We start from the raw sequence: 72,089 nt of genomic DNA, 5'->3' as shown, positions 1-72,089 counted from the left end.
GTTAAGGATCTCTACTCCCACACTGTCTTTCTGAGAAGCATTTGGCTTCTTGCTCCTATTACCCTGAGACTCAGGTGTCAAAAGTATATATTTGGCACAGTTTCCAGGGACATAATAAGACAGTCCCCAGCCCACTAGAAACAAATAACCCCATCCACCATGTGATCTCGGCAAACTGGGGCTGGCATTCTATTGATTACAAATATTGTCCCAGAAGCCTGATTTCCAAGATAGAATATCACAGATGGAAAATCTGATTTCTTAATTTGATATATTATTGTGTCTAATAGCAACTAATAACTGACAGTCATGCATTTTTGATGGTTGTATATTGGAACCATGCATTCCTTAACCACAAATATTGCTACAAAGACATTGCTTAGGGTAAGTGTTGCACTTTGGAGAATTATAATTTACTATTCCAATTCCAGTCTGTGCAACAGTAGGGAAAGCATTGGACTTCAAAGTCCAATGCCACGTTCCCTTGTTATAATGATACGATGGGTAAAGGAATGTGTGGTAAAGATGCATTCGTTGTAATACTTGTGATGTAACAGCATGCATTATTTGTGCCGCATTGTAAATGTTGTTTCACATTTGTGACCTCCCTTACAAATGTGGTTAATACAATTATAGTGTTGATGCAAACAAAATGTTGATTTGGAACTTCATATGTATTGCTAACCTTATTAAGCCACATGAGATTCACACATATTGGAAACCAAGAGAAGTTCATATTGCCAGTTTTTAGGAAACATTAATTGTGAGGTCTCAAGGATCCAAAATGAAGGGTAGGTCAGGTATACAACTTGTATTACTCCGTGTATTTGAGAGGGGTATCATTATGGGTGAGGCAAGGGTACTGTTATATATATGGGGAGGACAATCAATCCTAATGGCTTGGGAATATGTAATGCATATCTGTCTATGCGTCCCAAATAAAGCATCTTCCCAGATCTTGAACAAGGTCCTGAAATGGCTGATATTAGAGGTACACACACTTATGTTGTGGGATGGGGATTTGAGTTTCATTAGTCGTTCCACAGGCTATATCCGCTAATGCCAGGGGGCAGCTACCACCAAAATTGCTGATTTCACCAGGAACTGGTATGAACGGTGGCACCAAGATGTGTGGGGGACCCATATCCACATGATAGGAATAAACCTGGCTCATAACTGGCTCACAACCTGCACTCAAGACTGAGTATATTTCTCACCTTAAGGCACATGAGTAGCCTGACAATTAGCATACAGTACTTGAGAAGAACATTATCTAATGACTATCCTCTATTCTTTTCAGAGATCTGGGATAAAGAAAACAACCACATACTCCTCCTAGCAGCTGCAGTCACAGACTCTCAAGTACCTGGTGTTACAAATACAATACAGGAAGTGAATACACATTACTTCAGTGAAAATGTTAGAATGGTAAGGGGGAGATGGATTCAGTGAGATGCTTTCAAAGCAGTGGTTAAGGGTATTAAAGAAGAATATGGTGCTTAACATACCTCACATGTACCTTTACTGACATGCAGTAGTAAGCATACATCGCTGATGGGGAGCATCCCCTGCCTGGACCACAGCAAGAATATTTCTAGGGCAAACTTGGAGGGGGCCAAGTTGAGCAACATGTTCACCCTCTTGATCAGTCAGTACATTGTATGTCAACATGTGACAGAAGTGGAGAACAAAGTAGGAGCCAATATCATGTATGCCCAAAGTGATATCAATCAGACTAATCTTTGCAATTGTATTTGACTCCAAAACGGTTTCATAAAGCATGCCTATATTCCTTCCCAAAAAATACTAAGTTGTCGAGGCAGCTTTCCTTGGCCACTATAGAGGACTAGGATAGTCCATTTCTGCCTGGAAACATTATGTATGGGCATTAGATCTCCTAACACAGTGGCTGAATTCTACAGGGCATGTGAGGATAATTATCAGGGATCCTAGAACTATTTATTGACTCATGCGAGGTGGGCACTCTGCTTCCAACAACCAGAGAGGCACTTATTGTTGCATTGCTAAAACCAAATCAGGGCATGCTGGATAGGGCTTCATACCGTTGTTCACACATGGTGAGTATTGACCTCAAAATATTTGGTGTAGCCAGACCAAAAGGCCTTATATGCAATAGTAGGCTCTCACCTTAATAAAGGAAAATATTTCTAAGTTGTACATGGTCTTTCGGGTGTCACAGGTTTGCCCTCACTTGACATTTGGAAGGAGTTTGAGATCCTAGCATGAGAATGAAGTTATTCCATCCTGAATCAAATGAATTTTGGGATACACTTGTTTGATTGATCAAACTGTTGTGCTTTCAATCTACAGCAAGGATTAGGGTAGGCCGAGTTATATCTTACAGTTTGAAGGACAGTTTGTACATACAGAGGGGGGCACACAGCATGATCATACCCTCTCACATTTATTATTGGTACTGTAGTTGCTAGTGTGGTAGCTCAATAAAGGCTGTGCCTCCTGAGGAACACTGAGTCTGGCATTGTTGTATACAGATAATATTATTGCACCTGGCTGTCCCTTTGAAAGAACTAACCTCTGTGATACATATTTTCAATGTATTTGATAGGTTATCTGGTTTTCATCAGAACCAAAGGAGAGCAACCATCATAAAATTATATTTTCAATAAACAGAGCCGGTCTGGGAGTTCTGGATTTAAATGATATTACCTAGTGGCGCATCTACAGTGGAGGGTATTGTGGATTTCCTGGGCCAGCTTTAGCACTGGTAGCACCCTGTGTGACACTCTTTATTGGCGCCCCCCCAATAACCTTCTTATCCGTTAATTCCCTCACTACCAGCCTCCAACACAGCACCTCACGTCTCCATAGCCACTCTCTAAAAAAGCATGTAATTTGTATTATACCAATGTAGTGTGTCAGAGCATTTTATAACACTCACACATTATATAGAAACAACGTATCATATGCGCGTAAATCAGTGAGAAGGTATTGTTATATAAGAAAAAGAGGACTACAAGATGTCGAAATCACATCAGCTATACTGGTAGGCAGTATATTTTAAGAGTGCTTGTCTAGAGAAGCACAAGCTCATAATTTAAAATATAATGCAGTGAACGGGTTTGGCGTTACTAATAAGAATTTCCTTTTTAGCAACATTAGTATAATGAAAGATTGTGGAAAACCCTTACATTCTAACCTGTACCTTGCCATTTGCATGCAGCTCCTAATGACAGTTCATAGTTCACTGTGCTATATTAGTACTGTAACTTATGAACTGCAAGTAATAAAACCATCTCTAAAGCAGTAGCCCACTAAGTTATCTACAGAATATACAGTTCTTTGATCTGCATGGCACATGTGCTTTGAAGTAGTTATATTAACCCTCTGGCTACTTTATGATGAATTAAAACTGCCCCAGGACAAAACTCAATCTCTCTCCAGCAGGTTCCTTAATCACCAGAATTATAATGAAATTTTTTTGTTGCCTTAAAATTGCATGACATTCAAGGAACTCTGCAACATGTGCTTTTCAACCCATAATATATTTTAACCCAGTGCCTGCCCCTAAGCTCTGCACCTGGTGCTGTGGCACCAGTCACACCACAAAAAACGGCCAGCCCTGTGGATTACTAACACCAAAACAGCCGAACACCTTTTTTTAAGCAAGGCCCGGGATTGGTCTAGTGTTAAAAGATCTGAGGGGAAGTACCCAGTATACAGTCTTTCCCGGGCCTGATTGAAACCACACACCTTTGTCGGACAAGATACCTCGAATGGTAATTAATATATTTTTGTATTGTTGTTGCTTCCAGTTATTGCAAGTGCCATAGGATATTATGCAATTGTAATATTGGAACGGAATCTCCCTCACATTAGTGATGGACTAATTTATTAAAGTCTAAACCAGGCCCTTAGTCTTTTAAGTCCCAATCAACCACTAGAAGTATACCCTGCTAAGGCCCCTCAGGACCTAAGGTAGGGGCAATTAGAGATTCTCAGGATTTTAGGCAGAGGCCAATAGAAAGGTCAAATCCAGATCTAGATGCTACTGTTCAGCTGGGACCTTCAAGGAAAAAGCCTCTTGCAACGTGTTGTCTCCCTGTAGCCACAAGGGAAGTCAGCCAACTGACATTTGGAATCCACTTCTTTATCCTAGGTACAAGCGGGAGCATGTCCAGTCCTTCAGAGTTCCTCACAGATCAGGGGCAGCAGGTTCAGTGTTCCTCTGATCTTCCACAGACCCAGAAAGTGTTCTGCAGTGGGTACCTGGAGGTGTCACATTTATGCCTGACACAATGTAGTGGTTGGGGAGACTCCTGGGCACTCCCTAACCATTGGGGTAAAAGTTCCTGGGTCCAACCTTACCCAAGTTTTAAGTAGTTCAATATAGTCTTCAGCCAAAGTTTAGATCTGAGGGTGGTGTGTGTGTGGGTATGCGTGTGTGTGTGTGTGTGTGTGTGTGTTTTAGGAGTGTACCGTGGTAATCTAAGTGTAAATAATGATAGTAGCAAGTGAAAACATCGAGCTTTGAACAGAGCGGTTGAGGGTTATTGAGTTAGAAGCGTTAGTAATGCATTCAGAGATTACAAATAGTTGAACCTATGATGGAAAGTAAAGAATGTTGCTAGAATTAAATGTTTGTTTATATATTGATGAAATGAGTTTTAAATCATTGATTAATTGACATTCACAGTTTCTCCTGACGAAGGGCCGTTTTTGGCCCGAAATGCATTGGGTCTAAATAATAAATCTTTACATGAATTTGGCTTATGTCGTGTTCTTGATGAAAGGTTCGGATGGCCAACAGGAACATTAGAAACCTGGTAAATTGCCGCAATTCCTTGCATGTGGAGTGGAATGTTTCTAAATATAAGAGTGATGAGAAAATGGATTGAAAGACAGATGGTCAAGAAAGTGATTTAAAAATGAATATAATATGAAAATATGCTGCAAAAAGCAACTCGCAGTGCCAGTGGTCAGGGGTAGAAGGTTACCCCTAATGTTGGAATCTAAGTGTCCTCCCACATAAATAGTAAAGTCAAGTTTGAAGCATTCACTGTACCTACACAAACCCAGAGACAGAAGTCTGGCAGGTCAAAACCAGGGTCTTTCATCAACCTGTTCTCTTACTCTTAAGTGTGCCCCAGGTGTTACATGTGACTAAACAGACCTGTCAAGCAGTATTTAACAACGAGGTAGCTCAGGATATCCACAGCCCTACCTGGAATATTCTGTGGAGTTCAGAAGAGTCATGTCTGCCCATTCAAATCAGCCTAGTGTTTGATTCTGAAAGGCATTTCACAACTGGTGCATCCCTATTCACCTGAGCAGAGGCTGTGAACAGCTGAGGAGTTAATGCAAATTAGCATCCAGGAAATTCAGTTAGGGAACAGATAATTTTCTAAAAGTTATTTTTCCATAATATTTCTTAATAAATCCAACTTTACCATTCAATTGGTGTGAGAAAGTGAATTATTAGTTCAGGTGGACAGTAGTCCACTCTAAGTAATTAGGCCACTGTCCTTGCTAGGTTCAGTAAAGGTTTCAGTATTTTGAACCTGAACTCAACTCCTGGTAGCCGTGCACAGAGCAAACAGGTCTAACTTCAGAAAATGTGCAACACATTTAGAAGTACCGAATGAAAAAAGTTGTTTGAAAACACAACAAAAATATTTTTTTTAAATAGAGAATAATTTATTGAATAAAATGACATCAACATGACAAAAAAAAACATAAAGGGAATGACAGGTATGCATTCTCATTGTTTTAAAGAAAAATAGTACCAAGAAGCATTAAGCACCAACTGCGGTCATATGGTTGCGCTTGCCCAGTACATTAGCCTGACTTAAGGCTGACCACGACGGAGTGTGCGTCAGCTACAGAAACCAGGTTTGACTCAGTCGTAAGTTTAACCTTCTGACTCAGGTCCAGATTTACAAAACTATCACAAAACACAGCACAGCACCACATTTGCTGTGCTGCCTTGCATTACAGGAAGAGAGCTGGAAAGGGCTATATCCTCTAGGTATGGCACTATCCTGCTCCTTCCCTAGCGGCAGTGCACAATTTGTCTGCTGAGTGCCATGCATACACCTTTTCATTGTAGTTCAAAGTTGTCAACATGAACCTAGAGTTCATTTTGTACTGGAAGGTTGTCCTTCCAGTACAAAATACTATACCTACAATAACTACAACTTTTCCCTCACAGGATGTGTACTGTACAGTACAACACACATGCAAAGTGGGAAAGTTTGCAGAAATAAAAGCATTACTCCTATTTACCATCTGCTTTCAAGTGGCATTATTGTTTCGTGCAAAACCCTGTCTACTATTATTAGTAGATAGGATTTTGCATCAAACACCATGGGTGTTGCAATGGAATGCACATGTACCGCCCATGGAATCCCCTTCTGATGCAAAGTAATACAAAACAACACTTTGCTCTCCTTTTAGTTGGTTTGCAAATTTCCAGTACAAAATAAATAAACAAATTCAATTTTTCACAGGTTTCCTTTTTTTTGTAGCACAAACCCGGTACAAGATGTTTGTAAATCTGTCCTTCTATCTCAAAAAAGAAGTAAAAAATCATCAGTGCTGGAAGGCTGAGGGCTATGGCTGAGAAGGTCTCCACAAGGCTAGATAGTCATTGGATGAGGTCCCAGTGAAGATGATAACTTTTTGCAGGAAAGCTCCAACCAAGAGAAATTCAAAGTCCACTTTTTTGTCCTGTGTAGAAGGGGGGGCAGATCCAGCCCTTAAGGTCCCCTCATAAGTGTCAAAAGCAGGTTCAATCCTTTTTCTCTCTTACACAGTTCCTGCAGCAGTCTGAGGTAGTGCCACATTTATGCCTGCCGCAAGCTTGCGTGGGGAGACTTCTGACAACTGCCTCACCAATGGGGTAAAAGTTCCCAGGGGTAACCCTACAAACTTTTGCAGCAGTCACCATTTGCCCTACAACAATCTCACACTGCGCCTCTCTTCTTATATCCAACATGGCAGAATGTTCCACTCTCTCTGTCCAGAGCCTGTGTGCCCTTCTCAATGGTGGGGACATGGAAATTAGCAACCATTCCTCTATGGTCACTTCAAACCAGTTCCAGGGGCAGCTATTCTCCCACTGGGATTAGTGCCTTCCTTTTCTGGGGGGACAAAGAAGGCCTCTGCCCCTATGTCAGCAAACATTTGTCTGTGAAAGGTTAGGACTATTTGAAATTAATCAACATCCTGGCAACAGCCAAGTTGTTCATCCTGCCAGAAGAACAGAGACACGCCTCCCCATGTTCTTGATATTGCTCTGGGAGCAGTTTTCAAATTTCATCAAGGGGCCTACTGGGTTGACAGATGACTGTTGAAACTAATTCAAAAGGGCCGCCAGGGACTTTAGGCATGGAAAAGCCAATTTTCTAAAAGTACATTTTCCTTAATAGTTACCGCAAATTAGATTTTGCCAGTAAGTTGGATTCAAAATAACTATTAAAAACAGTCTTTGCATTCAATTTCTAGCTGTTTCCTAACCAAAATATGCATTATTAAATATAATAATGTTACCTAATAGTTTCCTGTGGCCAGCCTTGCTAGAGTGAAACTAGCTTTGGGGCTTTCCACTGTATATTTCTACTTGTCCTACTTTTAAATATCATGCACCCTACCTTATGGCTTGGAAGCATTTTATAAGAGTGACTTATTAATATTCAAATGGAAGATTTTGACCTTTCAAAATGTTTATATAGCCAGGCTTCAGTGGTGGGCCTGCAGTTGTGTTTTCACTGTCACTGTAGTAGATGTCAAAAGTTTGATGCAGTCCACCAGTAACACTTAACTTCCAGGCAATGGGTACACTTGTACCATATACTAGGGACCATATATTAGGTAGGGTAAATATGCCAACTAGAAGTATAACCAGTTTCAACCAGTTTTAGGGGGACAGAGCACATGCACTCTGGCTTGGTGAGCAGAGTCAAAGTGTACAAAGTAAAATAAACAGCAGCATCAGTTCACAAAAAGTGGGGATAATCATGCAAAAAGGCAATTATCTAAAATTAGATTTTTTAATAATTTAAAATAGTGTGTTAATTATTTTTCTAGCTGGACCTTTTCCCAAGTTAGCCATATTAGTAATTGAATCTGCACTCTGAAATGCCTGCTTCTTAAAAATAGCTTTTGGGGCCTTATCACTGTAGGGACATGCTAATATTGATTTTCTAAATGTCCCTTACTTTTAAATACCATGAACGCTACCTGGGTTACAAGACTTCCATATGGGCAAACTATCAATAATTTAAAGGGCGATTTTTACCTGTCAGAAGGGTTATTTCAACAGGTCGCTCTGAGGTTTTTTTTACTACATCAGTCAGGCAACAATGGTTGGCCTGAGACTGTGTTTTCTTCAGTCACAGTTGTGGATGGCACAATTAGTGCTGCAGTGAACAGTTAACCTTTCATGCCATGGGCGTATTTTTGCACAATCAACTATGACCTTATAGGAAAGTTAAGTACACTTAACAGGGATTAGCTAATGTCTCCATGTTTAGGTGTGATAGCACATACACTGGTCATTAAAAAGAAGAGCCCCAGTGTGCAGAGACCAAAAACCAGCAATAAAATAGGGTCAAGCTAAATCCAAAAAATTGTGAATTCCTTCAACTCAGTTCCTAAAGCTTTATCACTATGTAATCTCTCCGGGAGATAAGTTATAGTTTCTTCCTAAGTCCTACCCCACTGCAAGGTAATTAGCATATATTAATATTCTGGCTGAGGTGATAAGAATCCCTCCACCTTCCGTTGTTAAGGGGGGTTCTAACTACAAACCTGTGCCTCCTGTTATGCTGGGTAACCCCAGAGTACAATATCTAGTAATTGGGTTGAGTTACTGGCTGCTCCTTAGCATGCAGCTTGTCTTCTGCTGGAATACCATCCATTGTTAGTATCCATCACAGGCCTCTCAGCCATGTTGCACGTTGTCTTTGCTAGGTTTTGAGCTCCTAGCAGATGAAGGTTGGCTATAATGCTAATTCTGATGACATTGCTCCTTTTCTGTTTGACTTTTCCAATAAACGAGTTTTCATTCGCTATGTGCTTCCCACGTAATCCAGGGATTTTACAGACACATTTGTTTAGTTCAGAGATATGGGGTTATCTGTTGCAGCTACTTAGGAGCCACCACAGCAGTGCCAATATTGCTGCACCCACAGGTATGTAAATCCTTCAGTAAGTACAGGTAAAGAACGTGCCAGATATTTAAGAAACATGCACATAGTAACTTATTATTTTGTGACAAGATGTCACAAATTATTCTCACCTGGTCCCCTGAAGACGTTGCTGCACAAGGCTGCAAAACATGTTGGCTAGCCATTTATACAGGTCTTAAACATGACATACGTTTTTTAAATATGTGTAAGACAATCACTTACAGTATTCATTATTGAAATGGCTTGGACACCTTTTTAGCAGCCCAAAACAATGGGGTCCATTAGGTTAGCGGGTGGATCGCCACCGCCTGTATGGCGGTGGCGATCTGCCGGCTAAAAACCACAGCTCGCTTTGGAATTACCCCCCGGCACATTACCATGGTGGGGGGAGACCCCGGCGGACGGAAAGACTGTCCGCAGGTTTTGCGACTGGGCGGAAAAGCTGCTAACATGGTGGCGGTGTCAGGGAGACGCCGCCATCCATATTAGCATTAATGCGGGGTTGTGCCTTTCTGTGGCGGCAACGCTGCCACAGAAAGGCAGGTGGTGTTTGCCATTGGGGGCCCGTAGTGGGCCCCCAGTGATTCTGGGGGTGAGTGGTGCACATGGGGGTACCTATGGTACCCCCCTGCAGTTCCATGCACAACATGCCTTCCTGGCATTGTGGGGGGCGGTGGCGAGAGCACCGCCCGCCACAATGTCCGGAATGCATGATGCATCTGCCAGTGTAGCGGGCGCATTCTAATTTCTGCAATGGGACCCCCGCACCAATGGCAGCCGGTTCCATTCCGCGGCAGGATGGCGGGCGGACAAAGTCCACCCGCCATCCTAATGACCCCCAATGTCTCTCATGTTTGTGCATCCGTAGAGAACCTGGTTCTGGAATAGAAGTTATTTAGAACTGCACCATCACCTTCTTTTATCACTGCTTGAAGCCCTGACATTTTTTTCACTGAATCAGGTAAAATGATTGGTTTGTGAATTAATCTGTTAATTTCTCTTCTGTGGAGGCAAACTAACATTTATGTTTAACTTTCCATAATTGTTATAAAGTTATATCTCCAGCGTAACCCTCTATTTTTCAGTAGATCAACAACCTAGCTGGCAACCAAGGTACTGCTTTGAAGATGGATTAATTCTTTTAACGCCAGCATACCTTTATAAGACATATAGACTGTAGCTATGTCTAGGGCTGCGTGTGTAATGATTTCTAGGGCTTCATGTGGCTGAGTGACGCCAAATGTACACTGATGTTGCTAGAGATGTTTGATGGAGCTACAAAGGAAGGGGGCAGTGATCCCAATAAACTAGCATTAATGTGTTCTCTTCAAAAGGAAGTCATTGCATTGCTGCATTTCCAATGTGAAATCAAACAGCAGCAATGTAGCAGTATTCATCCAGTTGGTTGATTTTGGAAATGGCCCTTTCTAGGGGGCTTTCCCTCGAGATTTTGCTTTTCTCCTTCCCAGTTTTCTGCTAATCTGGATGCTAGTATTAGGACTGGAGTGTTTTTGACACTGCTGTGCATTGTCAATGTGCTGTGCTCATCCTGTACATACTGTGGAGTGGTGTATATATGATGGGGTGATTTGAGTTAGCTGTAAGTCCCTTGGCATGGGGTAAGACCTATACCATGGGAATGTATTTCGAATAAGCCTCTGTGGGCCTGCGGCATGGGTCGTGCCAACCACAGAGGTATCTCATTGATAGTGTCACCTGTTCGCCCTGGTGGGGCCTGTGTGCACTGATTACTGTTACTTGGTTTAGCATGTAGAAAGCTATGTGCCAAGGGTCTGCAGGTCTCCTGCTATATCAGAGTTCTCCCTGGTGACAAGATGAAGTTTTGGAAAGAGGTTGGGGTGGTGGTTGTATGTGTTTCCTGCAAGAGTCGTGAAGGGCACCGGATGGTGTGTTTGGTACAATGCGGCCTGCTTCTCTCATTGGAATAGCATGAAGGGGAGTAGCAAAAGGTGGTTAGCATTATTTCCTACAGAAATAGAACTCGTATTGGCAGAATCAGTTAGGGGAATCAGAACTTGACATTCAAAAAACTATAGTGATGGATAAAGAGGTATGCTTATCTGCTAATCTAAAGGCTCAAGTATACAAGACAGTGTTCAGGCTATATTATACTCCAAAACGGATGGCAACCTGGGGCCTGCATATATTCTTTAATTGCCCTAAGTTAGTACATTTTTTGACTAGCATAGAAAATTTTATTACAAACGTTTTACACAATCCGTTTTGAATTTCTCCTGCGCTCATGTTATTAGGAGGGGGGCAAAATCTGGGAAATGATAATTTATTATTTAAGTATAAATATTTCTTATTTATGGCTATGACCATAGCGCGTTTATGTATCGCAACTGAATGGCTCCAACCGGAGGCACCTACATTTGAATTTTGGAGAGCCAAGCTCTATAATATATATGAAATGTAATGGAGTTTGTATGCATTGAGGGGGTCGGAAAAAAACGTCTAGGCATGTTAATTTGGGGCGTCATCAAAGACCATATGGAGGAGTGATGAGTGAATTATCATCTGTTATTTAAATGGAAATTAATTCCTGAATCGATATTTTTTCTTTGTATGTAATTGTAATAATTGAATACATTTAATAGGTACTGTCACTTGGTACAACTGTGGAAATAAAAAAAAAAAAACAATAGCATGAAGGGGAGTAGCAAAAGGTGGTTGAGCATTATTTCCTACAGGCAGAAAAGTAACAGTATAGTGTTTGGTATTGATGACTTTGTAATGCCGAATCCTATCCAGTAAAATAAGTGGGTTCAACATTATAGGGATGGAAATGTCAATTTGGAAAAGTGAAGATTTCGATGTGCGTGGCTCTGTGTGCCTGGCAGCCTGTCTCCTAATTCACAACTAGGTGTTAGAGGGGCATCCACAGCCGTGCATTCCTGATAGAGGACGATAAACTGAGGGACTCATGGGAAACTGCGGACCTCTGACTCTCAGGGCCCGTTCTGGGATGGTTACATGGACTGGAATGGGCACCTGCATTACAAGGGGCACGGTCTTGGCCCCACTAAAGATTGGGATCAAACCTCCTGCAGTAGGATGGCAAACAGGACACAATTTAGAGAGGGCCTGTGCATTTCAAAGGTGGTCTTTTGAACTCATTGTATCTTCAAAGGTCATGGTGGGTCTAACTACTTTTGGCTCCAGCCTCCGAAAGTAGAGCAATTTCTGGATTTGGAAACTTACTACGCTGGTTCGATACTGGGACATTGACACAAGGGATCTTTAGGGCAGGAGGGACTGCAACTTAACTACCACGAGACTTGTGGTGATTTGGAGTTTGTCATGCACCAGGAAGGGGACTATCACTTGGTGGATTTTGCGTGGACATTGTTGGCCTGCAGCTGAGTGCCAACTGTCATGGCCTGGATCTCAAAGTACTCTCCAAGGGCTGGAGAGCTGTCCTCCAGTCTATGAAATTCCAGGGACATAAAGTAGCTTGTTGTCTCCACGAGACCATAAGGATCACACTGGGTGGGGTGGAGACAGGTGGAAGTGATTGTGGTTGTAACAAGGACCATCCTGACATACACCATCATCTCGCTGTCCCAGAGGAGTGTGTGTGCATAAAGATCAGCAGCCACCTGAGGTGCCAGGCCATGAATAGTGCAGGGGAATCATGGAGAGTCCAAGGGACCCAGGCTTGCCACTAGGGAACCTGTTCTCACTTGAGCTCCATAGCACATGGTGTCCAAGGGGTATCGGGGGAACCTGAGCCACGAGCTGAGACTGTCTTTGGCCTACAGATCGGGAGGACGACATTGTCTGTAATCCAGGCCTCTGTCTGAGGTTGTTACCTCCCTCTCCATGGATCCACGCTACAGGGTGCTTTGTTTTGGAAAACCCTGAGACGAGGCCCTAGGGGTTTTGTGTGCCTTTTGTGCATTTGCAACTAATTGTCGGGGGTCCACGACAGGTCACACCTTTGCTTGGGGAGAAAACATTTTTCCAGATGTAGAAGAGCAGCAGCTTCCTGGGTCATCACCTTTTGTTTACGGGGATAGCAGTCCTACATCTGTCAACTAGTCAACAGGGTGCCAGCCGGGGCAACATATATCATTGGCTGTTGGAGTTGAGGGATTAAGGGGCTGGTTCATGTAAACTGTAAAGTGTATATACAATTTGTGTTTCATTTTGATTTCAATAGAGAAGTTAGACAAATACGTATAACTGTTGAGCGTATATATACAGTGTATCTCGTTTTGATTTCAGTGTGTGTGTATAATATAAAGACAAGTTTCTTTTATATATACGGTGTGGAGTCTTTTTGTTTCAAACGTAGTGTGTTGTGAGGGGGGTGTTGTGCCAATAATTTAAATTCCAGCCCTGAGGATAAACCTGACTGCTCGGTGGCAAGCTACCAGAGGGTGAGCACAGGTTATCAGACAAGTGTATCGTACTCAACCTATTTGGAACGACTAGCTTTGACTAGCTTTGATGTGACTCAGCCAGCCTGAAACCACTGAGCCTAACAGTTGACCAGAAGAAAACCCCCATCATCAGTGGCATTACTCACAATTATCCAAGAACACTAAATCCAAGACTCCCTTGACTGCCAGGCAGGTAACCAGTCTAAATATAACACATTTGTGATAATTCAGAGGCACCACTAAAGGTAGAGTGGTATAGTAGCAGAATCTCTTACAGTGGATCTCAAGAGCTGTCTCTAAAAAACGTGGTTTGGTTATCGCATCAATTAACTTTTCACTTTTTTGGGAGGTATTTCCTCCACTGAGGATGATGACATTGGGGTTTGTCACTAGAATATCATTGCCTAGATATCATCTGACAAAAATACTGTGTATTGTATCCCCTGGACTTTAGCTGATGCAACTGGTTTGTCATCACTTTCAGGCAACGTCAATAGCTACAGATTTGGAAGACAGAGGTGTCGCATAAGAATGCTTCTGTTAGTATGTACAAAATCAGTTACTGTTCAATTTGGTATTCTGAGGAAGAGTGTTGAGGATAAATATGTATTCATTACACCCACCTGAGAAAGGTACGCTGATGAAACTGGTCAAATATTTCACTTTTGAAAAACATATTGGAAAAGGGTTTTATCACATTAGGGCTATAAAAAAATTAAGATTTAGCAAATGCAGCATACTACAGGTACAAAGGAGTGGATAATGTTGGAGTTTGGGGTTCCTGCCCCTACATACAAATGATCATTTGTATCTCTTTTCCTCCATTATTTTAGGATATATGTTTAGGATATATGTTGACAAATTATGTTTGCACTACCAGACTTTCTGAATTTGTTAGATTATCTGTATTAGGTCTATGGTGAAGCAATGTATTTATTATACTTGAGAATATGTGTCTGAACAATAGTAAAGAGCTTTAGATTCAATCAAGTGAAATTGATGTGTGAACTAATTCGTATTGGAGCCTCAGGTTAGGATTATTGCCAGGATTTAGGAGATGTTGCCTAAAATTTGAAATGTTGTTATGAAATTACATATTAATTATGACACATAATTATATTGTACATCATTGTATAGGAAACTGTATGAACTCGATTGTTTTACATGATTGTATAACCTAAGGATACATCATTGTGGAGATCTACTAATGGAGCTTATTTCTGCTTCTGGGTTTTTGTGTGATGTATTTTTGGCACACAAACAGTCACTGTGATGTTTACACAGGAATTTCAAACCAATAAACTTTTCGAGTAGATGGGGAACCTTTGTAGGTAAGCATCACAAATGTAAAAATCAGGTTTCTGATTTTAGTGGCTCTAAGTCATAGGATGAAGTTGGTTTATAAAGATAGTTGTTTTAAATTATGGGGACCATATCATGATTTTCCACTTATTTATAAATACCAATTTATAAAAATATTTGAAGAAGAATGATCACGTACAGGAATCTACATATTAGTTGGTAGAGACCGAGGAGGGAAGCCTTGATATTAGATGTATGTTGTATTTAAACATGCTTTTGAAGATAGAAGCAGCATGAGGGAGATAGACACTCCATTAATTAATTGTGTGCCTCCATTGTCTAATGGCAAGATACCAAATTTCCACCAGCAGTGTGAAATAATATTGTGACCATTAAGTCTTGTGACTATTGCATAACCTACCAGGTCAAGAAACCAAATGCACTATAACAGCCTAGCTTTGCATTTGGCTTGTTGACTATGTGCGCATCATTGTTTAGTCTTTTTGTCAAGCACTTACTACTTACAGTTCTTATTACAGTCAAAGTTCAAAGTTCAAATAAGCTTTATTCGATATTTCATAAAATATCATACAAGCATACAATTACAGAAATAATTTAAAACAAACAATTTGATCAATTCATTAAAATAAGTAAATAGGAATGGAAAAATGTATCGGAGAAATCATTACCATTTAAAAAGCAAGATCAGGAGAACCAATCTTAGCATGATTAAAAGTTAATTAAAAAAGAAGCAATCGATTAGGAGCATGTACGACAAGATACATAAATACAATTATTAAGAACATATTGGGCTTTTTCCATTTTACATGCCTGTGTATAAGACTCATCAGTTGTTTAAAAACTAACTAATCTGGTGCAGAGTAATAACACGTGGTAGACAGAGTCCCCTTTCACCAAGTATTATTGTTCAGTCCTCTGGGGCCCGGGTAAAAATCAAACAAGTCCCAAGTAGAAATAGGGCCATCTCCAGGTTTTGGTTGAGAAAGTCTTAAATAGGGGACAATGTTCCTGTGTTTAAATCTGATTAATATCAGGTCTCCCAAAATGTCTTTAGGCAATCTGCCTAACCACCCCACCCTCCTGACGCTCAAAATTCCGCCATCTAAGGCGGGCGGCACCGGTCTGTTGTTGTTAAGCCAAAAGATGGTCTTATTTAGCAGATCCTCGCTTGTTTCGTGATTGCCCTGACCAAGTTCAGGCACCCCGGAAAGAACGGACACGTAGGGGGCAGCTTCAGGGGGTAAATTAATTCGATGCCTTCTTACTTGAGGATACCTAGAGGCTTTAAAAGGGGCACTAGTAGGCTTAGGAGTGTTATTACGGCCCCTTGGGAAGGGTATGCTCAAGGAAGAGTCACTTGTTCATGCTTTCCTGTGTTCAATGGAAGTAGGCTTGTCAGGGTTTGTAGAGAGCGTGGAATGTGGGGAAACAGCCGAATTTACAGTTGGTGGGTAAATCCTTGTTACTATTTGTTCAACACTGGTCAACCTGTCTCCCAACTCCTTAATTTTAGTGACCAGGGGAAACAGAGCTGCATTCAACAATCGCTCAAATTGGGCCAATAGGGTCGATTGAAGGGGGGGAACAGGATTATTTAATATAGTCCCTGCTTTATATGGCGTTAATACAATTGGATTGGCAGGGAAGGATGATGAGCTACAACACATTAGATCGCCATTTAATGGAGTCTCTTCGTTGTTAAACAGGATTAAATCAGGGGATACTGGTACAGCCTGGGTGGTACAGTTTATGAAATCAGTGTCTTTCCCCACTCTGGGGGGGGTTAATATATCAGGGACATAGTTTGTGCCGCACACGGCATTAAGCTCTTCCCAAATAGACATCATGGGTGGACTACGTAAGGCCCGATTACGACACTGGACAATTAAACATAATTATGTATAAGGTATAATGTCTCTGTACCTCTTATGATAGGACCAAGTGGGGTGGCCCGCCCCGTCCTCCTCAGGTCCTCTGAGGGCCACAGAGGGCCCGCCCTTTGCCCGGGCTTAGCCCGGCGCCCGCCCGGCGCCCGCCCTCGCGCGCGTCCCGCGGGGCCGGGAAAGAGGGCTGACTGAAATAGGCTCCGGTAACAAGGGGGTGTGGCCGCCGCCTCCCGAGTCCTCCCGCTGCATCCTGGAATGGCCGTGCAGTTCACTGTGCACCCGCTGCGCCTCCCGCGAAGCGGGAGACGCGAGGTCTGTTTTTAGTTCCCCCGGTAGCAAGGGGGTGTGGCCGCTGCCTCCCGAGTCCTCCCGCTGCGTCCTGGAATGGCCGTGCAGTTCACTGTGCACCCGCTGCGCCTCCCGCGAAGCGGGAGACGCGAGGTCTGTTTTTAGTTCCCCCGGTAGCAAGGGGATGTGGCCGCCGCCTCCTGAGTCCTCCCGCTGCGTCCTGGAATGGCCGTGCAGTTCACTGTGCACCCGCTGCGCCTCCCGCGAAGCGGGAGACGCGAGGTCTGTTTTTAGTTCCCCCGGTAGCAAGGGGGTGTGGCCGCCGCCTCCCGAGTCCTCCCGCTGCGTCCTGGAATGGCCGTGCAGTTCACTGTGCTCCCGCTGCGCCTTATTACAGTCAACTCACCCAGGATGTAAATTGTGAGCATTAAAATTCTTGTCATTTTGAGGTTCTGGAAAGGAGTTTGTTCTTAAAAAATTGAAAGTGCAGATGCAGTTTGATATTTAGACATTAATTAGTCAGTGGTTCAAAAGATGAGTGGAGATGTCCTGTTTTATATGAATGTTAGGGTACATATATTTGATTTAGACTTGTAGCATTAGAAAAGTGCAAGCATAGTATTTAGTTTTTAAATGATTACAGATTTATGCTTTCCCTATGTACAATGAGTTACTACTTTACATGTACTAGAGATAGAATGACTATATGAATGTATAGGCTTATTTGGTTGAATATAATACACAATAAATCTAGGAGGCAAAACATTCATATTTTACCGACACCTCGAAGGAGGTGGTAACCCATTCATTAATGGGAATGGGTCCCCAAGAGAACCCTTTGCCTTTGAGAAGGTAAACAAAAATATTTCTAAGAATAGATAGTGGTCCTATGGCTTAAAAGTTGATTTTTCTTTTTTTATTAATGCATTATGTTTTCTTTTAAAGGAAGTGGCCTGAATTTAAAAAAAGATTGCTTTTTTTAAAAGCATTCTCAGACATGGTGTTCTTCTGAGTTCAGCAGGCCACTATCCCTATGATGCCAATCATTCCTAATGCGTCAAATAACTGCAACTTACCTCCTTAATATTCATGAGGTAGGCCAATGTGCCACCCACTGGGAATCACTATTGAATTCCTGTCCAAGAAATGTTGAGCTTGATGCCGGAGCTTTGGAATTTAGGTTTAGACCCCTCTCTTCCTTGCTCTCCATGACCTGGTTGGTTGAGGTGTGACACCTGACTACAGCAGGTACCGCCAGTGAATGCTTTTGATGGTCATTGGGATCACTAAATCGTTTTGTATTACCTGTCTCTTTATTTTCATGTTCATAACTTTTTTGTTCAGCACTACCAGGACTATTTTGGTCCTGAAGAAAGCCAAGACACCATCCGGGTCCTAAGCTGAAACATGTCGACCTGTTGTGACACACAAGCGGGTCTAATCTCCCCGACAGTGCCAAGCTGTTTTCAATCCTAGAACAGGGTAGCTTGAGTAACGATTGGAGGTAGTTTTAGACCACCTTTTGTTACCTGGTCCTGCTACCCTCAACATCCCTGGCTCCTCATTTGGGTATTTAGAATATACCTCTTAGATTGAAAACATCCCTGCACTTCTCCCTCCTAGAGAGTGGGTCATAGCCCATATCGTGACTAGGCTTTACGATACAAGGAGGTTCCCCAATGATGAAGCATGTCACCCTTGGGTGAGTGAGGAAAACTGTCCTATAAAAGAGATGATCTTTTTGTCTTTATGGGTACAACTAATTGGCCAACCCTTTAGACCCAAATGTTCCTGTTTTGTATTTCTAATTTATGATTATGGGAGATAAACTTTGTTGGTCTTTACATCTCCTCTGGTCCTCCCTATTTTTGTGATACAGTTCTTCTGACTACAGCAGGTGCCTATCTCTATGATGGCAATCATTCCTAATGGGTCAAATAACTGCAACTTACCTCCTTAATATTCATGGGATAGGTCGATTTGCGACCCACTAGGAATCACTATTTAATAATAAAAGTTTTTTACATTAGGAAGTGCCGTTTCCTAATTGCGATTCAGTAAGAATAGCAATTTGGGATTCACAGTTCCTAATTTCTGTATAACTGGCCTGTAGTTATGAATATCAGTGGAAAGGTTTGTCTCAATAATCAACCATATTATTATCAATATTATTTTTCTAAATATTTTTATTGCTTCCCCTCTTATTCCCAAACAATAACAGCAAGTGTACATAAATAAGTTACATACAAATCTGTTAAGATAACCAAGATAGATAACATTCAGTAGAGTAGCAGCACTGATTCATAATTCATTCCTATTTGTAGACAAGCACAGCTTATAACATGATCTAAACAATGATACTTAATAAAAACATGTCTAACAAAATTGTGAGCGCCCCCATATCCTCCTCCCTTTGCTTTTAACCTACGTGCATTTTTAAAATAATAAACATGCAAAAAGTGTCCTTTCCATTGCTGAAAGGTCAGAGGTAGAGGATCTAACCATGATGAGGAGATACACAACCTAAAAACTGTATATAAAAAACATTTCCGATCCGGGCCCAACTAGTGTCTCATCCACCTCTAATAGCATCAGTGATGGAGCGATATTAAGTTTCAAAACATCCCCTAAAAAACCTACAATATCAAATCCAAGCAATTTAAAGCTGGAGCACGAATAGAATATGTGAACCATCTCCACCTCCATAGCATGACATCTAGGGCAGCGGGTCCCTGCCACACCACCCCATTTTGCAATCTTTGCTGGAGTTATAAATAGGTCAAACAGGGTTTTGTCATGTTGGGACTGTAGATTGAGGCACACATGATTGACCCTCCCATCTCAAGTGATTTCAAGAAAACGGGGTCGGCCGCATCAAGCCTGTTCCACCATTTTCCATTATGTTTCTCCAAGTCATCTGGGACCCGTTTTAGCAGACAGCCATTTAGATGCGAGATAGAAGGGGTGGTGCTTTTAACCAATATTTCCAACAAAGGTATTCAATCAAAGCCAGCTACTCCTCCAGTCTTTCTCATAAAGAAATCCCGGATCTGTAGGTATTTTAAAAAGTCCCGTGGCCCAGCACTAAATCAGCTGCAGACCACCTCAAAGGGTGCAAAAAGATTCCCAGCGAGGAGATCTCCTATCCTGCCAAGCCCCCCTCATCCCCACCTAACGATCAGCTATCATGAAATATGCTGTGCACATGTACACTCTCCCAGTTTTGAAATGCGTCAAGAAGAGTCTTGAAGCAGATCCGCTTAAAGTAGCTTGGCTAAAAAAACTTCAATAGGCATAACTGGGCTGAGCTGACAATCAATAGCTCGTGAATGGAGGGTAAATGACAGAATGCCCGGCACTCTATTACTCGGCAGTTGAATAATATACTGTAGCACTACATAGCAGCAGCTAGATAATATAATCTAAAATTGGGGGGTGCCTACCCCTCTATCTCTGGGAAACACATAAAAATGTTGGCCCTTCTAGTCTTCCCATAAGTCCAAATAATGCTTGCTACTAATCTCAATGGGGCATATTATCAAGAATGGGGGGTACATTATCGACGCTTTTATCGGCAGGAAACTGCCGATAAAGCAGCGATAATGTGCTTGATAATATGCTCTATGAATTTCAATCGAAGCCCATGTTAGATGTCTTCACATCTAACATGGGCTTCGATTGGAATTCATAGAGCATATTATCAAGCACATTATCGCCGGTTTATCGGCAGTTTCCTGCCGATAAAAGCGGCGATAATGTAACGCCCTTTCTTGATAACATGCCCCAATATTTTTTAAAACCGTTCATTACTAAATTCCAATGGGACCATGCAAAAAAACATATAGCAATTTAGGAAGAAATATAATTTTAACCAGATTACATCTCCCCATTATAGAAAGTTTCTAACTATCCCACCGTGTAAAGTCCTTCTTGGTTTCCTCTTAGATATGTGTTAGGTTTAGATTGATTATACTCCCCACCTTAGAAGTGATTCCAATTCCTAAATATATAGCTCCATCTGTAATCCTGCTATCGAAGGCTAGGGTATGTCTGTTAATCAATACTTGAGGTTTAGCCCTGTTTAGCAGAAAACCGGATTGGGTTCCTAAATCTTCTGCAATCTCCTCAACAGCACTTAAAGCCCTCTCAGGATCGCTGGTAATTATGGCCACATCATCAGCATAGGCCAGGATTTTCGTATCCCGGCCCTGTAAACTGACAGGCACAATATCCGGTGAAGATTCCAACCTCCAGAGAAAGGGGTCAATACATAATATGAATAACAAGGGGGAGATGGGCAGCCCTGTCTTGTGCCCCTTTCAATTGTGAAGGGCTCTGATTCATGCCCCATTATTTGTAAACAGGCTACAGGTTTATTATACATTAGGCAAATTGCGTTCATAAAGTCCCACCCAAGCCCTTAGCTTTCAGAACCTGCCACAGAAAAGCCCACAACACCCTATCAAATGCCTGTATGGCATCAAGTAAGGCCACCCCCATAGGCTTTGCAAGGACTTTCGTTGAATCGAATAGAGAAATAACCCTCTGGACATGATCGGTAGTACCTCTACTGGGGATGAACCAGTGCTGCTGTTCCGACACGAGTCAATGTATAACGCCAGCTAGTCGTCTGGCAAAGATTTTAGAATACACCTTCACATCACTATTAAGTAGGGTAATTGGTCTGCTCGAGCCCAAAGCTGTAGGGTACTTGCCCCTTTTTTACAAAAATAATTATATTAGCAATGCCCCATGACCTGGGGGAGGGGCCCTAGTTTTAGCGTTGTTAAACAGACTCAGCAGTTCCTGATGAATTTCTGTAAAAAAACACCTTATAAAACTCAAGGACAAAATCTGCCTCAACTGCTTTCCCTGATGGTAGGGCAAACAGAGCTGCATGTAATTCTTCAGGTAGTATAGCACCCCTAGCACCGATCTCTCCTCATCGGTGAAACAGCTCGCTTGACCTACATTGCCAATGTCTAGCAGCACAGGGCCACAGTCAGGATTACCCTTGTAAACATCTGCATAAAAACCCCTGAACGCTTCTCTAACTTTACCAGGATCCATAACTAAATTACCATGCGTATTCCTTACTTTGTTAATACAGCCAACCACGCTCTGTTGCATGCCCTAGCTGTGAGAAAACACCCAATTCGCTCACTATACTCATAGCAATCCTGATGTTTGGTCAGATACATCCCGGCTATTTTCTCAGCAAAAAGTTCATTTAAGCAAGCCTTGGTAACAGCTATCAGCTTTAAAATGGGGCAAGATCCTTCCCAGCTTCTACAACACAGATTAATTCTGCTTCCAGATTACTTTACTTTTGACATAGCTCCTTGCTGCAACCCAGCTCCCGCTTCTGTTTAGTAATACTAAAGCTCAAGTTTCCCCCCTCACCCTGGATTTGAATGCATCCCAAACTGTTCCTGAATAGGAACTCCCTTTATTCAGCTAAAAATAAAAACAAGATCCATGTTTGGTCCAACCTGACAAACTTGCCATGGGGGCCGAGTTATAGGTGTAACCTGGGTCAGGGGCCTTCAAAGAAGCCCAAATGTCAATCAGCCCTAATTTCTTCTGCAAATACCCAGGGATCTAAAAGATTGCAGCTTGCGCCCAGCATAGCTTTCTTAAATGCACCAAACCCCCCCTCTCGAGCCATTAAATTAAAATCCCACAGACTATAAATGGTCCAGGCCAAGATGGGAGTTTGGCTGCCAAAAAAGTTAAACAGACTGGGATCATCTAGTATTGGGGCATAGATTGAACATAGAGTAAAAGACTCACTACCCACCTTGCACTCCAGTATTGGCCATCTTCCCATCTTATCTGCTGCATTGCCGTCAGGGAAAACAGTGTTTCCTTTCACTAAAATAGCAAAACCCCTAGTCCTAATATCCTGCGTTGTATGGCAAACCACCTTGAATCCAAAAGAGCTCACTGTAGCCCTGTCCGTACTGGCAATGTGGGTCTCCTGAAGACATTACACAACTGATCTTAAAAAAATGTAAGCCCTCGTGTATCCGCCTTCTTTTCACTTTATCATTTAACCCACAGATGGTAAGGGAGGCAATGCTCAATCTAGCCATAGCTCCTAGAGACTACCGTAACCACCTGCATATACCACCCTAATGTGACAGATACCATGCTGCTGCCCCATATTATATTTTGAGCAAGATGTGCTTTATACTTTACTGTTGAACACAAATTCTCGTGGCTATATCCATATTCATAGTGCGTTGTTTTTTGGATAAAGAAAAGTACATAATCACACTAACATCCCCTTGCTGTGTTTTTTACTATTACACCATCACTCAACCAACTGCCTTCCCCTCCCCAAATCCTTTCCCCTCCCTGACAAACCCCCAAAGCCCTGACACCCCGCCCCCTCCCACCACCACTAGTGAAAGCAGCCAGACCAAACAGGTCTACGTGATGGAGACTGGTAGCCACACCACAGGGCTCTCTCCGACCTCTCTCAGATGTAACCCCCGCTCCCGCCTCAAGAAAGTGGCAAGAAAAAAAGGAGAGAGAAAAAACTGTAAAAACCTGAGAAAAGAAAAAAGGAGGTCATCGCCAATATTACTAATATGATCATTATTCAAGCCAATGCATAAAGAGGGCCCCAACACTATATATTGCTACTACCCGCCAAGACGTGACCCAAATATTCTTTTGCTTGAATTTCTGATGCAAAGAATTTAGAAGAACCTCTAACAATAGTTTTCAGACTGACAGGAGCCAGCAGGTATGCTTCAACACCAGCATCTTGAAACAGTTTGATCACCTGTTGCAGACCCACCTGTGTTCAACAGGCGTAACGCAAAAGTCAGGGCGCACGAAAAATGATGATTCTAGGTATGTCCGTCTTGCATCCAGGCAAGGTTTCTAAAATAGCCCTTTGTTGTCTTGAGTCTCTGCTAGCCTGGACTGATTTATTACGGGCCTCTGGAAACCGGTGTACTCTTTGAACATCTGAGGCCCAGTCCCATCCTGACAGTTCAGGGAAGGCATTATTTAAGTGATTCAGCATAAAATAACACATATTATCCTGTTCAAGGCCTTCATCAATCCTAAGAAACCGAAGATTATTCCTGCGCTGTCGATTTTTCATGTCTCTAGCTTCCACTGCACATCAGTTAATTGGGACTCATGCGACTTGGCTTGCTGTTTCACCACGGTGACCTCTGGTCCTGTCCTTGATGCAGCTACGGCGCTCCCCAATCTCAGAGCATGCCTTCCCCACCTTCCGAATGGGCCTTCCAGCTTTTTTGTAGCATGTCTTGCCCTTTTACTGTCTGCCTATGTCTCGCCCGATGCTCTTTAATAGACTCTAAGATTAAGCCTAACTTGGAGTTTAAGAACATGTTCACTGTCGGCTGTACGGCGGATGTGGCTGTTTCATTCAGGGCTGGTGCTTCCTCCGGAGTCCCAACCATTTATGTATTGGAGTAATCCCACTTTAGGCTACTGTCGGCTAAGTTCTTCTCTCTCCACCTCTGGAATTCTGTATTGCCTTTAAGGGCCTTCTGGTGCTTAGGGGTCGTAAGCGCTGTCTCAGGTGCTTCCAATGTACTGGACCCAGATGTTGCTGAATTAGTGCCACTAATTTATATGAAATATGAATTAGGGGCCTCTGAGTCTGAGCCATCTGTGAGAGAGAAGAATGTGTCTGCCCCATCCGTGGTGAGATCTGTCACTGCCGTTGGTCCACACTGATCTATGCTGTTCTCCTTGCTTTGCCCTTCCTCCCTAGGAGTGACAGGCTGAGGAGTAGAGTTAGCTCTAGCAGCATGGCAGAGAGAGTCCTGCCCCGGTAACTAGTCAAAATATTAAAAAAAATGATTGACTGGACAGAATATCGAGTTTTTTCTATAGAATGGACGGAATATCGAATTGCAAAAATATAGTGGTGCAGAATATCGAAATTCAGGTAAGAAATATTGATTTTCATAATATCGAAGTTAGTAATATCGACAGTCATAATATAGTTGTTAAAATGTTGTTTTTTTATAGTGTTTTAAGTGTTAATATATGTGTTAAAAGTATGTTTTATTTTTGTAAAGTATGTTTGACCTTTTTCAAAGTAATGAATATTATGTCATTTAATTTTTGCGTAATTTAATTACATAGCGGGTGGTGGGTTTATAGGGGAATAGGGTGGGAAGTAATTTAATTATAGTAAATGAAATATTCGTTTTTAGGAATTATTTTTAATTTAATTTTGCGTTTTAGTTCTGTAGCGGTTATGGGTTTATAGGGGACTAGGGTGGGAAGAAATTTAATTGTAATTAAGTCATTATTTATTTTAATTTATTGGTATTGATAATTCATTTATTGTTATTTAATTATTAATTGGTGATTAATTTTCATTAATTGATAATTAATTTGTATTTATTGATTCATGGATAATTATATTAATTGTATAAATTTATTATTCAGAGCGGGTTGTGGGTTTATCGGGGAATAGGGTGGGAAGTAATTTAATTGTAATTAAGTAATTATTAACATAATATTTGTGTATTGATAATTAATTTACTGTTAATTAATTATTGATTGGTATTTTTTTATTACTCATTAATCTTTGGTATTGAAAATTAATTTGTTGTTAAATAATTATTATTAGCTAATTCATTTTTAATAAATAATATTTATTAGCATTGATAATTATTTAGTTATTAAATATGTTGTAATTGATAATTAATTGTAATTCATTATTTATTGGTATTTATAATTCATTTATTTTTATTTAAATATTAAATCATTACTTTCCCTACTGTTGCACTCTTTGGAGTGGGAATAGTCATTTTAACCCCTACGCTATCCAACACTTTCCCTACTGTTGCACTCTCTGGAGAGGGAATAGTAATCTTTACCCCTACGCTATCCAACACTTTCCCTACTGTTGCACTCACTGGAGTGGGAATAGTAATTTTTACCCCTATGTTATCTAACACTTTCCCTACTGTCACACTCTCTGGAGTGGGAATAGTATTTTTTACCCCTACGCTATCCAATACTTTCCCGACTGTTGCACTCACTGGATTGGGAATAGTAATGTTTACCCTCCAGATATCCAACACTTTACTACTGTTGCACTCACTGGAGTGGGAATAGTCATTTTTACCCTCCCGCTATCCAACGCTTTCTCTACTGTTGCACTCACTGGAGTGGGAATTGTAATTTTTACCCTTCCGCTATCAATGCTTTCCCTAATGTTGCACTCAGTAGAGTGGGAATAGTAATTTTTACCCTCCCAATATCCAACGCTTTCCTTACTGTTGCACTCACTGGAGTGGGAATAGTAATTTTCACCTACCTGCTAACCAACGCTTTCCCTACTGTTGCACTCATTGGAGTAGGATTAGTAATTTTTACCCTTCCGCTATCCAACGCTTTCCCTACTGTTGTACCCACTGGATGAGGAATAGTAATTGTTACCCTCCCGCTATCAAACGCTCTCCCTACTGTTGCACTCACTGGAGGGGGAATAGTAAATTTTACCCTCCTGCTATCCTATGCTAAAAATATTGAATAGTCTTTATTAATATTAAGTTTATATATATATATATGTATTAAAAACTAAAAATGTATGTTTATTTTCTTTTAACTTACATTAATTATTTATTAATTTTAAGGTTATTTCGGTATTTTTAAGTATATTTTGGTAAATTATATTTATTATTTCATGAATTTTACATTACTTCTAAGACATTTAAAAAAAATATATTTTAACAAACTATATTATTTACAGTGATATTTTGGATTCAATATTTTTGTACTTACCTGTTTGTAGATAGGAATTCGGTATTCTGGTAGTTGATATTTTGTCACCGATATTTTTGTAGGTCGATATTTAGCTCCTCGATATTCTGTCAGTGATTCACCTGCCCCACCACTATGGAGTTACCCAGAAAGACACCCCGCTCTTCAATCATCAAGTGCAAGGCTTGTTCGGATGGCACCAGCATCATTCCACCTAAGCCGGCCGGGTCTACATCTGCAGCACCTCGCGCGGAGGTTCCCCCAGCCCATGCATCAGAAACCAATATAGCACTAGGGTCTGGCTCACCCTGCTTCTCAATGAAGCCTGGATGACTTTGAGCTTCCCCAGAGTTCTTGATGGTGAACAATTCAGTTATTGCAGGCTGTGGCTGGGGCAGAGCATCCTTACAAAGACCCACAACTTCCTCCTCCGTGGTCAAACCTGTCATGGCATTTTTGATGGCTGCTTGGTTCTTCCTTTTTCCCGCTCCCATGCTTTACGACCTATTTGTCCCCAAACAAGAGTCAGTTGGCCTACCTGACCCTGCGCTGGTCTGACCAAGAGTAGAGTTCTGTCTGGGGCCCAGCATACGGGCAACAAGTCTAGCTGATGAGGAGAGCACTTCTCCCATGGCTTTCTGATGTTTTGCAAGCTTTGGGGGCATGTCAACAGGAGTAGCCACACATGCAGTACCGGAGCTGAAGCCAGCCACCAATCAGGTAATTCCTCAAAGCCATATTATTTAATGAAATTGCTCTATGTTGAATCTGATTAAGCTTGTGGTGGATAATTCAAATATATAAATGAACAATTGTACTAAAAAGAGGAATAAACTTGTTCTGTACAGTGTACTGCCAGTCAATCAGAATGTCTTTATTCGATTTGCAAAAGCCATCATAAAATTACAAAAAAAACAGTTTAAAATCATCAATACATTCATAAACACTTAAACTGATTTGTCAAGTCAAGTCTCGGCTCATCAATGCACAGTCATTACTGTCCATGTGTGTGAATATATGCTGTGTGATTGCATGTCTGCATAAAGTTATGACTGATTTGTTGTATGATGAATTTACGGAGCAGATGTATCAAGCGTTTTTTTGTTGCAAACGCTGCGAATCGCAAAATAGCAGCGTTTGCGACAAAAAAAACGGGAAATGCGATGTATTAAAAAATCGCATCACAAAATTAAGTAATTGCAAAATTTGCAATTCCTTAATTTTGCGCTACCATTTAAGGAATCGCAAAAAGCCATTCCTTAAATGGTATGTAAGAAAGAAGAAAGTTTTGCGATTTCACTCTAAGAAATCGCAAATTACCACCAACTTGTAGTTGGTGGTAATTTGCGAATTCTTTTACAAATGCACTTTTTGCAATTTGTAAATGTGGCATGTGACGCTCATACATGCCCTTAGGGCATGTATGTACGCCATATGCACACACATGTCAATTTAAGGGGTGCAGCAGGATGTCCTTAAGACACCCTTGCACCCTTGAAATTATTCTCAATTTGCGATTCGCAAATTGCGAATCGCAAATTGAGAATAATTTCACATTCATTTCTATGGGCCTCCTGGCCCATGGAAATGAATGGGAAATTATTCCTTAATTGCGATTAGCAATTTGCTAATCGCAATTAAGGAATTTTAAGAAATCACGAAAAAATAGCAAATTTTTACATACATACCATTTTGCAATTCTCAAATAGCGATTCTTAAAAAATCGCTATTTGAGAATCACAAAAGGGTATCTTGATACATCTGGCCCTACGATACTTGTTGTAATGTTGTTACCATTAAAACCTGTAGACTACTTTCTTAGATTTGAAATCATTGTGTAGATAAAAGCTGTTATAACAATAAAATACGTCTTTATAATATATTCATGTTTGCTTGGCCCCCTATATTTGGATTGTGAGCTTTGTATTGTTGTATAGTTGAAAGTGGAATTTTAAGTACATTAGTAATAGCTGTCCTCACATATAGGGGCTCATTAGGATGGCGGACGGAAGAGCCACCGCGGCCCTGGAGTAGGCGGAAAAACCCTTTTCCGAGTCCGCCTGCCGCGGATACTCCGTCCGCCATATCAGGATAGGAAAACGTGTCCAATTTCCGTCCGCGACGGAAAAGCACGCACCGCCGCCCAACTACACACGACCACGTGGCGGACGGAACACATCCGGAGGCCCCGCCGTACGTACTGACGTCTAAGACCGTCCCCCAAATCAAGATGGCGGAAAACACACATAAAACCGCAGCGGAAAAACAACCTGTCTGAACACGGCGGAATCCCCACAGCGAACATAGGTGACATAGCAGAGATACCCACCGCAAGCTGACCACCACCATGGACCCAGCGCTACACGCTTTCCCGATGCTCTTCGCGATCCACCACGTCCTAGTCATGGCCCACTATGGACGACGACGCAGGTAAGGCACAAACCATTGGCTGTCTGGAGAGGAATACCAGCAAGGGACGTGACGTAGGGAGGGGGAGTGTCATGTTACCTAAACCACTGATGAGAAGCATATACGAATACACATTTGTAGTACGCAAGCAGCAATGACAACGACAGACCACGAGACTTGATAGACTACCTTTATTGTACAAAATAGGGGTATAATCACAGTGTATGCGTGAGCATGGGCAAAGTGGGCACCAGAGCAGCCACATCATTGGCAGTGAACGAGAGGGCAGAATGCAGTATCAGAGCATCAACAGGGCATTGTGCAGTACAGAGCAGGTACATCATAGGCAGGTAACGAGAGGGCAGAATGCAGTATCAGAGCATCAACAGGGCATTGTGCAGTACAGAGCAGGTACATCATAGGCAGGTAACGAGAGGGCAGAATGCAGTATCAGAGCATCAACAGGGCATTGTGCAGTACAGAGCAGGTACATCATTGGCAGCACATGAGAGGGCAGAATGCAGTATCAGAGCATCAACAGGGCATTGTAGAGTACAGAGCAGGTACATCATAGGCAGGTAACGAGAGGGCAGAATGCAGTATCAGAGCATCAACAGGGCATTGTGCAGTACAGAGCAGGTACATCATTGGCAGCACATGAGAGGGCAGAATGCAGTATCAGAGCATCAACAGGGCATTGTAGAGTACAGAGCAGGTACATCATAGGCAGGTAACGAGAGGGCAGAATGCAGTATCAGAGCATCAACAGGGCATTGTGCAGTACAGAGCAGGTACATCATTGGCAGCACATGAGAGGGCAGAATGCAGTATCAGAGCATCAACAGGGCATTGTAGAGTACAGAGCAGGTACATCATAGGCAGGTAACGAGAGGGCAGAATGCAGTATCAGAGCTTCAACAGGGCATTGTGCAGTACAGAGCAGGTACATCATTGGCACCACATTAGAGGGCAGAATGCAGTATCAGAACAGCAACAGGGCATTGTAGAGTACAGAGCAGGTACATCATAGGCAGGTAACGAGAGGGCAGAATGCAGTATCAGAGCTTCAACAGGGCATTGTGCAGTACAGAGCAGGTCCATCAGAGGCAGCACATGAGAGGGGCTAAGTGCATCAACAGTCCATTGCACAGAACAGGTCCATCAGGGGCAGCACGTGAGAGGGGCTAAGTGCATCAACAGTCCATTGCACAGAACAGGTTGATCAGAGGCAGCACATGAGAGTGCAGAATGCAGTATCAGAGCTTCAACAGGGCATTGTGCAGTACAGAGCAGGTACATCATTGGCAGCACATTAGAGGGCAGAATGCAGTATCAGAACAGCAACAGGGCATTGTAGAGTACAGAGCAGGTACATCATAGGCAGGTAACGAGAGGGCAGAATGCAGTATCAGAGCTTCAACAGGGCATTGTGCAGTACAGAGCAGGTACATCATAGGCTGCACAAGTACGTGTCCCTACCAACCCGTCACAGGAACCACAAGAGTGCCACGCAGTTCTCAATGGACACACCATGTGAAATAACATTTGAGTGAAGTGTTCAGCACCTCACATCACAGAATCAGGGGGACTGCGTGAACTACCTGCTTCGGACACACTGGCAGCACCAGCAACAGGAGTGTGAGACACAGCCACAGCCCGAGTGACACACACATGGGCCACGGACCCAGACACACTGGCAGCACCAGCAACAGGAGTGTGAGACACAGCCACAGCCCGAGTGACACACACATGGGCCACGGACCCAGACACACTGGCAGCACCAGCTACAGGAGTGTGAGACACAGCCACAGCCCGAGTGACACACACATGGGCCACGGACCCAGACACACTGGCAGCACCAGCTACAGGAGTGTGAGACACAGCCACAGCCCGAGTGACACACACATGGGCCACGGACCCAGACACACTGGCAGCACCAGCAACAGGAGTGTGAGACACAGCCACAGATGTAGTCACTGACACGTGAGCCACTGACCCAGACAGACTGCCAGCACCAGAAACAGGAGTGTGCAACACAGCCACAGATCTTCTAACTGACACGTGAGCCATAGACCCAGATACATGCAGCAGGAGAGGGCACAACTGACACTGTGCCACCATCTGATACATGAGAGTCAACTGCACCAGCGCCACTGGGACAACTGAAATGATGAGCCACAGGGCTGTATGGGCCAGGAGGCAGGGTGGGCCTGGGAGCTGGGGATAGCTGACCTTGAGCCAAATCGGGGTTGGCAGGTGTCAATGGTGTGTGTCTGCGTTTCTTAGGGATGTGTGAGTGCACCCTGGACAGGACAGGACTGCCAAGTGGTGTGGACTCCAAAGAATCACCACCCACCATAGGTGGAGCATCTGCTGCCGGGGATCTTGTTTCTGGGGACGTGCTGGAGCCTGCTTGTCGTTTGCTCTGTGCCTGCCGCCTGGACTCGGAATCATGTGTAATGGGGGATGCAACTACAGGGGACACCCTCCTCTGCTTCTGACTGGCCTGGATGGGAGTGGAGGTATGGGGGGACTCCGCCGCGGAGACATCAGTTTGGCGTTTAGTAGAAAACATCAGCCTCAGTGCAGCCAGGGGTGAAGTATGCCTGTCCTTGATTGCGCCATTGTCCATGCTAGATGCCTTGTCCGTAGGATGTGCCTTATCCTTAGGTGGAGTGTTGTCTCTGGATGTAGCCTGTGCCCTGGTCGCCGCCCTGTTCCTGCCAGCAGACTTGTCGTCTGTGGTGCACCTGTCTCCAGTAGACACCTGCTCTCTGTGTGTGTCCCTGCCCTTGGGAGATGGACCTTGCTCTGCTGTGGGCCTGCCCTTGGGAGTCTCCCAGCTCTTAGTAGGTGCCTTTGTCTTGTCCCTGCCCTTGGGAGTGTCCCTTTCCTCTGCTGTGGGCCTGCCCTTGGGAGTCTCCCTGCTCTTAGTAGGTGCCTTTGTCTTGTCCCTGTCCTTGGGAGTGTCCCCTTCCTCTGCTGTGGGCCTGCCCTTGGGAGTCTCCCTGCTCTTAGTAGGTGCCTTTGTCTTGTCCCTGTCCTTGGGAGTGTCCCCTTCCTCTGCTGTGGGCCTGCCCTTGGGAGTCTCCCTGCTCTTAGTAGGTGCCTTTGTCTTGTCCCTGTCCTTGGGAGTGTCCCCTTCCTCTGCTGTGGGCCTGCCCTTGGGAGTCTCCCTGCTCTTAGTAGGTGCCTTTGTCTTGTCCCTGTCCTTGGGAGTGTCCCCTTCCTCTGCTGTGGGCCTGCCCTTGGGAGTCTCCCTGCTCTTAGTAGGTGCCTTTGTCTTGTCCCTGTCCTTGGGAGTGTCCCCTTCCTCTGCTGTGGGCCTGCCCTTGGGAGTCTCCCTGCTCTTAGTAGGTGCCTTTGTCTTGTCCCTGTCCTTGGGAGTGTCCCCTTCCTCTGCTGTGGGCCTGCCCTTGGGAGTCTCCCTGCTCTTAGTAGGTGCCTTTGTCTTCTCACTGGCCTTGTCCAAGGTACAGTCCATGGACATGTGAGTATCCCTTGCCTTGGGAGTACCTTTTGTGTTGAATGCCTGTGTAGCTCCTGAAGGCATGTCCCCCAACAACACTTGTGGATCCTGTGAGTGTACTCCAGTGTATCTGACGTCGTGTACGTGAACAGATTTAGCTGATCTAGGGGATGGGGTCTGTGCCCTGCGTGCCCTGACGTGCTGTCTGACGCTGCTTCTAGTGCAATAACCTGTATTTGAGTCCTGCGCAGAATAATCACTACCCCCTGAGACATCCAGTGGTGTAGATGGGGAAACAGAAGTAGCACCCTGTTCATGCGACTGTACTATTGCAGACGACACACTGCTTGCCAATGACTGCACTGTCCTGTGTAGACCTGCAAGATCGCCATGCATCCCTTCCATGAATGCCACCACCTGCCCCTACTTCCTATCATGGTCCTGGAAAGCATTTGTCATATTGGTCTGCCCCACACACAGCTGTCGCAGCAGATCAACGGCCTCAGCACACAGTGCATTTTGGCTCACCGTGGCAGGGGCAGCGGTGCCTGCACCGAACGCCACTCTGCTCCCCCTACTCCTCCGGCCACGAACAGTACATGGTGCAGTTGGCGGAAGTGTGGGCCCTGTGTGCTGTCTTCCGACAGAAGGTGATGAGTGCCCACTCCCAGTCTGTGACAACAGTGCAGGCTCACCAAGAGTGTCCGACGAGGAGGACGATGGTGTCTCCACATGCGAGTCCTCAGGGACGGTCCTGTCCCCCTCTCCGGCGCTGGCCTCCTCTGTGTCAGTCTGCGTGTGTGCGAAGTCTGAGCCGGACTCATTTCCTCGACTACTCTCCACCGTCTCTGGCTGAGTGTCCTCTGCCATAGCTGAAATGCACATAAAAGATGTGTGAGTCATGGGCACACTGACGTACAGAAGGACCAGGATTGCCAAATTACATAGCTGACAAAGATTTTGTAGCCCTCATCCTGCACATGGCCCACCTCTACCAGTCATCCTCACATTTCCTGCCATGGGGCCATGGACCACTAGGGGATGTGCTTCAACACTCAACTACTAAGCAAGTGGAGTGTCAACATGGCGGACCTGGATGTCAAATGAGAACCACCCAATGGGACCAAAATGGCATCACAGACATACATACGCAACACGGAACTCAATAGTGTGTCTGTGCACCAATACATGCATAGCACTCACAGTTTTCCTACACAGACAGTATGCTCACCGCTAGTTTGCTGTTGATCGGCACTCAGACGTTCGGCCAGTTCAGGATGCGTCACTGCAATGATACGGTGCATGAGAGGGGTCATGGAGCGTCGGGCCAGATGGGGCGTCCTTGGAATCAGGCCCAGTGTTATTCCGCTACATTCTTGCTCAGCCTGGAAATGTCGTCCCAGCGTTTGTGGCAGTGTGCATGTCGTCTGTTGCACACCCCCAATGCCCGTACTTCCCGTGCTATGCTCCTCCACAGGTCCTTGCGAAGGTGCAGCTTGACCTACCATGATGGGAGACAAAAGGGTTTAAGTCAGTGGACAGGTGGCCTGTCACACACATAGGGGCAAGACGTAACTGTCAGCAGCCATGCACAATCATGAACATATGTCTAGCCCACACTACACAGCTAAGATAGAAATAGGCGTGATTATTTGGCCCCCTCATGCACACCAACATGTCCCACACTGCACTTACCACCCGTCCTGGTGCGCCGTAGAGGCATCCATAGTTGCGGAGTACACCGTCCACAAGGACATCAAGCTCCGCGGCGGTGAAGGGTCGAGACCGGATCTCTTTGCGTCTCGACATGGCAAGATCACAGAGTATGGCACTAGAGCAGCAGTCGGTGGTCAGCTCAGCAGCAGCAGCAGGTCGAGGTGATGGTCACAGGCAGCAGTCGGTGGTCAGCTCAGCAGCAGCAGCAGGTCGAGGTGATGGTCACAGGCAGCAGTCGGTGGTCAGCTCAGCAGCAGCAGCAGGTCGAGGTGAACAGGCAGCACTGGTCCCCAGGGTAGGAAGTGTCATTTTGGCCAACACACATATATAGGGCCCTCAGCACGTGTCAGTGGCATACGTCGCCACCAATTGGTCAGCCCTGGAAGCGTGATCGTGAAATGGGCCAATGACTGGCTCTGTTGTTGCGGTGCACTGCTTCCGCTACTTGCGATTGGCCATATGCGGCCAGCGTCCCTCTTCCCATTGGCTGCATGTGCAGGGACCGTCACGGGCACACATCGGCAACCGCACGTGCAAGCCTCAGGCACGGATGCTTCAGTTGCAACAATGTTCTATCACTGGCGCCTCCATGGCGGTGCACGTACTCAGCGGGGGAGGTGCAGGCCTATACACCCTGTAGATGTACTCAATGGACATGCCAGTTCATGACCCCCCTTACAGTCACCTTGCATCATCCACCGTACACCGGCCGGAGCGGCCGGGACTAGGACGGCCGTGCCCGGCCATGAACACAACCGCCGTGCCAGGCCATGTACACAACCGCCGTGCCAGGCCATGTACACAACCGCCGTGCCAGGCCATGTACACAACCGCCGTGCCAGGCCATGTACACAACCGCCGTGCCAGGCCATGTACACAACCGCCGTGCCAGGCCATGAACACAGCCGCATGGCCGGGCACGGCGGTTGTGTTCATGGCCGGGCACGGCGGTTGTGTTCATGGCCGGGCACGGCGGTTGTGTTCATAGCCGGGCACGGCGGTTGTGTTCATGGCCGGGCACGGCGGTTGTGTTCATGGCCGGGCACGGCGGTTGTGTTCATGGCCGGGCACGGCGGTTGTTTTCATGGCCGGGCACGACCGTCCTAGTCCCGGCCGCTCCGGCCGGTGTAAGGTGGATGATGCAAGGTGACTGTAAGGGGGGTCATGAACTGGCATGTCCATTGAGTACATCTACAGGGTGTATAGGCCTGCACCTCCCCCGCTGAGTACGTGCACCGCCATGGAGGCGCCAGTGATAGAACATTGTTGCAACTGAAGCATCCGTGGCTGAGGCTTGCACGTGCGGTTGCCGATGTGTGCCCGTGACGGTCCCTGCACATGCAGCCAATGGGAAGAGGGACGCTGGCCGCGTATGGCCCTTGGGAAGTAGCGGAAGTTGAGCACCGCCATGGCGGCGCCAATTATGTTATCTTGTCAGACGCTGCACCGTGATGTGTTGTGTGCAGTTGCGTCATGAGGGATGTGAGCGTGATGGGGAAAGGTCATATGTCATACAATATAGCATGTGTGTCCATACAATGCCCATCGGTCGGCACACAATGGGCAACAGATGTGCATTTGTACGTGTTGACGTCGGGTGTGACCCTACAGACGTTCTTACATCTTCACAACTACACAGTACATCACGGCTGTGTGGCCAAATTATGCATCTGTTGTCAGTGTCTTGTTCTGGCGAGGTGACTACAGTGGTGGTGGTACACATGCATTCTGTGTATGTGTTTTGTACGTTGTGTCACCATGCATGTAATTACCGTATGCACATCATTATTGGTGTTGGCATTTGTGCTTGATGACATGGCGTGTGTATAATTTACGTTTGTGTGCATGCAGTTGCATGTGTGTCTGTGATGTGGCTACTAAACATTAGGGTGAAGACTGAAGTTGTGTCAGTAAGGTTCACATGTGATGGAGTTGTACACGTATGCGTCGTTTGTAAGTTGACCTAAGTTACATCTCTCTCCCACACAGGAGGGCTCCAAATGTGCATCGGCCATACACTGTGCTGGAGGATATGGTTGACGAGGAGGTGATGCGGAAATTCCGGCTGGATCGACGTCGGTTGCTGGAGCTTGTGGCTCAATTGTCTCCTCATCTGCAGCCACGTAGGACGTATCCTGGGTCGATTACACCCACTGCAAAGGTCATGGCGGTACTACATTTCTTCGCTACTGGCACATTTCAGTACACAGTTGGACATGCCGGGGGGGATGTCACAGGCCATGTTCAGCACGGTTCTTCGGGATGTCTTGACAGCTATGATGCTGTACAAGAATGACTACATACATTTCCCACGGCCGGAAGAGTTGGCAGCTGTCAAAGCTGATTTCCATGCACTGGGCCACATACCTCACGTTGTGGCCTCCATTGATGGCACACACATCGCTATCATTCCACCACGGGCACGGGAACAAGTGTTCAGGAATCGCAAACACTTCCATTCGCTGAACGTGCAGGTGGTGTGCCTGGCAAACAACATCATCTCCCATGTGTGTGCAAGATTTCCTGGATCCGCACATGACGCCCACATCATGCGGAGCAGCAATGTCCCACGACTCATGGCAAATCTGCGACCCGGTCAAGCGTGGCTTGTTGGTGAGTGTGCAGTGGGGACTCTTGTGATCTCTGTGTTGCATGGGGTACCCACCATATCTTGTTGTGATGTTTGTCTCTGTCATCCCCCTACATAGGCGACTCGGCTTACCCAAACCGGCCCTGGCTCCTCAGTCCCCTACGTAATCCGAGAACAGCGGGTGAAATGCGGTACAATGAAGCACATGGAAGGACACGGAGAGTCATCGAACGTACTTTTGGACTGCTAAAGTCTAGGTTTAGGTGCCTCGATAAGACCGGAGGGGCCCTGCCTTACTCACCAGGAAAAGTATGCAGGATCGTGATTGCCTGCTGCATGCTCCACAACCTGGCAGTACGCAATGACATTGAACTGCTGTTGGACCCTGAAGACGAAGGAGTTCCTCGGCCTCCCATCCCACCCATGTCGACTGATGAGGATAGTGGTGAGGAGGAAGGTGTGGACCAGAGGCGCCAGCTCATAGATCGCTACTTCCCTTGAATGTGAGTAACTACCTCTAGTGGCGGTTGACAATGCCTCATGTATGTTTGCTGGTGTTGTGTGGATGTGGGGTTAATCAGCTGTGTGTTGTTTGTGATGGTTGCATATGTGTGTCTTCATGTCTTTGGACATACAAGTCTCCATGATGTGTGTGCTCTCATCCCATGCTTTTGTGATGGTTGTCGTTTGTGTAATGTTGCTGTGCATTGTGTTGTGATGTGTGTGAATCTGTTTCCTGATGTGTGTTTGCTGTCTCTGATTTTCTCTAGGTCACTCCCGCAGCGCCATGATCATGTACGACTGTGATCCCTGAACCTGTTTACGTCTGTTTCTGAAGGCAATCATGTGAATAAACATGGAGGCAAAACATCATTGTGTGAGTAAGTGCAATTTATTTACAGGTTGTGCTTCTGTGCTGGTGAATATTTACAAGTAAGTGGGGTGGAGGGAGTTGGAGTTGAAGGTAATGGCAGATGAAATGTCCGTGCTGACACCACATTGGGGGGTGTCAGGGTAGTCCAGCAGACCAGTGGGAATGATTGTCTGTGGGACAGGATACTTAGCTGGGTGAATGTCTGGCACAGGCAGTGACATTGTCATGGTCGTCCCCTCTTGGAGCGTGTGGATGGCGCTCCAACACTGCTCTCAGCCACTTCCTGCCTCGGCCGGCCCCTCCGTCTCTGAGGTGGAACAGAGTCAGCTGGGAGGGCAGGTTGTTGATGGGCCACATCCGTCGCCAGGGGCACAGGTGGTGGTGGCGGCGGTGGAGGCGGAGGTGACGGTGGCGGGGGAGGAGGAGGTGGCGGTGGAGGCGACGGTGGCGGTGGCGCTACGACACTTGGTGGAGGGGGGGGGGTTGTTCCGGCCAACCCATTCCCTCCACATCGTTGCCTGCTGGCCCATGATCTGCAACATCTGGCCAAGGATGCCACAGATTTCGCGCTGGACGTTGGTGTTGTCCACTGAGTCCTGGTGTGCACGATCTGCGTTTGCCTGGGACAGGTCGTATGACGCCTGGCACCTGGCAAGGGCTTGTAGGGACTGTGCCACTGGATGGGGTAGCTGTCCTTCCTCTGCTCGGCGGTGTGTGGCTCGCCTGATTGGCTGATGTCCCGTTGCCTGTGTTTGTGGCCCACTCACCCTGCCTGTGTGTGAGGCCGATGGACCAGCGTCGTGCGCTGGGTTATGCTTGGGTGGCACCGGCAGGAGTCGTGGTGCTGGTGGTAGTGGTGGTACTGGTGGTACTGGTGGTACTGGTGGTACTGGTGGTGGTGGGGACTGTGCAGATCACAGAGACAGGTGTCACTGGAGTCACACATGCGACGTTGGTCGGTCCCGGGAGTCCCTGTGAGCCAGATGGCCCTGGCTGCGTGCTTGGTCCCGCTCCATCCTCCGCACCGGAGCTGCCTGTGTCCTCGTCACCAGAGAGTCCTGTAGATGTGGGAGGCGAGGCTGGCGGCCGGGTACTGGTTTCCCCAGTCAGTTGACGATCACCTGAGGGACAAGATGGAGCTGGTCAGTAATGTGGACATTACATGGTTATATAGATTTGTAGACATTTCTGTTTCCTGTCGCACACACCCCACCCTCCACCACCACCACCCTCCCCGTGAACATGGGGGCCTGTTGGGAGTTGTAGTTCAGGCCTCTCACACGCCCCACACACCCTCCACCACCACCACCACCACCCTCCCCGTGAACATGGGGGCCTGTTGGGAGTTGTAGTTTGGGCCTCTCACACACCCCACCCTCCACCACCACCACCCTCCCCGTGAACATGGGGGCCTGTTGGGAGTTGTAGTTTGGGCCTCTAACACACCCCACCCTCCACAACCACCACCCTCCCCGTGAACATGGGGGCCTGTTGGGAACCATGGACATGTTAGTGAGTTGGTGTCCAACGTGCATGGGTTGGGGCGTAGGAGATGTTTCTTCTCAGTTGTGTGAGCCTGACCATGTCGTGCTGATCGTGGTGCTTGGTTTGTACTCACCAGTCTCTTCTCCTTCGTCAAGTCCGTCTAGGCTCTCTGGGTGTAGTATCACCAGCACCTTCTCCTCCCAATCGGTGTAGGGTATGGGCTCCGGGGGTGTGCCACCGCCAGTATGATTGGCTCTAGCAAAGTTTTTAGCTCGGATGCCCTTGACCCTGGTCTTCAGGTCATGCCACCGCCTCTGAATGTCATGCTTCATCCTCGGCACAGTCCCCGACGCATTCACCCGAGTGACGATCCTGTCCCACATGTGGTTCTTTTGCGCCACGGACGTCTGCTGGACTTGGGCCCCGAAGATGTGGGGCTCAACACGGATTATTTCATCTACCATTACCCTCAACTCTGTCTCCGTGAATTTGGGGTTTTTTTTGGGTGCCATGGTGTGTGGTGCTCAGTGTGTGAGTTGAGTGAGTTGGGGGGTGCAGGTGTGTGGTGTGTGATGTGTAGGATTTGTGTGGTGGGTGTTTGTGTGGTGGGTGTGGTAGGGTGGTGGGTGGGTGTCTTCTATGTGAGTTTGCAGTATCTCGAATTGGGCCTCTTGCTGGCAGCAATGCTGTGATGCAAAGGATTGTGGTAGCGTGTGGGTGTCATTTTATAGTCGTGTCTCAATGGTTGTTGGCAGTCAGGTGGTAGGTGGGCGTGTTGACTAGTGTGCATTATTGGATAATTGGGACGTGTCATGGTGGCTTGTGCTTGGTGTTGGGGGGGGGGGGCGTTGACAATGTTCGTATGTTTGCTTTGGACTTGCGGTACACTTTCTAACATTTGTTTGCCGCTAGGGATGTTGTGCGTGTTGGCCTTCCGCAGTGATGCAGTGGTTATCATTGCATTCTTTCCGCCGCGGACGTGGATGGCTGTGCGTTCCGTGGTACGGGCGGATTTATCCTAATTGCGGCCACGGAGTATTCACAGGTATGGCGGTACATGTGTTATTTTCCGCGGTCATTTCCGTCCGCGGCAGTGGTTGTTCATTGGACTCCGTCCGCCGCGGACGGAGTTGGATGTGTTCCGTCCACCGCGGACGGTGTTGGTTATGATCCGTCCGCCGCGGTCGGAGTTTCGTGACATGATTATCCTAATCCCAACCACGGAATCTCCGCGGCGCAGGCGGGAGTAAAATTTCCCCCCCCATGGCGGACAGTACCCATTTCCGTCCGCCATCCTATTCGACCCCATAGTAACAACACAACAAGATATGTCATTGAAAACACATTGCAAAGGAAACATGTTAATAGTGACAAAATACTTAAGAAAAATAGTATCACAATTTTGATTAATGGCCACTCAGAGGGGTACTTAGAATCTCTGCTCTGCCAAGAGATAATCAAGTAGTGTTTGTAAAGTGCAACTCTACACCACAGTGTTGCGGTGCTGAAGTTTCCGGGTTTCCAGGCCTGAATTCCAGGTGTAAAACTGACACTCTCAAAGTGCACTGAATTCCTCAGCACGGCATGTTAGGTTTGCAGCGTAAGATCCTGATTCACTGAGATGCTGTTTAAAAAGTCATCAGTTTGCTTAAAGTTGGGAAGTTCCCATTCTGTCTAACTTCAGTCAATGGTACATCAGTCGGCATTCATTTTGTTTATGTTTGCTTCACAAGTGAATTCAATCGTGTAACAACATTCATGTTGTCTGTCATTTTTACACCATCGAATCAGAGTTAAACCTTTTTGTTTTGCATGGGCATGTCTCATGAAGAAAGGACTATTGAGAGGGATATGGACAAAGTGGCAATAGGGACTGTTATCTTCATTACATTGAGTCCCAACCTTTATTGTCGTAGTCCATATGATTGTTCCACAGCCTCTCTCCGGGGAACCAATGGACCTTTCTCTTGACTGATTTCTTGAGTGGAATATAGGGACGGGACCTAATAGGGGTAAGGAACCTCTGTGTGATGAAGATTACAATACATATTCAGAGCATTATTCAGTCTCCTATGTACAAGGCAGCCTTTCCATCCAATCAGTATTGTGCTGAACTCATTGAGATTCTCCTACAAATCCATTCTGTAGAAAGTAAATGTCCAGAATGTAAGTGGAAGAGGCAAGGGTTGTACTGAGAGAGAAACTGATTGACTTTAGTGATCTTCATGAAGTTGTAAATAGAGTATTTTCTAGTTCCCTCCTTCATAGATGCCTCTTTGCACAAAGGTGTCAGAGTTGGTAAAGCAGTTCAGGGAACCCTGATCCTCCTGAGGCGAAAAGCCGGGAGGTAGTGAAAGATTGTTTTTATATTTGTGTGTCACTTTAATTCTGCTGATTTTACTAGCACTCTTACCTGCTGCACAGGACTTATCACCGCCATATTCACCGCTCTGCTGCCCCAGCGCTGCCCCAGCGCTGACAGCGGGTTTCTGGAAAACTAACTCGGCGCCATTGCCGGCGTGCGACTAGACCACGCCCCCTTGGTGGCCACGCCCCCTTCTGATCGAGTATTTAAGTTGAAGCCACAGCGCTGCCTGTCAGAACCCTGATCCTCCTGAGGCGAAAAGCCGGGAGGTAGTGAAAGATTGTTTTTATATTTGTGTGTCACTTTAATTCTGCTGATTTTACTAACACTCTTACCTGCTGCACAGGACTTATCACCGCCATATTCACCGCTCTGCTGCCCCAGCGATGCCCCAGCGCTGCCAGCGGGTTTCTGGAAAACTAACTCGGCGCCATTGCCGGCGTGCGACTAGACCACGCCCCCTTGGTGGCCACGCCCCCTTCTGATCGAGTATTTAAGTTGAAGCCACAGCGCTGCCTGTCAGAACCCTGATCCTCCTGAGGCGAAAAGCCGGGAGGTAGTGAAAGATTGTTTTTATATTTGTGTGTCACTTTAATTCTGCTGATTTTACTAGCACTCTTACCTGCTGCACAGGACTTATCACCGCCATATTCACCGCTCTGCTGCCCCAGCGCTGCCCCAGCGCTGACAGCGGGTTTCTGGAAAACTAACTCGGCGCCATTGCCGGCGTGCGACTAGACCACGCCCCCTTGGTGGCCACGCCCCCTTCTGATCGAGTATTTAAGTTGAAGCCACAGCGCTGCCTGTCAGAACCCTGATCCTCCTGAGGCGAAAAGCCGGGAGGTAGTGAAAGATTGTTTTTATATTTGTGTGTCACTTTAATTCTGCTGATTTTACTAGCACTCTTACCTGCTGCACAGGACTTATCACCGCCATATTCACCGCTCTGCTGCCCCAGCGCTGCCCCAGCGCTGACAGCGGGTTTCTGGAAAACTAACTCGGCGCCATTGCCGGCGTGCGACTAGACCACGCCCCCTTGGTGGCCACGCCCCCTTCTGATCGAGTATTTAAGTTGAAGCCACAGCGCTGCCTGTCAGAACCCTGATCCTCCTGAGGCGAAAAGCCGGGAGGTAGTGAAAGATTGTTTTTATATTTGTGTGTCACTTTAATTCTGCTGATTTTACTAGCACTCTTACCTGCTGCACAGGACTTATCACCGCCATATTCACCGCTCTGCTGCCCCAGCGCTGACAGCGGGTTTCTGGAAAACTAACTCAGCGCCATTGCCGGCGTGCGACTAGACCACGCCCCCTTGGTGGCCACGCCTCACCCTTCATCTGATTAACCCCTTCAGTGCTGCGCGAATTTCGCTGCAGTGCTGAAGGGTCATAAATCACATTGACTCATGACGGAAAAGTTCCGTCGTCAGCACCGGAGCACCGATGCTGATGACGGAACCGTTCCGTCATGAGCATGGAAGGGGTTAAAGCATGTGTCACTTCCGTCCGCGCAGCGGCCGGGCGCAGCGGCCGCGCCGTTTGCGCGCCGAAGGCGCGCCTAAGGCAAGCCCGTCTGCGCCCGTCCGCGCCAGGACCGTGCCTAGGGCCAGTCACCCTGCCCGCCCGGCCGGCTCTGCCCGCTTGTGCTGGACCAAAACCCAACTACTCCTTTTAAACCCCACTACCTGCTTGGCTACTACTCGCTGCAGTCCTGACCACTTGGAAGATGCCCCCTTCGACTGCCCGCACTGTAACTTTACGCTCCCGCCCTGTAACCTTCGTCGTCCCCCCTGCCTTATCTTGCAGAACCGCCTGTCTCACTCCCTGATGCTGAAAGCAGGCTTGGTCAACTCCCGGTCATTGCCCCGCCATGCTAACGACATTTGGATGTCAATCACCTCTGACGATTGGGACATCCTATTTCTCACCGAGTCGTGGATCACAGACTCCTCTACCCCTGATATCACCTTGCCACCCCGCCAGGATACACCATAAAGTGCATCAATCGGGCTGGGGGCAAATCAGGAGGCGGTTTAGCCGTCATACTCAAATCCCATCTTCATTTAACTACCACCAAATTAACAAACATCGGGATAATTGAAGCTATGTATTTCTCTGTCTCCAACTCTGCGGCAGTAATACTGGCGGGCACTCTAGTCTACAACCCCCCAACCGCTTCCACCCTCTCACTTACTGCACTGACTCACCAGTTGGCTGATCTCTCCCTCAAAGACCAACACTTTCTGGTGCTAGGTGATTTCAACCTTCACGTAGACAATTCTCTCTGCGCAAAAGCTAATAACCTGTTGGAAACTATGAAAAGTCTGAATCTTTTACAACTAGTCAATGCCCCTACTCATACTGCGGGTCACACCCTTGATCTTATCTTTGCCAACTTCTCCAATATCACAGTCCTTCCCCCCCTCCCCCTCACCTGGTCTGACCACTTTCTTATCCCTTTCGACCTTGCCTTGGGCTTGAAACCTGCCCCTACGGTCCCCAGAAAAGAGCTGGGAAGAAAATGGCATAAGGTCACCTGTGCCTCCTTAGACTCATTATTCCACTTTCAACCGGACCATCTTTCCACTGACCTTGATGGAAATGTTTCTAGGATCAATACCGCTCTTCTCCAAGCTATCGACTCCATCGCCCCCCTTAAATCCATCTCCCCCGCCAGATCCCGCCCCTCTGCTCCCTGGTTCTCCACCACCCTCCGTGAGGAAAAAAGCAGATGTAAAACACTCGAACGTAAGTGGAGGCAGAACTACGATCCTAAAGCCAAAATCACTTACAAATCCGCTCTGAAAAACTTCCTCAAACAAAAAAAAACTACTATGAGAGACTACTTCTCACTTCAAATTGCTAACGCCAAAAACTCATCAAAAATCCTCTTCACCATCGTCAAAGACTTCATCAACCCCCCCGCTAGGGCCACGCAGAACTCTGCCACTCAGGCCCTATGCGATGGACTCTCTGACTATTTCCTCGAAAAAATAAACAATCTTTGTGCCTCATTCCCCAATGGGCTATCTCCCCAGCCCCCCCACACTAGGTCCCCGGTATCCTCTTCCCTACTATCCTTTAACAAGCTGACCCTTGATACCGCACTTAGGTTATTCACCCAATGCAGATCTGGTGCCCCCTCCTACCCTGTCCCTGCCAAACTGTTGGCCCCTTCACTAGCCGACTCCTTTCTCTCCATCTGGAATGCCTCCCTCCACCATGGCTTCTTCCCAACCACTTGGAAGGAAGCTCTGGTGGTCCCCATCCTGAAAAAGCCCGATGCAGACCCCACAATATTCGCTAACTATGGCCCCATCTCCCTCCTCCCCAAACCCGCTAAAATCCTGGAAAAGGCCGTGCAACTGCAACTGACGGAGTATTTGGAGAACAACTCTCTGTTGCACGACTCACAATCAGGATTTCGAGCGGGATTCAGCACTGAGACGGCTCTTTTGGAAGTGGCTGAGACCGTCCGTGAGTGTGTGGATAGGGGCGAGGAGGCCATGCTTGTCCTCCTCGACCTATCCGCCGCTTTTGATACGGTCTCCCACTCCATCCTCCTAGACCGACTCAAACAGGCCGTCATTGGCGGCACTGCCCTCACCTGGATTGAATCCTTCCTTACTGGAAGAAGTCAGAGGGTGTTGCTGAGGCCGTTTAAATCAGAGGATAAACCCCTGATGTGTGGTGTGCCACAGGGTTCTGCCCTCAGTCCTCTATTTTTCAACGTTTATCTCGCCCCCCTGGCCGCTGTTGTGGAGTCCTGCGGAGTCAGAGTGGTCTCTTATGCTGATGATACTCAGCTGATATTTTCCTTCAGAGACCACTCGGACTCCACGTTCGCCAACTTCCGCCATTGTCTTGACAACATTAGTGTATGGATGACTAACAATCATTTAAGACTCAATGCGGATAAGACAGAGGTGCTGTTTTTTAACCAGAAAAATTCTATCCCCCCTCACGGTGGTGGCCCACGGCACTTGATCCCGCTCCCTCCCCTGTCCGCTCAGTCCGCAACCTGGGATATCAGTTTGACGACTCTCTCTCATGTAAAGCCCAAGTTAACAAGGTCACATCTGCCTGCTTCATGAAGCTGCGCATGATTAAGAAGATACTTCCCTTTCTCCCCTTGGACGCCCGCCGAACAGTTACCCAGGCTCTCATTACGTCCCACCTGGACTACGCCAACAGCCTTTACGCTGGTGCTCCTCAGTATCTGATCGACCGGCTTCAGATCGTTCAGAACGCGGCAGCCAGACTGATCGGAAACATCCCCTACCGTCAGTCAGTCACCGCCTATCGCAAAGAGCTCCACTGGCTTCCCATTGCTAGCCGCATTCAGTTCAAGATCCTTACCCTTGCTTTCCGAGCTATTAACGACCTTGGTCCCAACTACCTCAAAAAGCGAGTGTCAATATCTCATTCCATTAGATCCCTGAGATCTAACAATCTACGCCTCTTGATCCCTCCCCGCTTTAGACGCGCCAGAATGGGCGGCAGAGGGTTCAGTGTTATCTCTGCCAAACTGTGGAACGGTCTTCCAATCGATCTCAGATTCTGTCCTTCTGAACCCATCTTTCGGGCTAGACTTAAAACTTGGCTGTTTTCCGGACTTTGATCCCCATCCTGCTGTTATCCTCCCTTCCTTTCTCTCTTGAGGCTCTGGTTCTAGCGCCGGGACACCCCTTCGGGGGTAGCTGTGCGCTCTATAAACTACATAAATAAATAAATAAATAAACAGGGCACTGGCCAATTTCTCAAGAGCTTCATAATTGGTTGGACTAAATCTATTGAAGATTGAGAGTCAACTGTCAATGCAGTCGTACAGAGCAGTCATCATGAAAATAATTTCTGATTCACTGTTTTTTCATTCATCCCCTTTAGTCATTTGTTCAGCTGATGGCTAACAAGAGAACCATAGGTGCAAGTGTTGCTAGTAGCAGCTATAACTCACTACTCCAGGGCCAGATTCAAAATGCGATGAGTGCAACTAAGTGATAATCTGGTGCATAAATAGCAGCATGTGTAGGTGCAAATGCAATTGCAAATTGTGAAGCTGCAATCATATCTCACATGTGCAAGTACACCAGGGTGTTGTACTTAACATGTGACCTACTGTTAAAGTTAGATTTTAGCATTGCAGCGAGGGAGCAACTGTAAAAGGTGGTTGAAACCTACAAACTATGGCCCCATTCGGATGGCTGGCGGATTGCCCCCGCCGGGCCGGCGGTAGTCACCGCCGGCCCGGCAGGGGCAATCCGCCGGCCATCCGTGCAGAAATGACCCCCGCCATATTACAATGGCTGGGGCATCCACGGCGGATGGAAAGACCGTCCGCCGCTTTTCCACCCGGTCGACATGTCGACCTGGCAGAAAAGGGTTCCATATGGTGGCGGTGTCTGTAAGACACCGCCAGCCATATTAGAATGTTCATTTTTTAATGTCTTTCCATGGTGGCAATGCCACCACGGAAAGGCATACGAAGTCTGCTTGAGGGGCCCTTTGCGGGCCCCCATGGACTCCGGGGGGGGTGGGGGATGCACATGAGGGGTACCTTTGGTACCCCCCTGCCTTTCAAAGAACAACAAGGCAGGCACCGCGCGTTGCCTGTCACGTTGTGCTTTGAAAAGCACAACATGCATTTTTAACATTGTGACGGGCGGTGCTGATGTTAAAAATGCGGGATGCGCCCGCCACTGTGGCGGGCGCATCCTAATGGACCAAACGGGACCCCCGACCTTATGGCGGGTGGTCCCTTTTTGCATCGGGATGGCGGGCGGTCATCCTAATGTGCCCCTATATGTTTTGTGGGTATTTACTAAATTACTAGCAATTATTGCACACCTTCACAATAGCATACACCTCAGTCTATTGGCCTAACCATAGTTCAGTCAGTTTTCTGATTTTCCGAAGTTTACTCCCAGGCATGGATTCCCCTTGCAAAATATCAATACTTCCTAAACAGTGGTTGTGTGCTCTGGAGCCAACTTGTTTTTTTCTTTTTTTTCTATTTCAGAGTTAATATTTAAGTTATTTTCTGCCAATGTTTGAAAACAGGAAGAATATTTGTGAATTCTTTTTTGAGCCAACTTTGAAGGAGTAATAAAGTAATGATTTTTAAATGAAAATCTGCATGCAGAATAGTTTTCATACTATGGGTATTAGTTGTAATAGTTGCTTGCATATAGGAGAGGATTTGCTGGCACACCTTAGCTTTGACATTGAATGGCGGTTTTTGACTGTACCTTCATTTAAATTCAGATTTTCCTGTTGCGATGCTAGAAAAATAATTTTGTTTGCACACTGAATACAAATAAGACGACACATTCTTCCTATCCCTCGTGCAAAACATTCCCCGTTGAGTAAAATGATCATACACAAGAGGGCTTGTTGTTTGTAGCATTAGTGTTATGTTCTGTTTATATGTATAGTGCGGAAATCACCCGTGAGGTTATCCAGGCACTTTGCAGGAGGATTAGGCAGCTGTTTTCTTGTTTATGTTATTCAAAAAGTCAGCTTCTTGTGAAACTCGAGAAGCAATGAGGAGGCTCTGATGTGGTGAGGGCGGTTGTTTCATTCTTTGGAGAACATATAGGGCAGGTCGTGCCAGTGACAGTCCGGCTGAGCAGAGGTGCCTGGGAGGTGTGTGTAAGTGAATGCCACTATTAAGGTAGGCAAGGCCAGTGTTGTGCAATACTTGTATGTGAGCAATTTGAACTGGGTCCATCTGTGGATTGGGAGCCAGTGCAGCTCTCTGAGATGTGGGTGACAGTGCAACAAAGGAGGTTGAGGATGAGTGTTGCTGCAGTGTTTTGAATGGTTTGAAAGTCTTTCCAGGGGCTACTTAGCTATTCCTGCATAGAGTGCATTGCTGTAGTCAACTCTACTGCTTATCATGGCCTGTGTAACCGTTTTCCTTGCGTTCTTGGGGAGCCATTTAAAGATTTTTCTTAGTATCCTAAGATTGTGAAAGCAAGTGGAGGTCTCTGCTTTTACTTTGGGCTGCCATGTCGAGCTAATTGTCAGGATGATTCCAAGATTTATTGCGTGGGTAGGGCGGGTGGGTGATTGGCTGAAGTCAGTTACCCTCTGGGAAACATCCATTACAATGCAGTCATTACAATGACCTGTCTTTATAGCGCTACTGTTACAACGTAACTGCCTTTACATCGCATGCCATTTCAATGCATGCCATTACAGCGTATGTCAGTACAACGCATGCCATTACAACACATTCCATTACAAAGCATGCCATTGCAACGCATTATAAGGTAAGTAATGGGTAATCTTGCTGACCTGAACTCTGGGCGATAGCGGCTGCAACTCCTTGCCTTTGCGGAACACCGGATCCCCCCGCCTGCCTCCCGCCGTCCCGCTGGTGTTGTCATCTACCTGCGCGACCGCCGAGCGGAGGCTGGGCCGGGGACGACATTTACCGGCAACCTTTGCGCCCCTGCATCATCATTGGACAGCGCCAGGAGGCGCATAAAAATGGTGTAAGCCCCTGATGAGTGGGGTAATCTTGCTGACCTGAACTCTGGGCGATAGCGGCTGCAACTTCTTGCCTTTGCGGAACACCGGATCCCCCCGCCTGCCTCTCGCCGTCCTGCTGGTGTTGTCATATACCTGCGCGACCGCCGAGCGGAGGCTGGGCAGGGGACTACATTTACCGGCAACCTTTGCGCCCCTGCATCATCATTGGACAGCGCCAGGAGGCGCATAAAAATGCTGTAAGCCCCTGACGAGTGGGGTAATCTTGCTGACCTGAACTCTGGGCGATAGCGGCTGCAACTCCTTGCCTTTGCGGAACACCGGATTCCCCCGCCTGCCTCCCGCCGTCCCGCTGGTGTTGTCATCTACCTGCGCGACCGCCAAGCGGAGGCTGGGCCGTGGAACTACATTTACCGGCAACCTTTGCGCCCCTGCATCATCATTGGACAGCGCCAGGAGGCGCATAAAAATGATGTAAGCCCCTGACGAGTGGGGTAATCTTGCTGACCTGAACTCTGGGCGATAGTGGCTGCAACTCCTTGCCTCTGCGGAACACCGGATCTCCCCGGCGTCCCGCTGGTGTTGTCATCTACCTGCGCGACCGCCGAGCGGAGGCTGGGCCGTGGAACTACATTTACCGGCAACCTTTGCGCCCCTGCATCATCATTGGACAGCGCCAGGAGGCGCATAAAAATGCTGTAAGCCCCTGACGAGTGGGGTAATCTTGCTGACCTGAACTCTGGGCAATAGCGGCTGCAACTCCTTGCCTTTGCGGAACACCGGATCCCCCCGCCAGCCTCCCGCCGTCCCGCTAGTGTCGTCATCTACCTGCGCGACCGCCGAGCGGAGGCTGGGCCGGGGACTACATTTACCGGCAACCTTGGCGCCCCTGCATCATCATTGGACAGCCCCAGGAGGCGCATAAAAATGCTGTAAGCCCCTGACGAGTGGGGTAATCTTGCTGACCTGAACTCTGGGCGATAACGGCTGCAACTCCTTGCCTTTGCAGAACACCGGATCCCCCCGCCTGCCTCCCACCGTCCCGCTGGTGTTGTCATCTACCTGAGCGACCGCCGAGCGGAGGCTGGGCAGGGGACTACATTTACCGGCAACCTTTGCGCCCCTGCATCATCATTGGACAGCGCCAGGAGGCGCATAAAAATACTGTAAGCCCCTGACGAGTGGGGTAATCTTGCTGACCTGAACTCTGGGCGATAGCGGCTGCAGCTCCTTGCCTTTGCGGAACACCGGATCCCCCTGCAGTCCCGCTGGTGTTGTCATCTATCTGCGCGACCGCCGAGCAGAGGCTAGGCCGGGGACTACATTTACCGGCAACCTTTGCGCCCCTGCATCATCATTGGACAGTGCCAGGAGGCGCATAAAAATGCTGTAAGCCCCTGACGAGTGGGGTAATCTTGCTGACCTGAACTCTGGGCGATAGCGGCTGCAACTCCTTGCCTTTGCAGAACACCGGATCCCCCCACCCGCCTCCCGCCGTCCCGCTGGTGTTGTTATCTACCTGCTCGACTGCCGAGCGGAGGCTGGGCCGGGGTCTACATTTACCGGCAACCTTTGCGCCCCTGCATCATCATTGGACAGCGCCAGGAGGCGCATAAAAATGCTGTAAGCCCCTGACGAGTGGGGTAATCTTGCTGACCTGAACTCTGGGCGATCGCGGCTGCAACTCCTTGCCTTTGCGGAACACTGGATCCCCCGCCTGCCTCCCGCTGTCCCGCTGGTGTTGTCATCTACCTGCGCGACCGCCGAGCGGAGGCTGGGCCGGGGACTACATTTACCGGCAATCTTTGCGCCCCTGCATCATCATTGGACAGCGCCAGGAGGCGCATAAAAATGCTGTAAGCCCCTGACGAGTGGGGTAATCTTGCTGACCTGAACTCTGGGCGATAGCGGCTGCAACTCCTTGCCTTTGGGGAACATCGGATCCTCCCGCCGTCCCGCTGGTGTTGTCATCTACCTGCACGGCCGCCGAGCGGAGGCTGGGCCGGGGACTACATTTACCGGCAACCTTTGCGCCCCTGCATCATCATTGGACAGTGCCAGGAGGCGTATAAAAATGCTGTAAGCCCCTGACGAGTGGGGTAATCTTGCTGACCTGAACTCTGGGCGATAGCGGCTGCAACTCCTTGCCTTTGCGGAACACCGGATCCCCCCGCCTGCCTCCCGCCGTCCCGCTGGTGTTGTCATCTACCTGCGCGACCACCGAGCGGAGGCTGGGCCGGGGACTACATTTACCGGCAACCTTTGCGCCCCTGCATCATCATTGGACAGCCGCAGGAGGCGCAAAAAAATGCTGTAAGCCCCTGACGAGTGGGGTAATCTTGCTGACCTAAACTCTGGGCGATAGCGGCTGCAACTCCTTGCCTTTGCGGAACACCGGATCCCCCCGCCTGCCTCCCGCCGTCCCGCTGGTGTTGTCATCTACCTGCGCGACCGCCGAGCGGAGGCTGGGCCGGGGACTACATTTACCGGCAACCTTTGCGCCCCTGCATCATCATTGGACAGCGCCAGGAGGCGCATAAAAATGCTGTAAGCCCCTGACGAGTGGGGTAATCTTGCTGACCTGAACTCTGGGCGATAGCGGCTGCAACTCCTTGCCTTTGCAGAACACCGGATCCCCCCGCCTGCCTCCCGCCGTCCCGCTGGTGTTTTCATCTACCTGCACGACCGCCGAGCGGAGGCTGGGCCGGGGACTACATTTACCGGCAACCTTTGCGCCCCTGCATCATCATTGGACAGTGCCAGGAGGCGCATAAAAATGCTGTAAGCCCCTGACGAGTGGGGTAATCTTGCTGACCTGAACTCTGGGCGATAGCGGCTGCAACTCCTTGCCTTTGTGGAACACCGGATCCCCCCGCCTGCCTCCCGCCGTCCCGCTGGTGTTGTCATCTACCTGCGCGACCGCCGAGCGGAGGCTGGGCCGGGGACTACATTTACCGGCAACCTTTGCGCCCCTGCATCATCATTGGACAGCCGCAGGAGGCGCAAAAAAATGCTGTAAGCCCCTGACGAGTGGGGTAATCTTGCTGACCTAAACTCTGGGCGATAGCGGCTGCAACTCCTTGCCTTTGCGGAACACCGGATCCCCCCGCCTGCCTCCCGCCGTCCCGCTGGTGTTGTCATCTACCTGCGCGACCGCCGAGCGGAGGCTGGGCAGGGGACTACATTTACCGGCAACCTTTGCGCCCCTGCATCATCATTGGACAGCGCCAGGAGGCGCATAAAAATGCTGTAAGCCCCTGACGAGTGGGGTAATCTTGCTGACCTGAACTCTGGGCGATAGCGGCTGCAACTCCTTGCCTTTGTGGAACACCGGATCCCCCCGCCGTCCCGCTGGTGTTGTCATCTACCTGCGCGACCGCCGAGCGGAGGCTGGGCCGGGGACTACATTTACCGGCAACCTTTGCGCCCCTGCATCATCATTGGACAGCGCCAGGAGGCGCATAAAAATGATGTAAGCCCCTGACGAGTGGGGTAATCTTGCTGACCTGAACTCTGGGCGATAGCGGCTGCAACTCCTTGCCTTTGCAGAACACCGGATCCCCCCGCCTGCCTCCCACCGTCCCGCTGGTGTTTTCATCTACCTGCACGACCGCCGAGCGGAGGCTGGGCCGGGGACTACATTTACCGGCAACCTTTGCGCCCCTGCATCATCATTGGACAGCGCCAGGAGGCGCATAAAAATGCAGTAAGCCCCTGACGAGTGGGGTAATCTTGCTGACCTGAACTCTGGGCGATAGCGGCTGCAACTCCTTGCCTTTGCGGAACACCGGATCCCCCCGCCGTCCCGCTGGTGTTGTCATCTACCTGCTCGACCGCCGAGCGGAGGCTGGGCCGGGGACTACATTTACCGGCAACCTTTGCACCCCTGCATCATCATTGGACAGCGCCAGGAGGCGCATAAAAATGCTGTAAGCCCCTGACGAGTGGGGTAATCTTGCTGACCTGAACTCTGGGCGATAGTGGCTGCAACTCCTTGCCTTTGTGGAACACCGGATCCCCCCGCCGTCCCGGTGGTGTTGTCATCTACCTGCGCGACCGCCGAGCGGAGGCTGGGCCGGGGACTACATTTACCGGCAACCTTTGCGCCCCTGCATCATCATTGGACAGTGCCAGGAGGCGCATAAAAATGCTGTAAGCCCCTGACGAGTGGGGTAATCTTGCTGACCTGAACTCTGGGCGATAGCGGCTGCAACTCCTTGCCTTTGCGGAACAACGGATCCCCCCGCCTGCCTCCCGCCGTCCGCTGGTGTTGTCATCTACCTGCGCGACCGCCGAGCGGAGGCTGGGCCGGGGACTACATTTACCGGCAACCTTTGCGCCCCTGCATCATCATTGGACAGCCCCAGGAGGCGCAAAAAAATGCTGTAAGCCCCTGACGAGTGGGGTAATCTCGCTGACCTGAACTCTGGGCGATAGCGGCTGCAACTCCTTGCCTTTGCGGAACACCGGATCCCCCCGCCTGCCTCCCGCCGTCCCGCTGGTGTTGTCATCTACCTGCGCGACCGCCGAGCGGAGGCTGGGCAGGGGACTACATTTACCGGCAACCTTTGCGCCCCTGCATCATCATTGGACAGCGCCAGGAGGCGCATAAAAATGCTGTAAGCCCCTGAAGAGTGGGGTAATCTTGCTGACCTGAACTCTGGGCGATAGCGGCTGCAACTCCTTGCCTTTGTGGAACACCGGATCCCCCCGCCGTCCCGCTGGTGTTGTCATCTACCTGCGTGACCGCCGAGCGGAGGCTGGGCCGGGGACTACATTTACCGGCAACCTTTGCGCCCCTGCATCATCATTGGACGGCGCCAGGAGGCGCATAAAAATGCTGTAAGGCCCTGACGAGTGGGGTAATCTTGCTGACCTGAACTCTGGGCGATAGCGGCTGCAACTCCTTGCCTTTGCAGAACACCGGATCGCCCCGCCTGCCTCCCGCCGTCCCGCTGGTGTTTTCATCTACCTGCACGACCGCCGAGCGGAGGCTGGGCCGGGGACTACATTTACCGGCAACCTTTGCGCCCCTGCATCATCATTGGACAGCGCCAGGAGGTTCATAAAAATGCAGTAAGCCCCTGACGAGTGGGGTAATCTTGCTGACCTGAACTCTGGGCGATAGCGGCTGCAACTCCTTGCCTTTGCGGAACACCGATCCCCCCGCCTGCCTCCCGCCGTCCCGCTGGTGTTGTAATCTACCTGCGCGACCGCCGAGCGGAGGCTAGGCCGGGGACTACATTTACCGGCAACCTTTGCGCCCCTGCATCATCATTGGACAGCCCCAGGAGGCGCATAAAAATGCTGTAAGCCCCTGACGAGTGGGGTAATCTTGCTGACCTGAACTCTGGGCGATAGAGGCTGCAACTCCTTGCCTTTGCGGAACACCGGATCCCCCCGCCTGCCTCCCGCCGTCCCGCTGGTGTTGTCATCTACCTGCGCGACCGCCGAGCGGAGGCTGGGCCGGGGACTACATTTACTGGCAACCTTTGGGCCCCTGCATCATCATTGGACAGCCCCAGGAGGCGCATAAAAATGCTGTAAGCCCCTGACGAGTGGGGTAATCTTGCTGACCTGAACTCTGGGCGATAGCGGCTGCAACTCCTTGCCTTTGCGGAACACCGGATCCCCCCGCCTGCCTCCCGCCGTCCCGCCGTCCCGCTGGTGTTGTCATCCACCTGCGCGACCGCCGAGCGGAGGCTGGGCCGGGGACTACATTTACCGGCAACCTTTGCGCCCCTGCATCATCATTGGACAGCGCCAGGAGGCGCATAAAAATGCTGTAAGCCCCTGACGGGTGGGGTAAACTTGCTGACCTGAACTCTGGGCGATAGCGGCTGCAACTCCTTGCCTTTGCGGACCACCGGATCCCCCCGCCTGCCTCCCGCCGTCCCGCTGGTGTTGTCATCTACCTGCGCGACCGCCGAGCGGAGGCTGGGCCGGGGACTACATTTACCGGCAACCTTTGCGCCCCTGCATCATCATTGGACAGCGCCAGGAGGCGCATAAAAATGCTGTAAGCCACTGACGAGTGGGGTAATCTTGCTGACCTGAACTCTGGGCGATAGCGGCTGCAACTCCTTGCCTTTGCGAAACACCGGATCCCCCCGCCTGCCTCCCGCCGTCCCGCTGGTGTTGTCATCTACCTGCGCGACCGCCGAGCGGAGGCTGGGCCGGGGACCACATTTACCGGCAACCTTTGCGCCCCTACATCATCATTGGACAGCGCCAGGAGGCGCATAAAAATGCTGTAAGCCCCACCTCGCGGGACGCGAGCGGGACGCTGGGTGAAGCCCGGGCACAGGGCGGGCCCTCTGAGGTCCCCAGAGACCGCAAGAGACTGGGCTGGGCCCCCTCCCTGCCATTGACTTAACTGTGGTAAAGTCGATTTGTTATTTGATTTAGCAAGCCGCGACCACTATTGTCTTTCTGCCAATTTGTTCGTTGAGCTGTAGCTTGCGCAGTCTGTGGGGCCACAGTATAGAGCGGAACTGGTTTCATTAGTAAACGATGACGTTGTCTCCCATTAAGGTCAAGCACCCATTAATAGGAGGAGTTAACCAGCGTACCCTGGATAATTCCGTACTTAGGGCTAACACTGGAACAGACAAGGAACTCGCTCTTTCTGAGCGAAGGGCGGAGAGACGCTGTTCCATTGAATGCATCAAAAACAATAGATTATCCATTGGTTCCCCAAATTTATTGATTTCTCCAATCCACAGTATTTCCTCGGTAATTGATAATGACGTATCCCTAAATATCAGTATTTCACAACTTCTGCAAGAGAAAACTCCCCCACAAGTTGTAGTCAATGATTTGACTACAAACGATTTATCCATTAATTTTAGCTTGAGCCCAGAGGCAGAAGCCCTGCCCGACATTTTGTCGCCACGTGTGTACTCACCTATTAACATAAAGGGAGCTCCCAAATTCCACAGAGCCCAAGGACCACTGCCAAAAAGAAGGAAAAAGAGGGGGGACTCTTTATATAAAAACAAGGCTACTGGTAAAAATGGGGGGGCCCACTTACAAACCTTCCCCCAATGCACCTACACCAATCCGGATGGTCTCCCCAACACCTATTCCGACAAATGATCCATCTAGTACCAGTTTATTGGGCAGTATAGAAAAATGATTAAGATCGTCCACGCTGCCATTGCTGGAGCGATTGAAGGGATTAACTAGCCAAATTGAGAAGCTAGAGAAGGAGTTAGGGGAAATCAAAGTGGCAATTAAGGAACCATTAAATCTGAAGTAGGGCACCATCCACCCGCACTGTCTTTAAACACCACTGCCCAGAATGTTATTAAAACCACGATTTTGCCCAAACCAAAACCCCGCAAAATATTACCCACCAATACTGCAGTGACAAATAGTAAAAATAATGCTAAGAAACTACAGGAAGGAGTAACATCAGACAAATTAGTAAATGCCCTGCGAACGCAACCTGTGAGTAATGCACCTAAACCCATTGCCCAAGAAAAACCTGTTAAGACAATTCCAGTAAAGAGGCTCAGAGTAGAGCTGCCCCCGGAAGCGGCACCATATGTTGCGGTTCTAACCGGGGTGCCAGCCCCAGCGGATGGATGCGGAGAAGACCAACGTGGGCTAAAAAAATAAAGTCATACATTGGCTGAGGCAGAATTGCCCACTTCCACCGCAAATAAATGGGACAATACTTAACGTTAGACGGCTCCCCTGGTTGGGGAAAAGAACCAAGGATTTAGTGGGTGATATTGTCATCATAAACTTTCAAGATGACATTGTTGTTAGATACATTGTAACCGGGTTTCCACAAAATGTAGGTAACGCTATTACTGTACGTGAGCTAACCTACTTCTACCCAAGAGGAATAGTCGCCCCGTTATCCAACCTTAGGCCTTTGGTTCATCAACAGAACTATTATGCAACCCCCTCACTCTTCAACCAGAATATGGGTTTTGGGCACCCTACTCAGAGGCAGGATGGCTATCTTGGATCCTCCTCTCACCATCAGCAGAATAACTATGCAACTCCCACACTCTGTTATCAGAACTCTGGTTTTGGGCCCTCCACCTAGAGGCAGAATGATGGTATTAGACCTTCTTTTCATCTTCAAGGTGATCATCTCTGGCCCACTTTTAACCGCTTTGCAGCATTAGCGGGCATGAAGGGAGTCGATTGACTCCTTTCAGGGGACATAGCAGATAATGATGTTGTTGAACCACAAAAGGGTCCCCGCACACCCGTAAAGCCAACCATAACTTGCAATGTGTATGTGCCCCCCCTAATTCATACTTGCTCCCAAAATCCAGTGATTGATTGTGTAAACATAGATAAGGGGCATCCACTCCATGCACAAGTCCCAGATAGGGGAGACATAAGGGGGAAGGTGGCTAATGAGGCAGTTGGAATTGTGTCTTGGAACATCGCTGGTTTGGCCGCCAAAATTCACAACAAAGAATGGTGCCAGTACGCGCAGAAATTCTCCGTAATCTGTTTGCAGGAAACTTGGGCAGTTGATAACAGTTCATTACATTTACAGGGGTACAAATGTTTTTCTGTCCCAGCTCGGAAATCTAGATCAGGCAGGGCTATGAGTGGGCTATCAGTATATGTGGATCTGAACCTCCCTGGTATATGGTCAACCGTAAATTGTAATTCTCACGACATCCAAGAGGTGCGGCTCAAGGGTGAAGGTTTGAATTTGACAATACTGAATGTGTATAATAATGTGGCGGGGGGGATGCAATGTATTGATACGGGAATTGGAGCATAGATTGCACCAAGACTCTACTTGCAAAGCCAAATCTCATGCTCAAAATAGCCTAGTCATGGGAGATTTTAACTGTCACCTTTGCCCAGCCCTGTTCCCAATAGACGCGACGTGGTCGCGATGCGCAGTGGACAACGGAGCTCATTTTGAGCATACAGTAGAAGGTGATGCCTTAACAAAATTTTTATTAAATGAGGATCTGGTTCATACAATGGACATGGTGCATATACCAAAGGACGAGATCCTGCCTCCCACTTTCAAGTGTAGAGGATGCTCAACGTATATCGATTACATTATCGCCTCAAGGGCTTTTACAAATAGAATCTCTAGGGTTGGCATTGAATGGAACCCGTTTAGCGATCATAACCCTTTGGTGTTAGCCATATTGTACCAGCCCGCCCCAATTCGGGAAAAGCTTGTAGCGATATCCGAGAGGGCTACTGACCAGGGCAGACGCCTAAGGTGGGCTAAGAATGACGGGGAAAGGTTCTATGAAGCATTGATGGAAAAGGGTAAAATAGCTTTTGAGGCGTGTTTAGATGAGACAATTGTAGGGAGGGAGCTACTCACAGCTTTTGCACACATAGCACATCTGGTAGATGGGATGTTAAAGTCTAGTGCCAAGGTAAAAGAGACTGGTAGTCAGCCGCGATGGTTTGACCGAGACTGCTCTAAAGCCCTGAGGGAGCTTAAGGAAAGCATTAAAATAAAACCTAGGGACGTCACTCGGGTTGCGTCCCTCAGAAAATTTTTCAAAAGCGAGCTGTGCAGGAGGAAAAAGGCATTACAAGCAGAAGGATGGGCGGACCTTAGAGAAGCGGGGGAAAAGAGGGACCTGACTGAATTTTGGAAAATTATAAATAGACCTACTTTCCAGGATGATTTGGCCCCAAAATTAGGAACAAACATCACGCCTGACAGGTGCATTACTCACTATAAGGGTCTATATAACCATGAAATAGACACACAGCACAAAAAAGGGAACGCTGACCAAGGTCAGCTTGTAGTTTTCTCTTTAAAAGAAATCAAGGCTGGGATCGAGGGGCTGTCTAAAAACAAAGCACCTGGCCCGGATGGAATCCCGCCTGATCTGTTCCTTAGCTCGGTGGAACTATGGGCTCCTATAATGACGAGAGTCATTAATACTGCAATCCGCTTTGGCTTACCGCCCTGCTGGTCTACTGCTATTATTGTCCCCATCTTTAAAAAGGGTAATAGGGACGACCCACAATGTTATTGCCCCATTTCCCTGATCGATGTATCCGCCAAAATCTTGGGAAGGGGGACATTAAACCGGTTGTCTGAGTGGACAGAAGCAAATAATATTATCTCAGACGTACAGTACGGTTTTAGGATGGGCACGAGTGACCAATGCTTGAACCTCTACTATGGCCAGTGATGAATCCCTTTATGGGATGGGTGGAGAAGTGTGGCTCACTGGTTAGAGGCGGCAGATCCGTAAGCAGAGAACGGCCCGGGACCAGGGTTCGATTCCCGACGCGGCAGGGTCGTGGACCAGGGTCAGCGGACTCGATAATTCTCGCCTCGGTGCCTACTCTAGTCAGAAACCACACTCGGCAACTCTGGGCATCAGCTTGCCTCATCTTCACAACGGCCCCCCCAGACCGCCGGGGATGCTTGGTCGCACCTTAGAGATACCCATCAGGGACCATCTCTCAGGGTGAGCCAGGACGGGTTCCCCAGCGGTCGAAGCGTGGAGATACTCCTCCGGGAGTCGATTCCTAGCGCTATATAAACCCACAATTAAATTAAATTAAATTAAATTATGGGGTTCATGGATCTGGCAGCTGCTTTTGATCATGTTAATAGAGGCAAGCTTTGGAATATGATGACCTGTATGGGGATAGAGGTTGGCCTTATTAACATTTTAAGGGAATTGCACAGTATTACCTCAGCGCAAGTTAGGTATAACATTGAGGGTGGCTGCACTGATTCCTTCCAATGTAAAAGTGGGGTACGTCAAGGCTGCATCCTGGCGCCTTTTTTATCTTCCCTTTATATTAATAACCTAGAGCAGTACCTCTTACAGTTGGGATCTGACTGTCCACGAGTAGGGTTGCGTCATCTTCCTGTGTTACTTTACGCGGATGACGCGGTCCTCCTCGGACGCACACCAAAGAGTTTACAGATTTTAATTGATGGTTTTGTTTCTTTTATGGGTTCATTAGACCTTTCTGTCAATTTGGGTAAATCCTATGTTTTATGTGCTGGAAAAAACCCCTCTAACAAATGTACCTTCATGATAGGGAGTCACAAGATGGAGAAGGTTAAATCATTCTCATATCTGGGCTTACTATTTGATGAGTCTCTAAAATGTAATGCCCTGATAGAGGATCGTTGCCGTAAAATGAATGCCGCTAATGGGGCAATAGCTGGTTATGGCCGAAGGTTGGGGAGGTGGTGCCCCGAACAGGTGATGATCCTATACAACTCAATGTGTTGTTCTGAAGTCACTCATGGGGCAGAGGTGTGGGGCTTTGTAAATATTTGCCAACTGCAGCGGGAGGAGAATAAACATCTACGCTCCATCCTGAAAGCCCCACACAATCTATCAGCCACAATAGCACACAGGGAGCTAGGGATCCCCTACCTTGAAGATTCGATAAAAGTTAGGCCAATTTTAGCCTGGCTTAAAATCTGGATAAACCCGGAGGCGAGTCTAAGCAGGGAAATACTGAAGGACTGCTTGGGCAGAGAAAAATGGACGCGAATCCCGTGGCTCAGTTACGTAAAATCTGTATTGGTAAATTTGGGCCTAGGGAATCTTTTTATCGACCCGTCAGCGATCACCCTCCAGCATAAGACAATTGTCAAAAAAGCATTTTTTGCACACAAAGTCGCACAGAGAACAGAACAAGAAAGGGCTAAGATTACGGTGTGCGCATATAACCTCGTAAAGATCACAGAGGGAATGGAACCTTACCTATATCTGTTACACAATGCACAGGAAAGGTTTTTAATGACCCGTTTTAGGCTCAATTTTGACCATATTTATTGGGATCACCATTAGGGTATTCATCTACTATTGAGCAGAAGGGAACCTGCGGCTGCGAGAATAGGTCTCCGCAGGATTCCCTTCATTTTGTATTGTTATGTTCATTTTATTGTGAACCCAGACGTAGATTCTTGGTAGATATTTTGAAAAAATCTAATATAAAATGTGCTAAAGAAGCTCTGATTTTTTTAAAGCAGGCGTCGGACGCCCTCACATTGTGCTGCATCATTAATTTTTATTAAAGTAGCTGTTCGTTTAAGAGCAACCAGAGGGGGGGGGGGGGAACTGTGAGATTTCTGTGATTGTTTTTAATGGATTATAATGTTTTATTCAACTCATTGGGACTTTCTTGCTGTACTCATATCAGGATACATGTCAATTTGATGGTTTGTTTTAAAAAAGAAATGTATTGAATGTATATTTGCACTTTTATGGTGATTTTTAATCACCGAATAAAGATTACAAATTGAGATAAGTAATGGAGATTTTTTTAGTATTAGGGTGCGTATGGGTTTTGGGGTACATGGGAATAGTAATTTTTACCCCTATACTATCCAACACTTTCCCTACTGTTGCACTCACAGGAATGGGAATAGTAATTTTTACCCCTACACTATCCAACACATACTGTACTATTGCCCTAAAAGTATTATGCATTGTAATGGTATGTGTTGTAATGGAATGCGTTGTAATGGTACTTTTTAAAAATGCATTGTAATGGCATGCATTGTAAAAACATGCAATGTAATGGTAGTTGTGATGTAAAGACTGCGTTGTAAAAGCATGCGTTATAATAGCATGCGCTGTAACGTTATATATTCTTACCCATCAGGTGTAGTTCCAAGCAGCGGCTTTCCTTCCAAAGAGCACAATTTTTTGACTGTGCTTAGTTTGAGGAAGTTGGATTTCATCCACGTGTATACAATGGTCATGCAGGGGGCGAAGTTATTTTTTGTAGCGGGGGTCTTGTCTGACAGGGAGAGTACTATTTGGGTGTTGTCTGCGTAGGAGAGGATGTTGATGTTGTGTGATCTGTAAAGGTCTGACAGCAGGGTCATGTATATGTTGAATAACGTTGGACTGAGAGATTATCCTTGGGGAACGCCCCATTTGAGGTTCTTGGCCTCTAATGTGTAAGGTGGCTGGTTGACAATTTGTGTTCTTCCTGTGTAGAAGAAGCAGATCCAGTTGAGGGCAGGTCCTTAGATGACTGTTTCAAGTAGTCTTCTAATCAGGGTAGAGTGGGAGACAGAGTTGAAAGCTGCTAAGAGGTCAAGCAGTATAAGGACCGCTGTGTCTCCACAGTCAAGAATAAGCCTGATATCGTCTGGTGCTACGATGAGGGCAGTCTTGGTGCTGTGGGTAGGCCCGAAACCTGATTGTGTGGTGCCTGACAACTAGTGTAAGCGAGTAGTAAGAGAGTTGCTTATTTATGGCTTCTTCCACGACCTGGGCCAGGTAGGCAGGAATTATATTCAGCATGCCTTTCTATAACCACTGTGTATTTTCAGTATTGCAGCTACTTTTGAATTGGAATCAATCAATCAATCAATCATGTGTTTGTTAAGCACTACTACTCACCCGTGAGGGTCTCAAGGTGCTGAAGGAGGGGGGTTTCCCAGGTTCCAGTCCATCAAGGAGGGGGTTTTCGAAGAGCCAGGTTTTCAGATTTCTTGTGAAGATGGGAAGAGATGTTGTCTGTCTGAGGTGGAGAGGGAGGGCGTTCCAGGCTATGGACACGAGGAAGGAGAAAGGAGCAGCCACCTTATCCGGCGTGGGGGACCACGGCGTAGGAAAGCTGGACTTATCGTAGGGTCCTTTGGGGTGAGTGAAATTGGAGTCGGCTGTTCAGGTATGCTGGTCCTGTGTCGTGGAGGGACTTGTGAGCGTGGGTGAGCATCTTGAAGGTGACTCTAGCTTCGATGGGGAGCCAGTGGAGTGTGAGCAGATGCTGGGAGATGTGGCAGTGTCTTGGCAGGTTGAGGACCAGTCTTGTGGCGGCGTTCTGGGTGTTCTGTAGCTTGCGTGTGAGGTTTTTGTTTATTCTGGTGTAGAGTACATTGCCGTAGTCGAGTCTGCTGGTGACCAGGGCATGAGTGACGTCTTTCTGTGTTTGAGAGGGATCCATTTGAAAGTCTTACATAGGAGGCGGAGGGTGTGGAAGTAGGAGGATGAGACAGCATTGATCTGGCGGTCCATTTTGAGTTTGGAGTCCAGGGTGATTCCCAGGGTGGGCGGCCACCAGGTGTCGTTCCAGACGTCGGGGTGTGGGCCCATGATGAGTACTTCTGTTTTGTTGGTGTTTAGTTGTAGGCAGCTGTTTTTCATCCATTTGGCGACGGCTTCCATTTCTTCTTGAAAACTGTGTCTGGCGGTGTTGGTTCGTTGGATAGGGAGAGGATGAGTTGGGTGTCGTCTGCGTATGACACAATGATGAGTCAGTAGGTTCTGACGATGGGGGGGAGCGGATCCATGTAGACGTTGAAGAGCGTAAGGCTGAAGGATGACCCCTGGGGGACTCTGCAGATGGTTGGTGTAGGGTCTGAGACGAAAGGGGGGAGTCTGACAAGCTGCAGTCTGCCAGAGAGGAAGGAGCGGATCCAGTCGAGGGTCTTGTCTTGAATCCCTGCATCGTGGAGTCTTTGTATTATGGTGCGGTGAGAGACTGTGTCGAATACGACTGAGAGGTCGAGGAGGATGAGGGCTGCTGTTTCTCCTTTGTCCAGTGGGGTGCGGATGTCGTCTGTTGCAGCGAGGAGGGTGGTTTCCGTGCTGTGTTTTTTTCTGAAGCCGGATTGTGAGGAGTCGAGGATGTTGTGCTCTTCGATGAATGTGGTGAGTTGGCTGTTGATGGCTTTCTCAATGACTTTCGCTGGGAAGGGGAGCAGGGAGATGGGTCTGTAGTTTTTTAGGTCAGTGGGGTCTGCCAAGGGTTTCTTGAGGAGAGGGTTGATCTCGGCGTGTTTCCAGTCATCGGGGAACAATGCGATTGCAAGGGAGCGGTTAATGGTGTGGTGGAGCATGGATGCGATGGTGGCGGCGGCTCTGTTGATAATGTGGTGGGGGCAGGGGTCCCTGGGGGCCCCGGAGTGGATTGAGTTCATCGTCTTCAGTGTGTCTTCGGTGGTGAGGTCTGCCCAGTTGTCGATCGTTGGCTTCATGGTGTCGGGGTGGTTGGTGAGGGTTCAGTGTGTTTGCTGTCTTCTTCAAACTTGTCGTAGATGCTCTTGATTTTGTGGTGGAAAAAGGTGCTCAGTTTGTCGCTGAGGTCTTTTGAGGGTGGGATGTCGGTGGACTCGCTGGAAGGTTGGGCGAACTTCTAGATGATGTTGAAGAGTTCTTTGCTGTTGTGTGCATGTGTGGAGATTCTGTCTTTGATCGCTTTTTTCCTCGTTTATCTGATAAGTTGGTGGTGGACTTTGGTGGCAGCTCTGACGTTGTTTTGGGCTTCTGTGGATTTGGTGTTCCTCCAGTTCTTTTCGAGGCAGCAGCAGGTGCGTCTGGACTCTCGAAGTTCAGTGCTAAACCATCTAGCTTTCTTGGTGTGGGTGTTGTTGTTTTTCTTGAAGGGTGCTAAGGTGTTGGCACTGTCAGTGATCCATCTGTGCAGGGTTCGGGCTGCAGTGTTGGGGTCGTTGTTTTCCACGACGGTAGGGGTGGAGTTGCTGAGTGATGAGGTTAGCTGGTCATCAGTGATTCTGGTCCAATTTCTTCACGGGAGCAGGTGCTGGTGTCTGTGGATGCTGGGTGTTCGGAAGGTGAGTGGACGCATCGATGGTCGGTCCATGGGAGTTCGACGGTGTGGCTGAAGGTGATGGAGTTTCCTGTTGTGAAGAGGGGGTTGAGGGTGTGTCCTGCTGAGTGTGAGGGTTCGGGGATGTATGACGTTACAACGCATGCTTTTAACACGTATGTTGTTACAACGCGGTTTTTACAAAGCAAACCTTTACAACGCATAGCGCTTTGGGGTGCTGGATAGTGAATAGTTTAATTTACTATTCCAACTCCAGTCCCCGTGGACACTAGGGAAGGTGTTGGATAGTAAATTAAATCTATTCCCTATCCTAGAGCGCCCCCCAGCGCAATGCGTTGTAATGGTTTTCGTTGTAAAACCTGCGCTGTAAAAGCACTGCGTTGTAAAAGTTTAGTTGTAAAGGATGTTTCCCGTGGGTTCTGTCACGATCTGGCGGTGTCCAATGTTGTGGAGATTGTCCAGGAGGAATGTGGTGCTGGAGTCCAGTGGATTGTCGAGGTGGAAGTTGAGATCTCCCAGCAGGGTGTAGTTGGTGGATGCGATGGCCTGCAGGGAAATAATGTCCGGGGTGGATTCGGAAAAAGGTTGGCGGGGTCCAGGGGGTCGGTAGATTAGGGTTCCTCAGAGGGTGGTGGTGGGGCTGGCCAGTATTTTTAAATGAAGGTGTTCCATCAGGTCTGTGGACTCATCGGGAATTGTTTTCAGGTGGAGGGTGGATTTGTGGACGATGGTGATTCCTCTTCCCAGGCGGTTGGGGCGGTCCTTCCTGGAGATCTTGTATCCTTGGGGGATGGTGATGTCCGGTCCCGAGGAGGTGTTGGTCCATGTTTTGGTGAGGAACGATACGTCCGGGTAGTGCTGTCGAGGAGGTCCCAGATTTCGGTGGCGTGTTTGTGGAGGGATCTGATGTTGAGGAGGATGCATTGCAGGGTCTTCGGTTCGGGTGTGTTCTTGCGGTTGGGTTGTGCTGAGTCCATGTTCCTGGCGGTGATGTAGGTTTGATGGCAGTGGTGACAGTTGAAGGGTCCGTGGGTGTTGGCTGGCGAAGATAGTTTGCAGTTGTTGTTGCGGCCTGGGTTGAGTGTGTGGAGTGCCGCTGAGTCGCAGCATTTGCAGGCCGGGATCCAGGGTTTCTGGCAGAGGTCGCGGTCGGGTCATGGACGGGCGCAGACGCACTTGCCTTTGGCTCGCCACCGGTGCGCCCGCTGCTATTAAGTAGTGGTCGGGGAGGGCTGGATAGCTGAGAGGCAGGAGTGGGGAGGGGACCTGGATTGTGCCGGTCGCTCTGATCGTGCTGGGGGGAGGGGCCGCGGGGCAGCAGCAGCGGGGGAAAAATATGTGTGGAAAAAGGCTGAGAAAAAGGTTAAAATAGAGGGGAAAGTGCCAATAAGGCAGCAAAAGTGCACACAGAGTAGAGGAAAGACACAGAGGACACAGAGGAGAGTTCAAGGGGGAGATTGAGATGAGGGTGAAAAACAACTGAAAAACGGAGAAAAGACACAGAAGGAGAGTGAAGGGGAACTTGAAATGAGGGTAAAAATTAGTGAAAAAGGAGGAAAGACACAGAAGGAGCGTGAAAGGGGGAGATAGACACGAGGGAAAAAACAAGTGAAAAATAAGAGAGAAAGCAGAGCGAGAGAAAGGAGACAGCGGTCCACTGGATCACCAGGGATGAGGCACAGGTAAAACCTACGGATGGAGGAGGGCCTCGAACTCCATCACTGAATAGTGCAGGGCCTTGGGGAAGGCCTCACTTAATGGTGGAGCTGCAAGGGAGGGAGAGCATTTTCACTGACAATGAGTCAATTGGAATAATATTTTCCTATTAACATGCCCCTTTTGCAATTGAAACGATAATGCTGTGATGTGTAGAACATATGTTTTCCTGGCAAAGGACACATTAGGCCACAATTAGGTCTCCAATCCATCTTGTCTTTCGAGCATCCATAATATTCATTGTGTGTTTATTTCTCACTGACACTGCACGCAGCAAAATGTGCACTGATGCTTTGTGATGACATGCTGTTCTTCAAGAACTCCAGAGGAAGCCTTCATACTCGTTTACTGTCTGCCTTTCATTTATGAATCATTTCATTGTTTGTGTAGCCAGATTTGTGCTGACACTTCTGATGACCTTACGTCAGAAAGGGGCATATTTTTATTTGTTTAGGAAGATAGTCCTAGGATGGTGGAATTATAGGACTTTTAATAATGTGGTACTGTGATTTGACAATGTGTTGATAAATTTGTGCATTGTCCGCTGACTGTGCCATTTCCATTGCTTACCATAGTGGAATTTATTATTAAAGGCCGTGAATTTTGTAAGTATGGGCGCAAAATCCGCTCCGCTCGCGAAATTTGCGAATTTTCGCGATCCGCTAATTTCGCGAAATTTGCGAAAAATTCTTGAATTCGCTAGCGGGCAGATTATTTTTTTTGGGCCCCAGTAAGCACAGTTAAGGCAGGTGCTCGAGTTGAAGCTAACTTTTTAACCATTTTAGAAAGGCGCCGGCAAGCTGCCAGAGTGCTTGCAGGCGCCATTCTAAAATGGTTGCAAAGTTAGCTTTAACTCTGGCACCTGCCTTAACTCTGTAAGTGCTTCCTGTGGGCCAAAAATTAAATCTCAACAGGAAGCACTTACAGATATAAATAAAGTAGCTGCCCGAGTTGAAGCTCAAATTTTAATCAGCCCAAAGCGTTAGTGAGCACGGTCGAGGCTGGGCAAGTGTGCTTTAACCCCATATCTGCCGTCGAAAATTAGCTGTAATACCCGAGGGAGGTCTTTGCATCCCTGAGTTTCTCGAGCGCAATCCCCGTTCCTGTGGCCAGGAGGCTGATTTCTCCTGACCTGCTGCCCTGCTCGCTCTCTGACCCTTTATACACGAGGCATGTTGACATGCATAGAAGCCCCGCACCACACACTAGCGGTATCAAACGTCTACCCGCCCTTTCCCAACTACGATGGGCAGCTCACTCAAGGGACCTCGGTGCCTTTTGGCGCGGTGGCAAAGTTACAGGCACACATGGTCAGTGGAGGCAAATCTTCTGGCCTTTTACGCCGCTGCAGTGGAGGAAAAGCACTATACATTTACCCAACGAGGTAGCACTTACTGATTAGCCAGTAAAAAGTACTCCAGTTGAGTAGATGGAAATCGCAAAAAACAACCGTGATTTCGCGGGAAAATCCACTAATTCGCAGACTTTTTTGCGAATTCGCGCGAATTCGCGGACCGCAGAAGCACAAAATGCGCCCATACTTAGAATTTTGGGTGAGTCAGATTCTTTTAGGTCTCTATTAGGAATGCTGCCTATTTCTCTATTGGTTTGCTGCATACTTTGGGCTTAGTCTATTTTTCACCTTTCTTTATTGCTGCATCTACTTCAAATGCTGAAAGCCTTTATGGAAATTGATTTCTGAGCTACTACTAATTTATTGGGAGCAACTATATTCATGTCTTCAATATTACACTTTAAATATTTTAATATACCTACATGATGTTCAAATTTACTGATCTCAAGCCCTTTTTGAGTCAGTCCTTATTTGATGACTGTTATATGAAATGCTGTTTTGAATGTCTTCTTTAGGGACTCATTTCTTCATCTATTCGTGAGGACAACACCATACCCAACTCTTTATTAGCACTATGATTATCATATAGATTATCTGAGAGATAAAGGCAACAGTTTTTAGTGGCGCATAAAGGGAACCAAGATCGGAAGATTAGATGAAGATTTAGCTAGTGATAATCTTTCTTCGCATTGTGCAATCTGCTAGAATTTCTTTGAGTTCCAAGATCTGGCCAACATGGGATCATCTGGGGTTTTCTGATGCTCCAGACCAGCTTCTGAGCAGAGGATTGTGAGTATTAGTAGGGCTGTATGCAATTTGATTAATTGTGGCACTAACAAAGTAGTACATTGTTGATTCGCCGTTTGAGAGTGCGAGTCTGTGTGAAGATATTAATTATGCTGTATGTGAGATTTTTAGTTATGCACTTCTAATTTGCGAGTCATTAGATGGTTTGATTGCAATAGATTTTGATGATTATGTCATTCTTGTGAGTTAGAGAAGTAATGTTCATTATGATGTTTATTTAGGTGTTTGATGTTTTTGCGCTAAAAAATATTGGATTTTTATATGATTATTGGTTTAGGTAAACTGATTGTAGAAATCCAAGATCTCAAGATATATTGTTGAAGTTGTCTTCAAAGAGGTTGTATGTTTTATGAGACTCACATAGATTTTTCTGAATTATTAAGAATATTTTTGTTGAATGCGTTCTAACTTAGTTTGCTGTTTGTTTATTATTTGGTGCTCAGAAATAAATGCAATAATTGGGGTAGGTTAGCTCTAGTCAAAAATCTGCCCTAGTGTGATTGGCAGTACTAATTTTTAATTTTTTATTTAGTGAGATTGACTTTTCTCTTCCTTCCTCTTATTTACATGAAGCAGAATATATTGATTTTGTTTGTGTGTGGCATATTGCAGTTGAGAGAGCGCAAACTGACCTAAATGTATGAGTACATCACACTTACCTGTAGTAAGCACAAATCATGAGGAGAAATGCCATGAGTGCTAATAGTATCTGTAATTATATTCTGAATGTATAGCTAATGTAGAGATTTAAGTAGAAGTGGAACTAATACAGAAATGTGTGACACTATATGATTTTAGTAGATGTGATTATTTCTGAATTCATGTCGTGTAGCTGTTAAAATATAAGATGGTATGTGGTTAAACGCAGAATGTGGTAGGCCTCAGGGCCAGAGCTAAAAGGGAAGGTGTTTCTTTTCACGACATAGATTGTATTAATGTTTGGTCATTGCATTAAATGGGCCATGATTTTTAGAGATGTTTACTGAATAATAGAATAAGAGTATTAACATGCTTTAATTAATGAAGAAGTTGAATGCTATAATCATGATGAGAAATATTGTAGGCCTGAAATGTTTTAACATTGATTTACACGTACATGTCTGGGCCAAGAAATGTTGCAAGCCTTTTTGGAAGTCTATGAGAGTTGGGTTCTTGGCTGCAGATGTCTGTCTGCAAGGAAAGGGGGGATCCAATTATAAATGAATGAATAGAGGTCTGTTCAGTAGACGGCCCAGACATGGAGGAGGGTTCCGGAATGTTTAAGGGGTATCAGCGGTCCGGAGAAGAGTCTGAGAAGCAAGGTCAACTCTAACGTATGAGGCCCAATACAAAGCATCATGGAAAAAGCCAGAAGCTACACCACGTGAGGGGCGTCTCGCAAGGGGCGTCTCAAATGTTGTTGACTGTTTTGTATTAGGGACAGCACCCCTGGGTGGGGTTAGAGCAGATACCTGAGGACCCTTTAGAGAGCGGATGGGTAGGCAGAGAGGGGTCATGACTGGAGAACTATAGGTTTTCACCAAGAGACTTAGAGTGAGTGACTTCCCTTGGGGGTTATTCACTGCTGACACCTTTGTTAGGTTGGGACTTGGTTAAGTAGGGATACCATCTAGAGCAGGGTAGGGACAGCCTAACCTGTGCGTTTTCCTCCAACTTAAATGAAGGAGAGATATGCGTCAATGCTGATAGCTTTATTATTCTTAGAACTTGTGTTAGTGATTTCCGTTGCTCGTCTGAGGGCTTTCCGAGAGCACATGTATGTAATTGGACCTGTGTATCTCGTGAATCTCATTCTGAGATGCCTGTATTTACAGCTTATCATATCTTTACAATAAACTTTTGAAAGCTAGAAGTTGTTTGTGATCTTTGGGAGCAGAGTCCTTTATTGGGTGAACTGGTTTGGTAACAGGGGCACTTTCTTCCTCCAAGACAGGCAACAAAGGTTCAGTCGACCAGATCGAGGTTTGGATCAATAGTGATGAGGTATCGATCAAAATCTCGCCCTTCCAGTTGGTAGCTATAGAGGATGGTTGCCTTCTTGAGGACGGTGACCTAGGCCAGGTTAGCTTACCCCAAGGCCCCTAGAGATCGATGATCGGAAGAACAGCCCGCTGAAGAAGATCCGGATGACGTGAGACAGAAAAGGCAGCAGTATCGGTCGAGAGTGAGTATAAAGGGTTATGCGTGTTAGATTGCGGTGTTTTGTATTGTATCTATGTTGTAATGTCTGGCGGAGTTGAATGTCTGTAGAGTGACTGTGGAACAGGTTGTGAGCGCGCGCAACCGGTGGAAATCTTAAGTTCAAGGAGAGCTTAAGTGGTTCGGGTGTATCGGACACCCAGAGTAATTGTTAACTAGTGTGAAGGGGGTCATGAGGTACCATTGATCACCCGAAAGACCGAGATAGGGGGACCGTAAGAGTGAGTGCGTGAGTAACGGACGCTGGTCGGAAGTTACTGTGTGTGTAAGCAACCTATCAGAGAGACGATAGACATTTCGTCAGTTGTGTTGACAATTACATATAGACTGTGGACGTACAGTCGAGAGAAGTGACCGCTTGGTCGGAAGTAGTCATTTTTCGGTGTATGAATGGGACACATGCATAACCGGGAGACGAGTTGAGAAAGGAGGGGTGCTGCTGCGAAGCGGAGAAAAGTGACGTCAGAAAGTGTCGCGACGTGATTGGCCGACCGGAGAAAGACCGCGCTGTGATAGGCCAGCTAGCAAAGACGTCAGACAGGGTCGCGACGTGATTGGCCGACCGGAGAAAGACCGCGCTGCGATAGGCCAAGCTAGCAAAGCCGCGACAGGATTGGTGGATTGTCATCAGGAAGTAAACAGAGTAGCGAGGCTGGATATTGTGCGCATAATTATGAAGTGTTTTAAATGGCTGAGAGCGGTGTTTAAAAAAGAGAAGCGGGGATCGTATGAAGGGGAAGAAGCCCCGCCGGAGGGTACGCCAGCTCGTTACATGGCAGTGAATGTTGGGCTGCATACGATCCTTTGGATATCAGAGTGGAGTAAGATTACTGAAGGAAATGAGGAACTGACGTTCCCGAAGTACGGGACGTTCAGATTAGAGGTGTTACATCGATTAAAATCAGTCATGACCTCAATGAGACCCTTGCCTAGACCGACCCAGTTTGAAGCTCTTGATGCATGGATTAGGGCAGCGCATGAAAAGAATATGAACAGACGACAAGAAAGGGTGAAACGATCGGTAAGGGCAGTACAGGATGCCAGGTGGGATGCGGATGCTAAAAGATGGAGAGTGCATAACATGGAAGTAAATAAACTGTATCCAGTGTTAGAGGTGCCCGTAAATAAAAGCCCCCTAGAAGAAGATGATGAGAGCGAAACAGAGGACAGCCTGATAAACAGATTATTGACAGACAGGCCACCCCCGTATAATAGAGCAGGGGGAGAGGTCGAGCAT

Source organism: Lissotriton helveticus, chromosome 6 (assembly GCF_964261635.1).
Source record: "Lissotriton helveticus chromosome 6, aLisHel1.1, whole genome shotgun sequence".
In the NCBI taxonomy this organism is placed as follows: Eukaryota; Metazoa; Chordata; class Amphibia; order Caudata; family Salamandridae; genus Lissotriton; species Lissotriton helveticus.
Note: the sequence above shows the minus strand (reverse complement) of the source record.